Source organism: Gallinula chloropus, assembly GCF_964237585.1.
Source record: "Gallinula chloropus genome assembly, chromosome: 3".
Taxonomy (NCBI): Eukaryota; Metazoa; Chordata; class Aves; order Gruiformes; family Rallidae; genus Gallinula; species Gallinula chloropus.
In genome coordinates this window covers 39,237,380-39,309,468 of record NC_140087.1, presented here as the reverse complement: position 1 = coordinate 39,309,468, position 72,089 = coordinate 39,237,380, and the positions used below count along the sequence as shown (strand labels likewise).

The 72,089-nt window shown below is 39.5% G+C and overlaps 1 protein-coding gene across 1 annotated transcript; it reads left to right on the top strand.

The window, feature by feature from the left end:
- Positions 1-30,230: 30,230 nt before the first annotated feature.
- Positions 30,231-59,876, top strand: THBS2 (thrombospondin 2; the record flags this gene model as incomplete). The annotated part of the gene is made up of 20 exons (XM_084261638.1): positions 30,231-30,300; positions 31,206-31,762; positions 33,296-33,380; positions 37,428-37,624; positions 38,420-38,560; positions 38,813-38,909; positions 40,062-40,232; positions 41,921-42,097; positions 43,379-43,552; positions 44,008-44,135; positions 44,249-44,401; positions 45,437-45,655; positions 48,477-48,584; positions 50,352-50,511; positions 51,623-51,741; positions 52,340-52,574; positions 55,554-55,781; positions 56,231-56,502; positions 57,424-57,521; positions 59,732-59,876. The coding sequence occupies 20 exons, from the start codon at positions 30,231-30,233 to the stop codon at positions 59,874-59,876; spliced, it is 3,534 nt and encodes a 1,177-aa protein (XP_084117764.1).
- Positions 59,877-72,089: the final 12,213 nt, after the last annotated feature.

The following is a 72,089-nucleotide window of genomic DNA, read 5'->3' as shown; positions in this document are numbered from 1 at the left end:
TTTTATAAGCTGCCCTCCTTTCAAATTAGAACTGAATTTCCCACCTGAATTAATACAATATCGTACTAGTATTTTTCCTTGGGAAGACCTCCCTAAAAGGCAAATCATTGTTCTCCTTTAAGTGCCTCCTTGGGATTCTCCTCGGTGATAATACCTTCAGAAAACTTGACAGCTCCTCAGTCAACAGGGAGATTAATATCATCCTGTTCTCTTAAAGTGCCCATCTTATCTTTCATTGTAATATTAAATATTACATACTTTTCCTTGGCATAGGATTCCTCTTGTTCTGTTTCTGGTTAACTGTCTGTCATCAAGATTCATCATTAAGACTCAAAGGTATCATTTCAAAAAAAGACAAAAGTAAACAAGGAAATAATGAAACATGAAGGAAATACTGAAACACACATATATTTTCCAAACAGGAACTTATTACTATATCTCCAGTCTTTCTTTGGGTTTCGAATGGGGCCCAAAAAAATTAAATTCTGAGAATGTACCCAGAAATATCAGCTTTACAAATTTGAAATGGAAGGTTTGTAGGACTATAATATAAATGATTTGCTCTTGCAAGTAAAGATTTTGCCAAATCTGATAGGATGGAAGCAGGAGAAATACAATGAACCAGTAATCAAAACAGAATAATATTTCTATACAGATATGAATAAACCTTTATTTTAATGATACAAATTTATTTTCCTATCACTTATTTCTAAAGTAAGTCACCATTATTTTTATTTAGTGCTGGCAATTCAGTCACACCACATAACCACTCCTCCAAAGAGCAGTAGTATGAGTAGGAAGATCGAGTACTAAGCCAATGCACCCGAGTGTCATAACATTCAACTTCATAAGAATAATATAGTCCAAGTTCCACCACGGTGTAGCTGACAGCATCATTAGACAGCCAAAGAAAACAGGTGATATATCAGTTGATAGTCTTAGGCCAAACTATGTCCAGGGAAAATTTTTCAAAGCCAGACCAGTAATGCAAAATGGATTCATTATTTGTAACATGTCAACCGAGTATTTGTTCTGCGTCACTGCACACATTAAATGTAGATCATCACACCATCAGCTTCCTCACAGTTTTCACTGGAAATCATGTGATGTTACTTTATGGTTACATTAATTTGACTTATGCATGTTCTTCCTCTTTGAAAATTATTATCTGGGCTGAAAGCTGTGGAAGAAAATAAGCATCTTATTGGTAACAATCTGTCTTTAGGACATTTGAGCTGAAGGTAGTATTTTATCTATACTCCATGCCTTTCCTTGCAAAACTCACAAATCAATTTTCACTCCAGTGTCCCCATCCCAGCTGTGTGCTCTGGCCATACCGGGTTTTGGGGTAGCATTCCCTTCTGAATGCTGTCCTTATGGTCCCATAACTCTTGTACCCACAGGTTTCAACAGCAGCTCTAAGGAATGTTCACTCAAACATCAAAAGGACTGTGTGTCCAGCTATGCACAGCACTCCCCTTCTCAGTGGGAGATGTTAATCTCAGTCCCTGGGAAGGGAATTTAGGCTGGGACTCCCCATACCTTGGGAAGTGTCCTAACCATAAGAATGTTCATGCTCTCTACTTCCAGCCATGTTTTATAGTCAGAATATCCATGGGTACCCCCCCTATCTCCCATGTGTCCCTCTGGATTTGGTTCTTCTATCGTGCATTGGATAAGGAAGTTCCAGGGACACTGCCAGTGTGCAGTAGTTCCTACAGTGGGGGAGCTGCCTACATGCTCAGCCTAGGTAAAGAGGCAGTATAGGGAAAGCAGCACCACTTGAGGTACCTAAGGAAGGTCTGTGGAAAAAAAATGTAGAAATTTGTGGCCTTTAGGCACCTCAGGAAGCTAGAGATATTGTTTGTTTCTTTATTTTGGAGTTAAAAACATCAATGATAATTTGTATGCTTATATGCTTTTTTTTGGATCTTATTCTTGAACACATTACAAAGGCTTGAGATTTGTTTAATCATCTTTTATTTTCTAGTTTCATAATATTTCCAAACAATTTTCTGTTCCTCTGTTCTGAAAAGCTCATCCCAAAAATATTTATCTTGGCTGACAGCAAAATTAAGCAGTGTAGCTGACATCTGTCACAGATTAGTGGATTGAAAAGTTACAAGGAAAAAATGTGGTTATCTGTGACTGGTACCATCTGAAATGTCCTTTCACTTTTTTGTGACACTAGCTGGCTTTCCAAGTGCGTAGTGATTACCCAGAGCCTTCATACGTCTGTGATATTTTCCAAGATGATAGCCACCACAAGTCAAATATGCAAATCAAATCTATCAACCAGCTATTTTGGAAGGAAATTTATTTCCCTTACAACCAAAAATATTTGTGAATGATACATTAATTATCTTGTCATGTGGCCATCCTTGAAGAAATCAGAGCAACTTGTTCTCGGTATTAATAAAAACACAGAATGAAAGCATCCACTCCACAGTGGAGTTTAAATGCAGGAATACGAGTCATTTTATTGACCTCAAGGAAGGTATGTGGGTTCTTAAAGACATGAAAACTTGTGCTGAAGTCCAAATATGACAAACTATATGAACAACATTGAAGAACCCATATATGCTCCTTTTCTAGTTCCTGTGATGTTCCTAGGGAAACAAAAAATGCATTCCAAATTGCTGCTTTACAACACTTTGTTCCTTTTTGTCTTCTCTTCACTTCTCCTTCACAGTTTTTTTGGGAAAAAAAAAATCTTTAAAGAACACTTTTCATACTTTCTTTTATAGCAAATGCATGGATTACTACTGGAAAATCGGTTCACTACTCTTATAGACTTATAAAACCTTTAAGTAATCTTTCCCACAGTAATAAAACATGTATTTTTCAGTAAAGTAAGCAAATATAATTTGAGACACACATAGGGATCAGAGCTGTTGAGTAAGAAACTACTGTGCTGACTTTAATTATAATTTAAGATCCTTGAAGAAGGGGAAAGCTGAAGATGGGGTAGAACATTCAACTATGATTCAATAGGAGAGAACAGCACATAGAAATGAATGTGCTCAGAGCAGAGGAAGTCAAGAGAAAAAAGTTTCTAGAGAAAAATATCAGAACAACATTGAAAACTTGAGGTGTCTTTTGACTGAAATTGTTTTGTAAACAAGAGAGAGACCTCTCCTGACTTGTGCTCTATAAGTTTGGTTCATAGTAAAAGTCATGGAAGAGATAATAAAAAAAGATGTTTGACTTAAACTATTTTGAGAATTATTTCATAGAATCACAGAATCATAGACCAGTGTGGGTCAGGAGGGACCTTAAAGATTTCACTTCAGTTTTGATAAAGTAAAGGTTTGTCTGTGCTAGATATAGTGGAACATTATATGGATAATGTTTTTACAGACATCCTGGCATGACCCTAATCTGGTGCCTAATACAATAGACAAACATTCTAGATAGGATGAGTTGAATATAATTTAATTTAAAAAGTTATTAAAAATAACTTGAATTATAATTTTATTAAAAATTAAACTTCTGGCTCAAACTACTGATACAGGTTCTCCATATAATCTATCAGTGCAACAGACAAATACCTCTATAGTAAGAGTCAACCTGCCCTGATTTTGATGTCTCAGGTAAGTAAGGTCAGTTATCTTTTGGAGGTACCACTGTTATTTCATGACTATAGGCACAGACTCAGCATTCACTTTTAGATAGCTAAGTCAGGAGAAAAATTGCACTGTCTCAGTCTACATTAACAGTCCTTGTAACACTCATCTTTCTTTAAGTGAAAGATTTGTGTGGTTGTCAGTATTTGTTGAAGATTTGTTACAGTCACAGACCAAACACAATGTTTTTTAACTTTTCTTGTGTGAATCACTCAGGAACAGCCATGAAAAAGCAACGTTGGAAAATCACTGAGCAAGCCACAAACTTCATTAGAAAGAGTTTGCATAATAACTTGAGACAAATTTAACAAGTAGGCTAAGAATTTAGTTTTATAAGTTTCTTATTCATATACATTCTATGCAAGAGCTTTTTCTAAAGAAACTGTTGTTCCTTTTTTCTTGAACTCTAAAATGCAGCTCTTGGTTAGGTGGTGCATGACACTTTACACCTGTCATGTTGGCATGCTCTGTGAGAAAGAAGGTTAGTTTCCTTTGCTTGCTTCCTTCTGCTTTCTTCTATTTAATTTTACTTTTGAATTTTTATTTTTATTTATTTATTTTCCCACTAGAAAAGAACAGTGCCACAACATTGCTGTGAATTTTAGTATATAAACTGTGGTAAGAGCATTGACGTCAACCTTATTGTTCCATTTATGACTTATAATTGCTCCTTTAATACTAGTTGTTCACTTCATGGAATTTTAATAGTTTGGACAGTGGAAATAGATGAAACAGTCTCACTTTTATCCCTCATAGATCTGTCAGTATTTCATTACTTGATATCAAGGACAAGTCAGTGTGGTATCCTCTCAGCTCCTACTGTGCTAATACTACTGTACTGGGAGATGGGTTGAGACCCAGGACATTTGTATTCACAGAAGCTTTGACATTCTTTTGCCTATAATGTTATATCAGCTCTTTCTTAATAGGTAGATCTCTACCCAGCCTTAAAGAGGGACTCTCAACCAGAAGTTAAATGACAAAATATCATGCTGTCCCACAGTGTAATCCAAAGCCTTCTTTTAGATCCCAAAGAGCTGAGAGCCATTTATTTGTTCATGTCATCCAACCTTAATCTTCTCAAATTCCTAATAAAGTTATTGTAATAAGAACTGTACCACTAGTCATTTTCCATTGATCAGTTCCTCATTCACTGGGGTGCAGAACCATGCCCCTTTTGTGTGCTTAGCTTCTGGCATGAAGATTCAGATTGCTGAGGGAACAGTTTCTGAAGGAAATAGTGGGATAGTGATAAGCGATGGAGAGGATTCCTCTCTCCTCTGCAGCCATTGCACTCCACCTCTTTCACACCTACTGTCCTATGTCATTGGTTAGGATGTTCGCCACAGGACTTCAATCTTTATAGGCAGTGGAGAGACTAATACCACATCTTCCACATACTGTGTGGGTTGTCTTTCTTAATACCCAGGGCATTACATAAAGGACATTTTTCCTCCAGCTTGGTTTTAAAACAGACACTGCTGCATATTTTAAGGAACTGTAAGTATGTGTGATACATGGTCTTTAGCTTTTTAAACAAAGAAACACCTATTATTTTCATTCTGATCATGGTGAGCCATTTCTCAATGTCATTTCTGACACTGAGCTACATTGAGACTTCCACAGTTCCTCAAGGACATCTGAGCTACCTAGGAAGTTTTGGAGTCAACTTCTATAGTTTGCCTGCCTACAAGGTTGGGTAGTAGCTGGAGCAGTGGTTTTTTGGATCACAGTTTTAGCCTCCTGTCCCATTTTAGGTGCATAATGTCCTTGAACAGCAGAACTCAGAATGAGTGTGGATACTGCAAGTATTTAATGAGACCAGTGAAACTAATTGTGCTTTCTAAAGTCCTTTTCCCTCCTGTTACAGGATTTCAAGACAGTTGATCTGAATCCGTAGCTGTCTTTTTATCTAACAATAAATTATAAACACAAGCATTGCCTGGAATGTTTTAGAAGAATCATAGGAGGACCACAAGTTGCTCAAAAGCCTGCAATTCAAGTGATCTGAGGACGCTGAAAAAAGTTTCCAGAGATGTGTGGTTAATATTCATCGTTATGTGCATTTTTTCCAACATGACTAAAAAGCTTTTAGGCCAGTCGTGCATTCCTGCTCACCTAATCCAAATGATGACACTGTGCAATCAGTCAGAGTGAACGAAGCGTGCTTTGTAAGCAGTCAACACTTCCCAATTCCTGAGCCCCATCCAGGTCCACTCGTCATTTATCTGCTGAGAAACACGGCATTCCCCTTCCTGACTTCTGCTGGCTGCATCTGCTTTATAAATCACATCTTGAAAGTACTCTCTGATAAGTACAGAGTTATCTCTGTCACTGCCAAGTATTTAACTTGTGATCATTTTGGGTTTTGCATTTCTTTCCTTAAAGATATCTCTATATAAAGATGAATACGTAATGCTATTGTTTCCTTTGGGATAATGGGACAACTATGTGCTTTTTAATACCACCTGGCAGAATTTTACAGTGGACTCTGGTGAAAAATAGTCTGAAATTTCCAGTAAGAGACTAGGCAACAGCCTGAGCTGAAGCAGAAGAACAGCTGAGTGAGAAAGGATGGTCAGGGCCCTGATGGGCCCAGGGGTTGCCCAGGGATGGTGGGGGCTGCCCATGAGGATCTTTTGGGGAAGGGCTTGGCAGCCAGGAGCAGGCAGCCCCAGCCCTGGGCATTGGGCACCTCCCTGGACACAGGGATGGGCTGAAGCTGGGGCAGGATGTGGACCCACAGGTGGGAGATTGGGATTTGGGCCCTGTGAGGGGAAGCAGGATCACACACAGCTGCAGAAAGACCCAGCAAGGCTAATGGTGGGAGCCTCAGCTGAGGAAGCCCCCAGAGGAAGTTGATCCAGCCCTTGTCAGGTGTTTTCTGGCTCTTACCTCACAATAGTTCTTTCTGTGGGCAAGCCAACCCTGTCTGCTACTGAGTAAACCCGTGGTAGGGGTATGCTCAGGACAAGTCCCAGCCAACAAGGACTCCTAACAGCAATGTTTCTGTCAACAGGAACATATATAGTATTACTGCTTCTACAATGCCTTAGGTATGTGAGGCATTTTATTGGCAAAGAGTGAGATAAATTTAGGTACGATGTGCATGGCAGGCGATTTCACATAGCTGAGCACCATGGGCAGGGCTCCTCAAGTGGTTGTCTATGGCCAAATTCCATCTGCAAGGCACAGCCAAGTAGCACCACACCACAGTAGCATGGAAAAGAAAAAGCCACTGGCCACTTAAGGTCAACACTCAGGAAGTTTCTGTGCTATTGACTTATCTAAATTTGATGAGCCCATCTGATTTCGGGACTTTCTCTGTTTTCCTACACTAGCTGGAGAGTCAGGGTATGTGGGAATGCAGGAAAACCTGGGAACATCTCATTCTGATGGACAGAGGAGACTGGTGGTAACATTCCCCCATGTACCTTTTCAATTGTCTCCCTAGGTGCTGCCCAAGGCTTCTCACCCCTGTGCACTGCACGACCTCATCACTGTTTGGTCCTTAGCTTCCTATCCCAGCCACTGCAGCATCAGCCACCCATTTGGACAAGGCTCCAGGAATGAAGGGGAAGATGACAAGATAGGTGAAGTAGAAATAAGTGGGACACCTCACCAATAGAATCTTTTGCACACAAAGTGAAACCCAAATGCCTTTTTGAGCATTATGGTTCCACTAATGGTATTGTTGCATCTGGTGTATAACATAAAAAAGGAAAACAAGTGAAGGTATGCTTCTGAGCTCACCAGGAACTGGGCTCAGAACTCACAGCTCCTGCTCCAATCTAATGTCTGGGACAACCTGCCACACGAGAATACAAAATCTGAGCTCTGCATACTGGCACTTACTACTGGATTACAGGAGTCTTTGATTTGGACAGAAATCAGAAACACCAATCCAGCTGCTAGGAAGAAGACAATTTCCCCAAGAGCAGCAATGACAATCAGTTTCTGCTGCATTTGTGCCCAAAGGGAGCTGTCATTCAAGAGCTCTTGCCCATCATAATAACTTCCTTTGCAACTGAGAAGAGTAGCAACGGATAGACTGAAAAACACTCTTCTACCTGAAATTTGAGGAGCTACTGCAATCCAGGTGTCACTGCCATTTTCACATTGGAGTGAAAGCAAAACATCTCTTCCTTCCACTGATCCACAAAACTCACATTTGGGAAAAATAAGAATGTTCATAACTTCAACATCCTGTATTCTTGAATTAATTACAGTATATTGACTCAACTGTATGTTTGGACATTTAATATTTTGGTTCACATGGAATTATTTATTGCATAAAATAAAGCAATACATATTTTTAGTCACAGGAAAATACATTTTGTGCATTAGGAGCTAGATACAGATGTATGAAGAGAAATGGCTTCTTAACAACTACTTTGGAGCTCTTGCTTGGGAAATATTTTGCATCTTTTTTGAGAAGCAGCTGTTTTCAGAGCACCCCTACACATTTCTTCTCCTCTACTGATAAATGTGTATGTTTAAGGTATTTACTCATCACTGTGTAGCTTGTCAGTTTGTTTTGTAAGTTCTGCAGAACTTAATCCAAAGTACTTGAGGATCTACAGTAAATTGTTTCCCTAGTGTAAGCACACAGATTTGTTAACAACAATGCAGAAACCAATTATTTTCATGATATTTCACTGACATTTAGAATTAATGCTACTCTATCTTTGACGTTCTTCGCCCAGCATAATAGCGATTCATTTAAAAGACAAATAAAATAAATAGGAACACAAATGTTAGTTTAAAGTTGGAGTCTGTGTGTGTGGTAACATTCATTCTAAACTACAGTGGAACTGAATGAGAACTCATTTCTTATGAGTTTCCAAAAAGCCTTGCTGAGTTCTACCTCCTAGGTGGTAAGCAGCCAGTGGTCCAAAGCTCAGCTGTTTCACTCCTTGTTCTCTTTAGAATTCATGAGCTCTCTGGCCAGTGATAAGCTGCCTCTAGGGTTTCTAATTAATAAATGCTGAGTCCACCGGATGAAAAGCAATACCCTGGTATGGGATCACTTTTCTGATTCAAATGAAGCAAAAAACTCTTAGTCTGTTAACTTTGTCCGTCCAAGTTTAACGTTGAATCAACCGCTGCCTGTCTAAATCATTCAAGTTTTATGCCAATACAAACACCATCTGTCTCCCACAGCTGGCACAGGGTTGGCTTAAAAGCACAAAGCTGGCATGCAACCTATATCCTGTGTCCTGAGAAATTAGACTAAAATACTTGTTTGCCCGCGATTGATTTTTCATTGAATATATGTCTCAGTGATCTGGCAGCACACAGATCTGATGTGAGTGACTTGAAAGCCACAAACACTTCTGATCTCTGCTTAGCTTTTTTTTTTTTTCCCTCCACTCCTTCAGAAAACTGTCACTTTAGGTTTGACAGATAAGCTCTAGTTTAATTTATGGACTTGGATTAACTATATAGGAAGTTTCACATTGACTTCATGGGTTCACGTTCTCCTACACAAACAAACCCAGTGATTAGCGATTCTGCTTGAACTCTTACAAACATCTGGCCTTTTACAAATTTCCTGATAGAAGGCAGGCATTTTTGCCTTGGTGTACAGTAACATAACGTGTTATTGTAATGACTTAATTACCCACAAAGCAAAGTGATGGCTTGACACAATAGCCATAAAACATTTGGAGTCTGGTTGAGAAAAAATATGTCTGGAGAAAAGATCAAACAAGAGTTTGTTTTCCCTTTCTTTTCTTGAAAATGCTCACGGTGAGTAAGATTCAGAAGACCTTAAAAAATGAGAAATTTTAATCTGCTATTTCAATTACTAAGTATATAAAGAGACTATGGGATGAGATAACTATGTCACCAATAGAAGCAGAAGAATATGGCAGAACTTTTTTTTGCAGTCTGTACATAAGAACACAAGGGAAATGTGTAATGCCGACATTGCTATAAGCTTTCAGAATAACTATTCATGTAGTTTGAATGTAATGCAGAATACAGCATAAATGAACATCTTGTGGCTTGATAAAGTATATACACTAATGAAAGCCAAAGAGAACAAATTGATCAGATCCCTTTAATATTTTTTTTTTGTTTTAGGAATTCTCTTTTTTCACACTAATGTTTAAAAGCAGTGCAGAATCCATGATGTAACTTATGCCTTTTAACTTGCAACAGTAGAATAGCACTATCAGCTTTGGATATTGTTTTGCATTCAAGTTATAAACATTGCTTGCATTCCTAAATGCATGCCAGCTTGGCAGATCTCTTATTAAATTTAGCTGGGCCAGTTTCTCCGCTCTTTTGTATTTATTTTATACATATAAGGAAGCCTGAACACCAATGTATTGAATAGTGTCGCAAAGAAAAAGACACAGACAACTAGGGATTTTCTTAGAACTTTAATTTTTTTCTTTTAACTAAACAGTAGTGACTTACAGGTGTGTGTGCTGCTGTACCTGATCAGCAGTACTTTATCTGTCACTATATGTTTTCAGTACTTTTCGTCAGTCTGCATTTTTTGTAGACCGCTCCTTGATCATGGTATCTATTGGCATTGTGGTGTTGTATCCAACTCAGCAGGTGCACATCTGATGGGAAAACCTATCTTGATACTGCAAAGCAGTGAACAAAGGTGAATGTAGGAACATGCTGAGCTGAAAGGTCTCTGCCTACCTTATACAGCAGCAATTTAAGAGGTTGGAGGTGAGGAAATATCTAATTAATAGAATTTTCTCCAAACAAACCCCTCTTTTTGTTAGTGGGCAGATGTGAAATGTGTTTAGAAATTATATAGATATTTGTCCTTTCACCAGAAAATGCTAGCCCTCAAGTTAAAGAGTCACAGTTTAAAATACACACTTCTAAATCAAACACAGGATTTTGACAGTAATTATAATTTTTGCTGTTAAAGCTGCTTTAGCTAAGTGCTCGGGCATATGTTAAATTTAATGCACATGTGTAACCGTGATGAAAAAAATAAATCTAGTCAGTTTTTTATTTATTGGTTTATGTGCTTTCCTGAAGTGGAATAGAAGGTGGGAGGGGAAAAAAAAGGAAAAAAGAAAGAGTTCTAGTGTAATTAAACTAGCAGAAATTCATCACGCAAAGTTACTGTAGTCTATTATGTCACTTACATACAACCTTCATAGCCAAAAGTGTGAACTACTGTTCATACTGGGGCATGTGCACACCATGTACTGCTAGCATGCAACTCTGGGGTGGAGCATGACAGTCATGTTAAAGATGAGTGGCTTAGGAAGTGAAGAGAAAAAAAAACCAAAACAAAAAGACCCATTACAGTGCTGAAGGAGGGTGGAAAGAGCTGTGTTCCAGAGCTCTGCTCTTGCTTTGAATGACAAAATTGCATGTACACAAGGGCACACACTAGTGAAAATCAGATGGTGTTTCTCCATTCTGTAATTAAATGCTACAAAAGAAAAAATACTGTAGAAATTTAAGGAGCAGATCCTCATAAAGTGTAAGAAAGAAAAGAGAAAGCTACTCCCCGTGCTCTGTGTCTGTTGCTGTATCTTCCTCTCTGGAAGACAGATAGACTGGAAAGATGTGTTGTCTCAGGCTTGTCTGTAAGTGTGTGGGGCACGAGAAAACCTGTGGCTTTCAAGCACCATAGTTATTCTGGAATGGCTACACAAAAAGCACCTTTATCCTGGATGCAGACAGATTTTATATCGAGAACAGAGCTACAAGAATAACAACATCCATCAAGCTCCCCTCTGGTCATACAGGCAGCAGACACGTGCCATTTTTGATGGCAACATGCTTCCCTTTTAGTTTATTTAAAAGCAGGGCTGGGAGGGGACTGCCATGTGTGCAGGCTGCATCAGAAGTGCTTTGAGAGAGGAATGGGTGCTTTTCAGCCACCGCTCTGAGATGCTTCCCCGTTTTGTACCTTTGTCTTTCTTGCCTGTCGCTCTGCCTGGCTTAGAGGCAGCTACGTGGCACTGCGAAATTTTATCACAGCACCGCTCACCCCAACTGGCCTCCCCGTTGCTGCTCCACTTCCCGCGGTGCATCTCCTCTGCAAACTCACACTGAGGGGGTGAGGAGGTTCTGTAATCTACCTCACAGGAGAGTAAAAAAAACCCCAAAACAAACCCAACCAAACCAAACACAAAAAGAAACTTGAATTTTAAAGCAATTCCACTGCATAGACGTATGAGATTTAGGAAATCGGTTTGCCCTCTGGAGAGTCTCAGAGATTAGGTTTCTCCTCCAAACCCAGTGCTGACTGCAGGGCAGTTTGCAGAGAAGACACATTCCTTCTCTAGGAAAACTCAGTAGCTTTAATATGCAGCCAGAGCCGGACAAAGCAAAAGCAGGTGCTCTGTGCTGGAGGAACGAGGTGGGGGGAGATGATGATTTATGTTTAGAAAGGTTAAATGTTTTTTTCCAGACTTAGGAATGTTCTTTTTTTTTTTTTTTTTTATTTTTAGTAAAAGGGTTCTGAGGGGAAAAAACCCTGTGGTTTCAAGAGGATTTTTCCCCAAGACATATTACAGTTGAGCAAGAAATCTTTATTTTGTCTTTCCAAAATTTAGTTCTCAAAACTGGAAATATTTGCTTATTATTTCTTCACTTTACTCACTTTATGACAACATTCATATCCCCCATATTTCTTGGTAGACACATGAGGGAAGCCACAGGCACTGTACTGCTGACTTGAACATTTTAGCAGTGTGTAGTGGCCCTGATCTATATGGGTATTTGATCTGTGTGGCTATCGCTGCAAAAAGCTGCATTTAATTACTTTTTTCCCCCTCAAGCATAAGGACATTTTTTTTTAAAAACAATAACAAATTCCACAAGTAGGCCTCAGTTCATTTGTATTTATTTTGTCTTTTATTATATAGACATGCATATGCACACAAAACCTCTCTCCCTCCTGCTCTGCCTCATTTTTAGGCTAGGTTAACATTTTTAAGAAAAGTATTTTATAGAAGACCAACCCCTGTACAAAGGACATGTACTCGCCCTCTGCATAACTGGCACTCAGTGTAACCGAGCATAGTTGTAGGGGAGAGTCCTGCATCCCTTTTCAAGTGTGTTTGTTCATTCTACTGAGTTGTTATGTTTATTGATTCATATAACACACAAAACCAGTCCCTGAAACAGCCACTGTCCCCTACTACCCACTGAAGTAGCTATTTTCTATTCCCTCAGGAACTGTTGAAGAAATGAAACAGTAGTAAAGAAGAAAGAAGAATCTATCTCCTCTCTTCCCCCAAGTTGCAGGAACTATATCTCTTAATACAGCAGAGAAAAAAAAAAAGGCCAGCAAGTTACATACCTTTGGGGGGAAATTTAAGTTCTCATATAAAGACCATTTATTTTGCTTGAAAGAGTTTTTGGTTCTAGAGGCATTTCCTATTATGACAGTAAAGACTGGCTGTCATACCTAGAACTGGAGGACCTCTGTAAGCCCAGCCTTCTACATCTAAGTGCAAAAATGGATCAATGAGTTTCCTCTGCCCTTTTCATTGAAATGTATAAAAAATGCTGCTACCATGCATTTACTAAAAGAGCAGGTTAGCTCTATCTGGTAGAAAATAACTTCTGTAGCATAGTAACGTCCCTGCCATCTTGCTGAGAAAGTCATCTTTGCTCATAGCTCCTCGAGTACGACACGGTTACTTCGCTGTCTTCCATTGAATCCTCTTTCTCTGTTTCATCACTGCTTGGTGCTTGAGGCTTTTTTGGATTACATGGTCAGCAGTATGGGAAATGGCCCGTGAGATCGGCTTCTGTTGAGAGTCTGGACTGCAGAATCACATGACTTGAACTGAATGCTTATCTGACCAAGTCAGTAAGAGACAGGAAACCTTATTCCATTCAACAAAAATCTGAGTAGAAAGCATGGTTTTATGACTTCCTTTGCAAGTCTACATAAATGAAGTCTTCACTTCCTCACATGGCATTTCTCAAAATATGGGGTTATAGCACATACCAGGTTGGCTCAGGTAAAACATCACATCCATCCACATCTGGCCACTGTTTCTCCTGTAGGCCAGAGAATGAGTAATGCATAGCAAAATAAATCTTTTTATAGCATTTATTTTATTATTATTTTTCTCTGCTAGTGGCTTACTTTTTCTCTCCTCTCTACATTTTTTCTCTCTCCTGTTCCTAAACCTTTCCTAAACTTTTAATTTTCTGTCCATCTTTTTGGATTTCTGATGTAGACTATCAGTTTATGGAAGCACCACATGCTCTTTGAGCTGAAGTCATGCCTCATAGAGAGTGTCATTTTTTGCATTGCAAATCTTACAATTATGCAAAGGGACAATTTTCTGTAATTCACTTTCCCTTTCAGTCACCATCATCACTATTGAGGAATCCCAGTCCCAGCCTCTGCAGCTGGCTGGGAAGGAAACACCTAGACCACAACTGGCTGAATCTCAGGTCTGCAGGAGCCAGAATGGCTTCTTCAGGAGAGCAACAGGGAAATCTCTGTTACTAGTAAAGAACAGCATATTTTGTCTTATTTGTGAAAACAATTCCTCTTTAACCTCTGTACCTTTCTTACCTATACTATATATATAGTATACTATATATAACCTACTCATTACTTTGATCCTTTTCTCCTGCTTATTCCTCTGCCTTTGCAAATTTCAGAAGAGTATTCCACTTCTCAGCATATTTCTTGAGGTCCTCCTCAGATAACAGCTCAAATCCATTTTTTTTTGTTATGCCTGGAAAAGACAGGATTTGGGTGTAAATCACATGCAGGGAAATGTGGTAACTACTGATAGAAGAATCAAGAGCAGATGAAGAAAGGAAAATGGAGGAAAGTGTTGCAACTAGTGCACAGACAGAGGGAGTACTTAAGGAGCTGCTGCTTTCTTAATGTGCTTTCCACAGCTATGTACATCCTTTAAAATTATTCTATGCACAAAACTTGGAGAGAGTAAACAGCTGGAAATAGAGAGGTAACTTTATCTAGTATCAGAGAATGCCTCTACAGTTACTCCAGACCATGCACCTACAGCACGCTGGTTTGTATATCAATAACTGCTGGTCCCACAGGGTTCTCAACATTCACTATGCAAGTGCATGCCAGCATCATGGGCTCAATACTATGTCAGTGTCTCACCCAAAGGAAGAGAAAAATGAGCTCTGGACACGTGTAAACCTTCAGCATTTTCAAAACTCCAGAAACTATTTGTTAAGTGACCAAAGTACCATTAAATCTGTGAAGGAAATGGAGAAAATGTGCTCTCTGAAGTCCACGCTTCTGGGCTAACTCTCAAAATGGGCTCAGAGGGATGTGCTGAGTAAATATTTTGATCATTCTAAGTGGAATATAAAGATACAATGGGGCTTTAATTGGAACTATGTACTGCTTTGTAGGAAACAAATCTGTACTTTTTAAATGAAATGCACATCAGGAGTATTTCTCAGCTGCAGTTAACCTATACAATTGCTAGACAGAAGCCAGATGAAGTTGCACTGAAGGTTTGAAATAGAAAGATTCACCACCTTCTAGATGTTTGCAAATGTAATGACAAGCTAAAAGGGACTGCTTGTATTTACTATAATTTTACCAGAAATACAGCATGTGAATGTGCAAATGACCCATTTGATGTGAGTTAGCAGGTTCAGTATTAACTGAGCTCATTCTGAGCACAAATTGTGCTTTTTCTGTACACTTTTCAAGTCATTTAGTAGGTGGCTGTCACCTATCTTGCATTTGTTGTAGCAGACAACATCTCTTCATTTCCCAGCTTCAGAGAGCACAGGTATTTATTTTTTTTAATGAACTATTTTATTTTGTCTTGGAAAGGGTATCCAGGGTTTAGATATAATCAGTCACTCCATAATTGATTTCAAATGTTGAGATTCAGTGTAACATGAATTGAACCACTGAACTGTACTTCACCCACTACAGATCTTCTTTATAGTCCCATATTTTGTCATCCCTAAGGCTGTGGGATACAGTACTGATGTGATACTGCACTCCTGGCACAGTTGTGTGCACTGAAGTAAAACACATTGTGTGGGTCATGTAAAACGGAAGCTCTTATTTCCTTTGGAGACAGTGACATCTGGAAACCCTGCCTCTCACATTACTGTGAGAAGGATCGCATCTGAGGAGAGCTGAGAAGCTGCAAGTGTCATTTCAGCATATCATCATTTTCCCAGCAGGGGAGTCCTCCCAAAGTCAAACAATTCACTTTACAGACTCTGACATGTCTAATGAGAAGTAAAATAAATGCTATGTCGCAGATGTGCAGGTCCAAAGGCATTATTTTATTTCATGGCAGGCACACCCTTCTCATTCCAAACATTAACTTAGATCCACCACCATGACATGGTGAACTGGGAGAGGAAATGTAATTAGGAGCAATCAGAAAAAAACCCCACCAAAACAGGTAAGGGAAGAGGGCAAGGAAATAACACATAACCTATGAGGACTCTGTGTTCCTCTGGAAACCACTGAACCAACCTCAGGTAATTTCCTTTCCTAGGTTTGAGGCTAGAGGAGAAGATTTTCTTTTGACAAATCAGGTGCAAAGCAACTTGGCAACTGTAAGTAGCAACTCAAGGAATGAACAAAAGAACAAAGACAGAGTCGTTACAGTCATCACTCATGCAGAGAGAAAGTGAAAGGAGTTTTATTGCCATCCTGTACAGCATCAATCACCACATGTCAGTAAAGACTGATCTTTGTGCCAAATCCAAGAAGCTAGTCAATGAAAAAAATCTGCTTGCACTATGCACTTTCTGCTTCATAAGCCAAACATGGCTGCACCACCAGTAGTAGAACTCCTGTATATGATAGAGAATGCTTCACATCTTTCTATTTTTCTTCAAACATGCATGGCTTTTTTCTGCAAAGTTGTCAAGATTTCATCCAAGATAACTGACACAATCCAACCAAAATTTGACTAGTTTAGCCTACTCCCCATTCAGCTTATTCTCCACCACTTTCTTGGACTGGGGAAATAGTTCTAATGGAATATGTAAAAAAGTAGTTTCATATTTCTTGTCTAAAATATTCCAGAAGGCTTTTTACAAACCATGACAGAGAAAGGAAATAGCTGATGGAGATATTTTTTACAGTTGGCTAACCACAGTATATAAACATACAGTTATGATAAATATCAATACCATTTCTTCCCAATTAAAATATGCATTACATAACACCCAGGGGATTGCTATATTCTCACTATTTGAAGACTTTTGACTTTCCATTTTTTGTCATTTTAAAACTAGATGGACTTGAAAGAGCCATGGGAGTTTGAATGTGAGTTTTCTTCAGTGTCTGTGTGACTGGTTAGAGCTCAGAAACAAATGATACTCTTTATTGAGATGTCTCAGACTATCTAACTTCGTGCAAGAGATTTCTACAAAACCTTAGAGCAGATACAGCATTAAGTTTTCATGGTCTTAACTATATTTCCATTAAATTTCTCTGAACTTTGTTACTATGGAGAACACAAAAGCTACTAAGTACTACAGACTTTGGCTTCTGAAAACAAAGAAATTCAGTCAACCTACCCCTGCTCTTCTCTTCTGCCTCTGGAGCACCCTCTTGCACTGTTCTCCAGGGACCCTAAAAATGAAGTTTAGCTCAGCTTTACGGGGAGCAACTTGTTTCTCTAAGCCTCCCAGGCACTGTGTCAGTGCATGTGTGGAGCTTCTTTGCTCCTCAACAGACACTAAACCTCACATTCACATGATGCTTCTTTTAGCTCATTTTCTTGTCTGGCTTTGAGTTTCTAAACTAAGCCTTGAGATATTTTGTTTGAGAACTCCTTCCCACTACCTGTTTTGCCTAAATGGCCATGACTGTTCTGTGCTTGAGACATATCCAAAAGGGAAAATTTGATCCAAGGTTTGAGCCTTAGTTGTACATATAAAACAAAGGAACAAGTGGCTTTGCGTGCTGCTCCATGGATAAGGGGGAGATGGGGCACTTTTGAATCGATTTCTTAAAAAAACCTTGAACATGGGACACTAACCCTGCCTTGCAACCTCAGGAGATCAACAATTTTTCAAAGAGTCAGGGTTATATGTGAATTTTGGAGTACTTTGAATAGTCATCTTTGAAACAGTAAATGACTGTCAATCTCAACTATAACTCAATCTTTATTCTGGCACTGTTCCCATTTAATTTTGTGACACTTCTGAGTAAAGAATTATTAAAAATTGAGTACAGACATCAGAATTTGTTCCACATAGTATAATGCTGAGATACTGCATGCTGCCATTTCAGCTACAGAAATGCATGTTTTCCTGGCAACACCTACCAGTTTGATGTATAGTTTAATGACCTCTTCACAATCCCTTCCAAACGCAGCTGTAATGAGGGGTTACTTACAACCTTCCATTTAAGTTGAGCAGCTCTTTTCAGGCCTGTCTTTAGGATACAATTTAGCAGATTCCTCAAGTTTCACAGGTAAAACCGAACAAAAAAAATATTTTATGTTTGCTCATCAGGCATTTCCCCAACAGAATGTACTCTTAGCTGTGACTTGTTACATAAATTGGATACATAGAACTGCATGTAAATATGTCAGACATGCAAAATTTTCCTGAAAATTATAAAGGATCAGCTATATTGTGTGAGAGGGGTTTTTTAATTATGCATGCCACTTCTCTGGAAGACCTAAGTTCTCACAAAAGATTCCTTTCTCCTTCTAGTTTATATGAGCATCACATTTAATCTTCATGTTTCCTACTTGAAACACGAACTATGCATTTACTGACGGGTTTTTTCATGCTTTAAGCTTCAGAAAACTGTACTGATGCCATTTCTTTTTATCCATAAAGTAACACCAAATTAATTTTTTATCAGTACAAAATTAAAGGATTCTTTCTTTGTTTGTTCAACCGTATTTAACTTCAACTCTTTGGAGAGGGAAATTCCTTATTAGAATAATCATTCAACACATCATGGTCTGACTAGGAAAAATTACTTGATACTCCCTTCCTAAGAACATTCCTACACAGTGAGCATCAACTTCTATATACTACTGACATAAATCTCTTCTGTTTGCTTAATATTTACTTGTGGATTATCCCAAGTCATCCAGTAACAACTGCTACATATGTGACAGGAATTTTTCAGACAGTGCAGATAACAACAACTACGTTACGGCTATCTTATTTTCTTTTTATTAACTTTTAAGTTTTTCCCATGCTAATACTCTGTTATTATCTAACATCCCCAAGTAAAAGTCATTTAGAGGAAGTTTTATGTCCTCATTTTTGGAATAAAATTTCAATATTAAACTAGAAGAGGAAGTAGCCTGACTTGGAAATGTCAAGAATGCAGTTTGGGAGTTACTTTGAAGAGCAGATCAGATGAGATCGTAGTGTAAGAAAATAGTGTCTTTCAGGAGTTAGCAGAAAGGCAGCAGATCTGAGGGCTAGATGAGAGATTAAAAGCAGGGAAGACATCTTGTGGTTGGTTTCACATAGAGGGAGCAGATAAAAGAAGAGGTTTAGACAGAAGAAAGACAGAGGAGTATGGTTGCAAGAGAAGAAATCATGTCCAAGAGAGAAATCAGTTTGTTAGGGAATACCTGTAGATAGTTTTAACACCCTAACTGCAGAATCAAACTTAAATGCCCAAGTCCATGTCTCCCACAAGGTAGCCTGTAGGAAAATGTAGGATCATCCTTATCCACAGGCTGAGTCATTACTCAGCCACTGCTTTTCCCACTGCAATGTCTGGCAGAAATCTGTACTGATGATCCAACCTGTGGGTAAATGTCATTTGACATGAAGGAATTCCTGAGTTTTTTCAATGGGTCTCATATCACTTTGTGACACCTCAGTTATTTACTGTCACTGTAACCTTTACAGGCATGTTTTGCTCATTTTGGTCTTTGGTAAGCACCTCTGGATCTTGGCCATTTGAGACTGGCTTTTAGGAGGGGAGGAAAGACATGAATTTGAGGGATGGATGACTTTGTGGATAAGGAATTGGCTGGATTGTTGCATTCAAAGAGTTGCAGTCAGTGGCACGATGTACAAGTAGAGACCAGTGACAAGTGGTGTTCCTCAGGGGGCAGTATTGGGACTAGCACAATTTAATTGTACAATGGTGTCAAGAGCACCTTCAGCAAGTTTGCTGACACCACCAAGCTGTGTGGTGCAGTCAACACACTGGACAGAAGAGTTGCCATCCAGAGGCACCTTGAAAAGCTTGAAGCATGGGCCTGTGCAGACTGAAGTTCAACATGGCCAAGTGCACAAGGGTTGGAGCAAGGCCAAGCACAATTTGGACACAGAAGCTGGGCAATGAATGGATTGAGAGCAGCCCTGTGAAGAAGGACTTAGGGGAGCTGGTTGATGAGCTAACTATGTGTTGAACATGAGCTGACTATGTGTTGAACTCCTAAGCCTCTCAGTATATATTTTCTCCTGTCCAGCTGAAAAAGGGAGTGATAGAGAGATTTTGGTGAACGCCTGACTTCCAGCCAGAGTCAAACCACTACAAGCTGTTTGCAAGAGCAGGGAACAATAGGACAAGGGGTAATAGGTTTAAAGGGAAGTAGGGTAGATTTTTATTAGTTTAAAGAAAGAAACTCTTTACTATGAGGGTGGTGAGGCACTGGAACAGGTTGCCCAAAGAGGTTGTGGCTGATCCCTCCCTGGCAGTGTTCAAGGCCAGGTTGGATGGGGCTTTGGGTAACCTGGGCTAGTGGAGAGTTTCCTTGCCCATGGCAGGGGGGTTGGAACTAGATGATATTTAAAGTCCCTTCTATCCAAAACTATTCTATGATTCTGTGATTCTATGATTCTATACCAAATCTGCTTTCTATCATGAAGGCAGATGACTAAATGCAGTTGTGAAATAGACTGTCTATAAAGCAATCCAGTAAAGATCAAAGAAGATCTTGGGCTGACTTTGTGTTATGAAAGCTCTTAAACACATTTCCTTTTGGCTGTGTCTTCAACCTTACACAGAATTCTATGATGCAGAAGACTGGTGACGTTTTAATTATATCTGGGACTGAATTTCTAAGAAAATCGGCATTCTAACCAGGCCAAACCTCAGAAGAAAGCTTTCATTGTGTTTTTTCCAACAATAATCTGAGATCACTTTGTTTTGCAGCACCACAACCCTGCGTCCGTAGATCTGACTTTTGGAGGCCATGTGTCTAAGGCAGTTGGAAGCTACTGATATTCCTGGCAGAACTAATCACTGTAGATTTATATGATAATGTCAGACTGTGTCCTACCAGGAGCTGAAGGCACTATTGAGTCTTTAAGAGAAAGATAATAGACCTTTTTTAAGAGAAAGATAATAGACTTTCTCTTAACTAAGATAGTAGCAATGGACAACAAACAACTTGTATACCTATGGCTACACAACACTGACACAATTAGCCAGATGTTTTTCAAGCTTGTTTGGACTACAGTCCCTGTCAGCTGTTAACGTTCCTCTGTGATGTGTTAAAGCTGTCTCTCTGCTGATCATCTCATAGCAGTATTTTAAGTGATATACAATGACACAATTCAAATTTAAAACCTGTTTTCACACTGAGCTGATGCAAACCTCTGAGGAGAAAGCTGGGTGAAAAGGCAAGCTCATTCTTCAGCATCAAAAAGCACCTCTGTAAAAGGTGCTTTTGATCCATTCTCTGCCCAGCCTGTAATTGTGCTTGGAATTGTGCCAGCCCACATTTAGGACCTTGCACTTGGCCTTGTTGAACTTCATGCAGTTCGCATCGGCTCATCTCTCCAGCCTGTCAAGGTCCCTCTGGATGGCATCCCTTCCCTCCAGTGTGTTGACCACACCACACAGCTTGGTGTCATCAGCAAACTTGCTGAGGGTCCACTCCAATCTATCCCATGTCACTGGCATTATATTAAAAAACCCTTATTACATGTAAGAATGTGCCCTCAAGGGGACTCACATGGGTATAACTTATTGAAACTTATAGCTACAGTTCTTAGTCAAATAGGTTGATGCAGGAAATACGCCGATTGCCTACTTTCTGTCTGAAGAGAAATGCACTACAACTGATAAGAACATTTTTTCAAGATCAAACCTGAACAAGGCTACAGACTATCAACTAACATCTTTTCACAGTAATATTTTGCAAGCCATACAGAAAACTGAAATTTTAAACTAGGTCTAAAAGTCTTTAAAAGGAGCCACTCCAAGCAGTCATCTAATTTTCCACCTGCTATCCAATATTCAGTGGCAAGAATATCACTTTCCCTCTCAAGTTCTAAAAGAAAATTGAAAAAAAAAACCACATAGAAGCCTACTTCTAACAAATCACCGACTTACATGTCTAGGAGGAACTAGTCACTCTGAAGGAGTGTTGAACTGATTAAAATAAGAGACGACCAATTGCTAGTCGCTTCTGAGTGCGGCAGGCAATGGCGTTTTAGTATCATTTTGGATTTCTGAAAGAATAAATAAAGCTATATAGCCAGCTTTATGTAAAAAGGTCTTCAATTCTGCTGGGATGCACAGGGTGGTAGTTAGGTACCTACCTCTGCCATTCTTAAGGTCATCAAACTGTCACAGTAATTCTGGGGCCCCAAGGAAGGAAGAAACTGAACAGCAGATCATCTAAGAAAGCATTTGTTATCATTTCACTGCAGGAAATGAATGGTGCTACAAGAGCTGGATTTTTAAATGAGGAGCCACCAAAACTGGTGGATAAGTAGCTAGCAAGCTGCCTTGGACATGACATTGTCTGAAGGTTGCTATTGAGCTGGTTTCCACATAGTTAATGGATGGAACTTGATAAATATGCAGAGGATTAGACCTGTAAGTAGGTATCTAGTCTCAAACCCAGATTTTCTATATTTTTTTAAGCAACTGTTAAATGCCACCTTCAATAAGGATTTAAGGGCAGAAGAATGAGGAATACCAGTAAGCACAGTGCATATTAAGTGAGGAATTGCTTGTTTGCTCTTTTAGTTTTGAGAAAAACTCAGTGAATCCAAATGAAGAGACAACTGAAAGGTGTTCTGCTATATCTTAACAAGGGTTTTCTGATGACAGGATCAATGTGTAGTGTATGATTAACAAAAACAAATAGAAGAAAATCTATACATTTTTACCCAAGATGCGTCTGAACTTCAGTGTCTTTAATCTGGCATAACAGGAAGCTTCCAGGGACACCGTAGTGAGGGACACATCTCTGAACAGTCATGCACTTGTGCTTAGAGAAATGCATTAACAGAACACTATGCAAACCTCACTACCATTTAGGCATCCACCGTCAGTGACACGAACACGGGCTCATCCCCACCTCTGCAAAAACATTCACTCAACTGCAAAAATGTCACAACCATCAACTTTACTTCTTCTTTCTTCCTTAGTGTTGTGAGCCATGAAATTACCACGCAAATTTGAGATGCATTATCTGGTTAGCTGAGAGAAAAATAAGACAGTTTCTGGACAGAAGAGCTTTTCTTGAAGTAGAAACAGCTTTGTTCTTGTGTGGTTTCCTAGAAGTGAATATCCTTAAAACATAAAATAACTGATTAAATGCAAGACAATAATAAATATTAATGTCCGTCTTCATTTGATGAATATCAGTCCGTTCTTGTGGCCCCATTTCCAGCCCATTGCTGTGAGCATTCATGAGAAGGAAAATGAAGCGATTTTAAGAAAATAATATCACTAGAGAGAAATGCAATTAATTGCTGTAAAATAAGTAAACGATCGAGAATATTAATATCAGTAAACCACACATAGGCTGAATTATATCACCGTGGATTAGTTTATAATTTTTACTGCCAGGGATTGGAAGAGTTTGTTCTGTAGGGAAGGGGAAAATTGCAGTTTCCTTATAGTCTTTTGACTGATGTGAAGCCAATTGGTTCTTGAACTGAGTGAAACACAGAGCTAACTACACATTAATAAATAAATAAAAATCTAATAGCTTGCAAGAACTGGCAAGTCTGCAACAAATGTGTGTGGAGATACATTGTTTAATTTCTGGTGTATGCTGTAATAGATATTTCCCCCATTGCTCTAGTTTCCCCAGCATTTCATTATATGACAGTATCAAGTTGAGTAGTCTATCGGAGCAAATTTCTCCCTGTTCACTTTTCAGGAGCACCAGAGCCATCCACAGATGGAAGAAGAAACAGAACAACAAAACAAATTTTCTTCACCTTTGAACTATTTCAGAGCTGGTTTTGAAATTATTAACTTGATGTGGATGATGGCTTTCAGAGCCCCTTCAGAGCAAATGAATGTTTATGAGTAGTATAAGTTTGAATAACGTATCCCCAAATATTTGTTGGGGAAGTGGTGGTCTGCTGACTGGGGAGCTGAAATGCTGCAATCTGACTGCTCTGACCACTCACGGCTAAGCAAGATGATCTGGATATTAAATATTCATCAACAATGCAAGTCTCAGCTATACGAGCACACCCAAATAATTAATGTGCTAGGGGAAGCTGTGGTCTGTGTGTGGATGTTCTGATGAGGGGAAAAAGAGGCAAATCGCGTATTAAAGTTTAAAAAAAAGGGGGGGAGAGAATTATTTGTTCAGCTTTAATCACCATAATCACTATCAGGCCACAGATGAATGACGCTCTTTCTCCCAGTTATAGACCCACAGCCAGCTGTAGTAGCTTCATGAATTGATTTCTTTCATCTTTTCATTTCATCCTGTGGGACCCATGACTCCATCTGTGGGAGTTTGGAACATATGGAGAGATATCAAATCCCCAGACTGTTCTCTGTGGCCTTTTAAATTTTTTTCAATCAATTTCATTCTTTGGAGTATGTTTTTTTCTTGCCCCATTGGGGCTTCCATCCATTTGGTTTCTCGTGCCAGTTGAGCCTCGTGATCTCTTCAGGCACGGTGAATCCCATGTTTCAGGGACATACTGTACCCGGTGAGACCATACCTTGATGTCAAGCAGTCATCCTGCCGTACCTATAGAAAAATGTCTTTCCTCTTACTGAAATGAATGGTGTCTGGTCCCCTGAATGACTTTTATGATCTGAAGTTATCATTTTAGTTGTATTCACTTGCTCCTTAGCTAAAACAACTATCAACTTCAGAACGTTTTACTTCTACCTAAGGACCGAATCCAAACCATCTAAAGGCTTTGAGATTTGGGCTGCCTTTGAACATACGTAAATACAGCAGACAAAATTCCTTCTGTCATACAGAAAGCACAGTACTGCAAATAAAAGGTAATATACAGCCTGGACAATAAGGATAGTCTTAGCTGTTTAAATGTCAGTAGTTCAGTGACGTATTCTTTTCCTGTTCTAAGTGAAAATATCCATAAATTTGTGATAAAATATGGCACTGTGTAAAAAAGTAAAAAAAAGTTTTTGGGTAATAACCTTGTCCTGAATCTAGTAAAAAGGATTTCTGGAACCCAGAGAAACAACGTGGAATTTACTGAACATTTTCTGTGCTCATTTGCATTGCACTTGGTAGGGGAATGTTCCTCTTTGGAGGTCAAAAATATTTGGCAGCCTTAACATGTTCAGCAGCTTGCATATGGGAAGAAAATACAAACACTCTATAAAAAATAAAAAAAAATCAAATAAGTGTTTGTAGATGGATATTTGTTTTGTCATGTGTACTATAAGGGCAGGAAAAAACAATTTCAAGACTAAAGTTTCAGTCCATGGGTTAGAAGTCCAGAACTCCACTTACAGCTCTTTATGAAGTTACTGTGTGAAGCCTGTTAAATCATGTATCAACCAATTTAGCAAAGCACTTAAATGTGTGTTCAGCTTTAAACTCAAAGTTCTCCTGCCGACACCACTGAACAAGCACTTTGCTGAGTAAATGGGTGATAGGAAGCTTTCCCTCTAACAAGATGACTGTGAAAGTATACCAGCCCATGGACACCCCACGGCTGCTTGATCTCACAGTGTGTTTTAGCGCTTGTGTCTAGATACATTTTATACCTGGAAAGTATTTAAGGATGGTCGGAAATAAAACACTTCTCCTTCTGAATCAAAGAATGGAAAACTAAGTACCTGATTATGATGTCCATTTTTTCTGATTATCTACCAGAATGTAAACTAAAGCACACACAAAGCTTTGTGAAAAATAACTTTCTTGCTCATCATAGATGAATTCACTGTCCCTTATGTAATCCATTCCAGTATTCAAAATCTGCATTTAGCTGGAGTACTTACAACATGTTGTCTGAGGAACCACCCACATCTCTCTCCCTATCACTACCAGCTCATTCAAAAAAATGAATGGCTGAGTCACGTGCTAACCTGAAGTAATCTGTTTCAGTTTTGGAACTCAGATACATTGAATTATGCAAATCAAACCTCCCCACTTGAAGAAAAAACTGAAAAATTCTTCATGCCTGTGGGACAGCATTTCAGAAAGAGTGTTTATCAGCATCAGGTGAGCATCCGGGACTGCAGGATAAGACCTGAAGGACTCCTCATCATATTTGTGCAATTAGAGCTATTTCAAATAGTGGTGATGCTTTTGTGGGAAAGGGAAAAAAAGTCAATCAGGATTTCACCCAGCAACACTCATAGAATTTGTTTTCTGGCATCATGCCACAATAGCTTCAATTTTATCAGAAAAGCAGTAAAAAAATAATTAAATCTAGTACATACAGCATATTCCACTTCTTTGGTAGGATGTCTTCTAATGGAGGAGAGTTCAAGTCTTGCTCCAACATAAGCGAAGTCAGAATGTGAGTGACAAACTCCTAGGCAAAACCAATGATTATTTGGTGGAGATTCATCAAATCACAGGTCTTTCTGAGGTGGTGCAGGACCAGAATCCTGCCATCCCCCAGTGATATTCAGTAATGCATGTGACCCTGCATGATGCGCATGATCCAAAATAGAAGTCCCCTAGGGCTGGTGCCCTGGGGAAAAACAAAAAAGCAAAGCCCCAAACTGAAAAAGGCAAAAGGAGGTCCATAAAGAAATGAGAAGTTAAGGACTGACCTGTGCTCATGCCTGATACGCTAGGCTGAGGCAAAACACAATGAAAGGTAAAACACTACAGAAAATCATTAGTATGACAACTACTTTTACCTCACTAGCATTCCTAAATGTCAGTTAATCTGACTGTATTAGCTCTCTAATTACCATTGCTCACTTTCACCTTGTACTAAAAAAGCAGGCAGATTGAAAAACGTGAACATAATTCCAATGTTTGTGTGTGTGCATTGGCTAGGAGGGGAAAGCAGAGCACACATTTGTTCCTGTCAGCCTTTCCGTCAGGAATCTTGGAAAGAGGAGGATGTTTACCTCTTCCAAGGTGGCCAGAGGAAAGCGAGCAGTGAGCACTTTCATAGTTGTGGAAAGAACAGAACCAAATCTGTCGTCTCAGAGGTCATTATCCTATATATAAATCATTCAGCCTGAAACAATATGCTATCAATCCTTCATTCCTGCAACGCCCACAGAGATGGAAAGAAGAGTTTTGTTATGAGGTAGCTGGTTAAAAAATTTCTCTCTTTACTTTTAACGACTTAAAAATTTCCACTGTAAAAAGTGTTCACATATGAATGTACCAGTGGTAAACTGCACTATCTCAAAGATACCTTCTAGTTCTCCTAGATGCTTCGCTGCCTTCTCTCCTCCAACTGTAAACCCAGCACAGTTTCCTGGCGAGAATTGTGCCAGTGCCGTTCAAAGACTTGTGGAAAACACACCATACAGCTACATATATAGATATAAAGACTAAGTCTTAATATAGAGAGGGGAATGAGTAAACTCAGTAGAATTTGAGGTTTTGTGAACTTCATTAGCTATTTTTTTAAATTCTTGAGGTTTTGCAGAACTGAAAACCAAATGTCTTAGGAAGACAAAAAAGCCCTCTCCCTCCTAGCTTGGCTCGGTCCCCTGGACCCTGTGAGAAAAGGGAAGGCTCCTTGGCTCTCGCTACCCTGCAAGGCCAAGGCCAGCCAAGTTGGAAGAAGCTTCCATGGCAAAAGTAAAGGCAGCGATGCTTGCGTTGGCGTTTTCTACTCTACTGACAGATTGAGCTTTTCAAAGACTTCTGGGTTCTGAAACTTCAACACCTTTTTTCTACTGGAATTTCAAATCGTGATGAGCGAAGTTGATGACTTCCTGTGATTTTTTCCTTTATCTTTTTTTTTTTTTTTTAAACATTTGTGGTGTTTATCCACCTATACATTTCACAGGCTTCAGTCTCTTGAACCCTGCAGGCTGTTCAGCCAAATCCACACCTCTTCACATCAGCCACAGGATCTTCTCACAGGTATTCCGCAACCACAGTTTGGGCCTCAGCAATGGGTCTTCTCTGACTTCTGAACCATTTCTGCATGTCAGGGCAGGTTCTGTAGACCCAGTGCAGGGTTCCATTCTCCTGCAACACAAAATCGTGGTGTTTTCAGCCCTGCTTCTTATTGGGGCGACGCACTACCCAAATACTGCTGGAACCGGAGACCTTGCTTCTGGAGACACTTTCCAATCCTCCATATGGGACTGGCAGCAGCATAGAGGGAGATTTCTTGTGTGTTGCGTTCATCGGCTTGAGGCAAAGCTCCCTCTGTCAGGAGCTTGCCTAACCGTCCCACCGTGCCTTTACTAAGACCAAAGGGTGCTGCACCCCGTGGAGGAAAGTCGCACCAGGCTGCTGAGGCTCACTTGAGAAGCTGCTTCAGTCAGCACTTTACACACAGAGAGGGGGAAGGGGATTGGGGCATGTCTCGCTTAAAAAGAAAAAACATAAAAATGAGAGAATTTGGTCCTCGGGAAGGCCGGGTTTTGCCGCAGTAGCAGCAGGAACACCAAGCTCTCGCAGCCGGCGAGGTTTCATGAAGCCCCGGGCCGGGATGGAGGGGTCGGTTCCGCCCGCCCCGCCCGCGGGGACTGGGCTCCGGACGCCCCGACGGCGGGTCCCGGCCGCCCCACAGCCGGGGCCTGGCGCCGCCTCCCGGGGGCTCTGCCGCGCCGGGGCGGCCGCGCTCGTCGCCCCGCGAAGCCGCGGGTAAAGGAAGCGTACGACGAGCGCTCTCGGCCGTCCCTGCCCGCCCCTCCGCACCGCTCCGCTCTCCGGGGGGAGTACCCGGCCTCCCGGCCCGCCCCCCACACCGCCCCTACACCGCCAGCGGAGGGCGGTCGGGCGGCCGCGGGGCGGTCGCGGGGCGGTGCAGGGGAGGGCCCGGGCCCGGGATGGCCTCGCAGGTAGGCGAACGCGGGCCGCCCGGTGGGGAGGGGGCGGCGGGGGGGTTGTGTCACCGCGGCGGAGGGGCGAGCCGGGGGCGCGCCCCGGCGCCGCTGATTGACAGCGGGGCCCGGCCCGCAGCCCATAAAGGCGGCGGCGCGGAGCGCGGGGCCGCGGAGGGACTTGCGACGGCGGTAGGGTACCGCGCTCCACTCCCCACCGGCATCGCCCCGGCAGAGCCTCAGCGCACCGTCGGCTCCCCCCATGCCAGGTGAGGCGCAAGGCGGGAAGGAGCCGTGCCCCGTGAACCACCCCTCCTCCCCTCGCTACGTCGTGGGGGCGATTGCCTCCCGGGGGGGGGGGTTCGAGGGAAGCGGCGGGGGGCTCCTCCGCTCACCTCCCGCCCGGCAGGAGCTCGCCGTGAGCAGCCGGGTGGTCGGTCGCCCCGCACTGCTGCCACCCGCGGCTCCGAGGATACTGGGGGTGAAAGATGGAGGGACCTGCCCCGGGGAATGCTCGCCGACGGCTGTGTGCGGTACTTGCCCGCTGCGCCGTGTGCTGCCCGCAGCCGCGCACGCCGCGCTGGCGGGAGCTGTGCTGGAGCCGTCCGGGCAGGGTCCCGCGGGGGGGGGGGGGGGGCACTGAGTTTCAGATGAAAGGGTTCCTGGCCTGTGCTGGTCGTTGGTGTTAGCGGCGATACCTCGGGGTGACAGGTGATGGTAGGAATTCTCCGTCGGAAAAAGAAAACAGAGGCGGTAAAAGGCCGCGTCCTCGCAGGACCGTGTGGAGGTAGCAGGGATACGGCTGTATCCCGAGAAGCGGCTGCCCACGCATTCCAGTGAATGCCGTCTGCTCCATTCATTGCGAGCGTACACGCAGATGGAGATGCAATTATGTGGCTTACAATTGTATAGTGCTGCAGGGCAAAAATAGCATCAGGTTCAAAGTCACTTTATCCAGCTATGATTGGGTACAGAGGGTTGTAAAGCTGGGTAAATTATATATATATATGAGACAGAGTTTGTGCAATGATACTGAAAAAGGCACTGAAAAGTATCCCTAGTACTCTGAACTAGCTTCTACTGAGATCCTGTTACCTTGCAGGGAATTTCAGGTGAACATTGTGCTCCAAAGTGAAGGTGCAGCTACAGATATGCTGTATGCATTTTATGTCATGTGGTCCCTAAGGCAGCTGCTGAAAAATGGTGGGAAAAATAATAGTGTGTATTTCCTGTATGCCTTTCCTTTTTTATTATTTGGGACATTTTCATTAAAAGGAGCTTTACCGTCATGAATTCCTCTTCCCTTCACTTGATGACAAGTTTTACTTCTGGTAACAAGAATAACTCCTGAGTAGGTGTTACAAGAGTCAGTAAAGATAGAAATTCTAATTTTATATATATAGTTGCTTACAGTTAGAGTTCTGATTATGGCGTTTCATAAGGCAAATTAAAATATTGGTAATTGATAAATATTATTTTCATAGTCCTTACTACTTTTTGGTTTATTCATAGGAGTTATGCTGCAGAGGAGTGGGCTGTTGTGTCTTGCTGTCTTGATAACCCTGTGGGTTTCCTCAAATACTCAGGGTAAGTTCTGACACTTCTTAACTAGACATGGAGTAACTCCCAAAGTTAAAAGCTGGTGTTAAGCTTTGGCATACGTGTGCTACAGTGGGCAAAGTAATTATATATGATTTTTTTACAAGTGTCTGGAATAATAGTTAATATTGGGTGGTGTTTTTTGGTAGATATATCGTTCTGTGGTTAAATGAAGATTCCTAATAAATACTGAAGAATTGATTTCTTTAAAAAATGTTGATCAAAAAGTATACAATATTAGAAGTAATTGCTGCTATACTTTGTGGTGGGAATGCACGGTGAAAGTAACCTAATCAGAATCACTGAAGGTTTGAATGCTTAAAAAACATAGAGAAATAGATGTCTACAGGCTAAGTATAAATAGAATGTAAATTGGCACAGTGCCAGGCCCTTTTTAAAGTCTGATTTAATGGCCTGAATCTTTAGAAAGCAAATCTCCTGTTGTCATGTGACCATACAATTTGACTTTTATTAGCTGATAGAAATTGGCTCAATGTCATTTATCCATTCCTATATATATAAATATGAAAGGAATACTTTGTTACATGCATCCATGCGTAGGCATACACATGACATACAGCATGTATATGTATACAGGTGTGTATTGTATAGTGCTATAAAATATATAGCCTTATGTGTAGTTATATAATCTGACGTGTTTATACCTACACACATAGGAGGGAGTCATCATGTAGATGAAAAAGACAGGTGGAAAATACGATTCACTCAGATGCTAGTGAGAACAGTTCTGCTTGTGGAAGTAAGCAAGCACTGGGTTTACTCTGCTGATCTTCACATCTGTCATGGAATTGCAGTTACTAAGTATTGTGTGCGGAGTTGTTTCTTGTAAGACTTTTTGTAGACACATTGTCACACAGTGTCAACTTTTTCAGATGGTGACAAGGAAGAGGAGACTGCCTTTGATTTACTTCAAATCAGTAACATAAACCGAAAGACAATTGGAGCAAAATTGTTCCGAGGCCCAGACCCCACTAACCCAGCGTATCGTTTCATTCGGTTTGACCACATTCCTCCTTGTAAGCCAGAGAAATTAAAAAAGATTGTCAAACTCATACGGCAAAATGAGGGCTTTATCCTTTCAGCCACCCTGAGACAGGACAGGCAATCCAGAGGCACTATCCTTGCTTTAGAGGGTCCTGGCATCAGTGAGAGGCAGTTTGAAATCATTTCCAATGGCCGGGCCAACACCCTGGACCTTATCTATTGGGTGGATGGCTTCCAGAATGTGATTTCCCTGGAAGACGTGGACCTCGCTGACTCGCAGTGGAAGAACGTCACTGTGCAGATAACAGGGGAGAACTACAACCTTTACGTTGGCTGTGACCTTATTGACAGCTTCATCCTGGAGGAGCCTTTCTATGAGCAGCTGAAAGCAGAGAACAGCAGAATGTATGTGGCGAAAGGGTCCATTCGGGAGAATCATTTCAGGGTAGGTAACCTGGAGACGTTTGGGTCTCTGGTGAGGTAAGAAAGTAACTGCAAGTAGTTTGAGAAGATGCAATAGGCACAGTTTTGTTCTCTCAACACCTCTTGGATTTGATGGCGTCACAGATCTTCCCAAGCAGAATTTCTCCAGGGCAAGTTTTTATTCATTGCTGGATTTGTGTTGTGTGACTTTGGAGGTCCTGAAGGCAAAGGGCTGGTAAAGCAAAGTCTAGGTCCAGGAATAGTGCACAAGACCCCATTTATGGGCTTTCCTATACAACCATCCACTTTTCTTTTCAGATGTAAGACTTTTAAACATGTTGCATTTTTGCAGTGATTTGTAGAATTCTTTGGAAATTTCTTGAGGAATTATTTTTCATTGAAATATATGTAATAAAAGCCTTTCATTATTTTAGAATTTTATTTGAAAGGGGAAGGACGAGGAGGAATTTTTAATGGAGCTGAAGCACATGATGTTGGTTCTTTCCCTAACAGAGTATCTTGGTTTGCTATTCTGTATAATCTTTCATTTAAATTTAGAAATAATAAAAAAGGAAAAAAAAACATAAAAAACATTGAACAAAATGTTTTTATTAGTCCTGTAAATGAGATTATTTTTTTTTATGGAAAACATTTAAAGTTTCTTTCTTTGTTTGTTTTAAAATTTCTTATTATGTTTAAAATTTTTAAAATGTTTTTAAAATTTAAAACTTTCTGGTTTTCCTATAAAATGAAAATTACCTTCTGGCCCTTCTGATGTGCTTTAAGGATGGCTTCTTTTCACTCACAGCAGAAATTAAAATTGAACTCATGGCTTCAAAAAAATTGAAAAGCCTTTTCTTTCTCATCCTGTTATGCCATCTAGTTGTCAGACAGAGAGTGACATGCTGGAGTGTGGTTCCATGGGGTGACCAGTTTTGGCATGGAAACTAGAAGTTCTTGCCCACAGACTCTTCATCCCTGCCTCCATGATGACGTTTCTTCACCAGTTGTGCTCATAGAACTGTTCTGGAGCTGTGTTAAGTGGGTCACAGAAATAAGCTGGTTTTAAAGTAATTTTTTTCTTCCTTGAGTTTTTTTTCCAAGTGAAATAGATACTAGTCTGGCTTTATAGTGTTATCTCAAGGTAATGTCAGCAAAATTAAGGATGCAGCAAAGTATGGTGCATGGGAATGACTGGCAAAGGATGGAAGCGTGATGGGGCAGGAACTTCAAAAGTTGCCTTTGACCTCTTGTAGAACTACCATCTAAAGTGCTCTATGAAAATGGAGATTTGAGCTCATAGCTGATTAAGAAATTTTATTGTGACTTGTTTCAGGCCATACCTAGTTTTGTTGCTTATGGTATTGAAATAGGATATAACAAAACTATAAGCACATTTTTTCAATATCTGTCATGTTTAATGCCATGTATATTGTGTTTTTTTCATATTTACGTATGTCTGTATCCAGTCAGTAGCATGGGACTAAGACAGGTCAGTTATTAGTTACTCTCAAATTGACCTAACTTATTTAATCATTTTTTATTATTATTACAGGGTCTTTTGCAAAATATTCAGTTAATCTTTGATACTTCAATAGAGGATGTTCTGCGTAAAAAAGGATGCCAGAGAAGCCAGTCAAGTAAGGTTTTTTATCTCATTAATAACATTCAGTTGACCGAAAATGAGAAATGTCAATGGTGACATTATCCCAAACACATGTAATAACCTTTTGAAATGCAAAAGAAAATGAGTTGCTTTTTGGTGGTAATAGGAACATATTTTTTATCTGTCTTGAGATACCATTTCTACTCTCTAGACTACTACTTTAATTGTGATTGTTTGAGCACAAGACTGGGAATATTTCTTCTGAATTCTGCTCATGACTCTCAATGGGCCCACGATCTAGTCTGAAGGTCCTAAAGACACTGAATTTCTCAGCAGTAAGTTTGTTGACAGAAAGAGGCTTTGGGTTTGAATCCAAAAGCATTGTTAATCAAAACAACCAGAGGAAAATAAGCAGAAAAATCCAAGGAGGTATGGAAGGCATGTATGTGACAGGTTGACATGTGTTCTTGTTAGTGCAGTTCATGCTGACCTCACCAGGAGGGGAGCCCTCTGTGTGTGGGAGTGTGTTGGATTCATCATGACACAGTTACGAAATTTAGTCAAATACGCTCCAAGGTTTTGTACTTGAGCTCATGGGAGGCACCGACTATTTTACTTTCCAGTGTCTGCAACTGGCAGCAGCTCAGTCAAGAATCAGAGACAACTCAGAGCAATGTGGTTGGGTGTACAAGGCAGTTGGGACTTCAGGGCTTTATTTTAAACTCCTGCCATCTGAAATGCTATTATTTCTGTCATTTCACTAGAACATATGACATAGCCAATCAGTCAAGTCAGTTAAGCAGACTGTGCTCTAGTTTTTTCCTTGTTTCTGCAAAACCTAGAAATTAAGCAGTAACAGGTCTTGACTTCTTCAAAGAGGGACATGGTATTGAGACTTTGTATTGAAAAGTCTCCAAGATGTATAAAGACATGTGTGTTTATATATATGTATATAGGGGGTTGTATATATGCACAAGAAATTAAGTTCACTAGTCTGTTTTTAAATCTTGATAAGGGACATTGTTTGGTTATTTCACATATTCCAGAGCTTTGCCCTGCTGCAGGACCTCATCCACAAGTGATGATGCATTAGAAATTAATCACTTGGGCCAGAGTGGAAATGGCCTTGGATGGTACAGGCAAGCAGACATGCTCTCAATTGTTTGTTGTCACCTATCCTAGCCAAGCTGTCTTTTGTACTCAGGACTACTTCTTACTGGTATTCAGCTTTATTACTTTATTACTATTTGTGGAGCAGAACTGCTGTGGGGAACTAGAATGTGTATTCAGGTCTAACTGTAATCTGAACAAGAAGGAATGGTTTCAGGAAGGATGCAGTTCAGGTCTCCTGCTTCATTTACCTGTGGAAACAAAATTACCAGAAGTTGAGGTAGAACATGAGGGCACATTCAGTGGTCAGAGGCAGAACAGTCTCATTCAAGACTGGGTATAGTCAGACTGAGCCAACAAAACCAGTGAAAGAGGGTGTCTTCAAATCTTTTATATTATTACTGCTTGATCACTACAAAGGGAAGTAGTTTGGCCAAATGCTTTGAAATACCCTTCTAAAGGGAAATCCAATGGGAGCATAAGGGTATAACTGGGTTCTGCATGCTGACAGGTACCTCAGGAAGAATTTCTGTACCCTTCTGTTGTTGCAGTTCATAGCCAGCAGATAATATTTTCTTAACTTTTAATGTCTTTTTTTCTGATCTTTAGTTTTTTTATCACATTTATCAACTAACGAATTTTCAGTCCATTAAATTATGCAGATCTGGGTTATTTTTTTGTTCCCTGCTTGGGAAGTATTAGTAAATAGAAAAATTCGCAATATCTTTACTTTTGCTTTGTAACTCCAAGAGAACACTACGAGATGGAAATTACGTGTGTAACAACAGACAAAGACTAATGGCACACTGTGGCTCCAGGCCATCAAAACGACTTGAGAGGCTTGTTATGTGAGTGACTGACTTTCTGGTATTGCCTAGCCAGCTTAATTACCACAGTTGAAAAGCCATGGCCAATATGTTATGGACCACAGGATGAGTAAGTTTTGCCATTTTGATGGCCAACCCATTGAGCTGAGGTGCAGGCACTAAGGTGCCAAACTTATGTGTGAATGTCCCACATGGCAGATGTAACCAGTAGAGTGTCTTCAGTTCTGAGGACACACAATGTCTGCTGCTTTTGCAGACACAGGACAATGTTTTTCTACTCTATCTTTGATCCTACTGTAAAAGTGTGAGGAATGGTGAAATGGCAGCTTGGGATTGCTGTTGGGTTGGGGGTAGGAAAATATCTCTCTAGTGTGGTGGTTGGAAATACTTTAAGCAGTACTTATACACAGCGCTGAGTAGAAGAGATGACAAAACCATGCCTAAATAGACAGATCAGTAAAATCCCTTCTTCAGCTAGATCAACAGAATGACATTTGCATACGTGAAGGGATGCACATTCTGCTTTTCTCATTCCTCATCTTAAAGATAGTCATGTGATCTGTAGGAAATTAGCAGGAAGCCAGCCACAGAGAACTGATTTCCCAGTGATCCTCAGGCATCTTCTTTCAGTTGCTGCCAAGTACCAGTAGGAAGTGTGGATTTAGTTCTTCTAACATAGTTTTGGTTTATGTTTCCTGCTGAGATTGCAGCTTTATTAATGTCCTCAGAATGTTCCGGTCAAGGCACACTCCATGTTGGCTTGAAAAATATGAAATTAATGACCTGAGAAGTGCTATGGGGGAATCTGAGAAACCTAGTGTTCCAGTGCGGTAGGAAAATTGCATTCTTTCCATGGAATCAAAAAGCAGCTGAAGTAAATAGTTATGACACAGAGAGTTCTGATCTGCTATGTGGTCTATGGGTTTTCTCCCATCCTCTAAGTGAAGCTGGACAATTACTTAAATTCTGGAATACTGAGAACAATTTATTTTAGGCCTTGGCTAGTGGCAGATACTTCATAGCTAATTTAAAAGCACATCAAGCCAACCAATTTAAGTAAGGTTGAGAAGCAATTATTTAATGTCATGAGTTGGTTCTTTGTTCCTTTATTTTTTTCCCCTATTTTCTTTGTGCTTTTATTTATTCTTCTAAACGAATGAGGAATACTTTGGTCCCATTATCACTGCTTGTACATTTAGATAGAACAGTTTATACTGTATAGTCAAGCATTAAATCAAGCTTCAAATTTTTGAAGCGTTGCTGTCTTCTGGGACTTGTCAACATTGGCAATGGGGTGTTTTACAGAACACTGTTTACCTGGTGGAGATTTAAATGCATAACAATACAGATTACTTTACTTGGTTATCTATGTTCTATTAATTACTGTTGATGCTTTTTTTATATTCTTTTTCAAGGACTTGCTATAGACAGGGGAGCATGTTTCAAACTTGTATTAGAACATGTCCAGTTCTACCTGTATAATGCATGCACAGTTTTGTTTTAATTACAGTCTGCCTGGTGGAGGAATGCTTGGAGTGATAAACCAAATGTTCAGCCTGATCTTAGCTTGATTTCCATTTCTCTTCAGAATTAAGCCATCAGTATAATAGCTTCTCTGAGTTTAACACCAGGCAGTGCAAAATAGAGCCGCCCAGAACCTGTTATAAATTGCATAATGGTCCGAATTTGGTCCAAGTAACCATGGGACTTATTAGCCACAGAAGGACAATGACTTTCTGCAAGGACACTTTCTCCTGCCCTTTTCTCTGCATTGAGAAAATGTGACAGGTCATGAAAAAAATCTGAACCTTCCATGGATAAAATGGGTTTGCTTTTTTGATACTATGTCCTTTTGTTATGCCTTCTTCATAAATTAACATGTTGCAATGCCAACAGTGTTTTAAAGTGAGGGCCATGTGAGACACAGCTTGGGTCTTAATTTTGAAAAGGGAAAGCCTATAATTGGAACCAGCTGACATCTAACCCCCTCTTTTATTCATGTGTATAATCTAGAGTGAAGCTGTGCCAAAAAAGATGTGTTTAAAGTCTACCATGGGTGCCAATCTGTGATTTCAGCAGGAATCTGTAATCTGTGGAAGACCTTTGTATATGTAGCTCTTCTTTTTTTCCTCTCTTGCTACCAGCTGAAGTGAACACCATCAATGAGAGTACTGAAATCCTTCACTTGAGCCCTGCTGTCACAACTGAGTATGTGGGTGAGAAGCCAGAGAAGAAGGCTGAGTTCTGTGACCGCTCCTGTGAAGAGTTGGGAACCATGTTCACGGAGCTCACTGGCCTGCGCATTGTGGTGAACAACTTAGCTGACAACCTCCAAAAAGTGGTAGGTACCTGTAAGTCAGAAGAACTGAGAGATGTCTGCTGCACGGTGCTCTTTTCTTTTCTTTTCTTTGTTTTATACCAGAGGCAGTTAATAGATTTCTGTACATACATGTGTGTATCTGTTGGTGTATCTACATAATGTAGAGATGACCTACCTTTCAAAGTCACTGGTTAGATAGTTCTTGAGTATAACAAATTATTGAAAGCTTGGTTTTCACAGACTGGGTTTGAAAGACTGCACACACCTGTACTCATGTACAGGGGAAATCAGTCCTCTTAAAGGTTACTGCAGGTTTGGAAATTAAAATCTAACAAACCCAACCTTACCTATGTACTGTTAAAGTGGTGTTACCATGCTTATACCTTTAATGAATACATCAGCAAGTGGCTACACAGGGTACCTAAACTGTAAGTAAATGTATGGGATTTTCTTAGTGGTGATGTCATCCTGAAGCTATTATTCTTGATCAACTAATTTTTTCTGAGGGAGGTTTATTGCTATGCCATATGTCTCAGGACTAAAATCCTTCCATCTAAAGATGAGCTGTACTAAAGGAAAGCAAAACCTATAGCCTCCCTGAGTATTGTGTGACTGTGTTTGTCCTATTATCTGAAGAATTGCTATGCAGTATTGCTGTACTTGAGATCATGTTCTATATGTACATAAATATGGAAAAAATATGTTTGGGGTTTTTTTCAATGGAAGAATTAAATCCAATAGTGTCTCAGCTTTGTCTTATTCAAATTGGTTTGCTTATTAAGTACACGATTTGCTTTCATTTATTTCATCTTCTAGTCTGAAGAGAACCAAATCATGTGGGAATTGATTGGGCCTAACAAAACGCTGAAGAACCAGTCAGTTTGCTGGCAGGATGGCCGTGTCTTTGCAGATAGTGAAAGCTGGATTGTAGATAGCTGCACCAAGTGCACCTGCCAGGTGAGGTTTTGGAAATATTCTTCTTCTCTGCCAAGACTGATAGTGTGTTCAGTCCATCTTGGATGAGCAGGTCAGGCTTTGTTTACTGAGAGCTTGGCCCAGACTTTCTGATGGTTATAAAAAGTAGGCCCCGTGTTCATGACACTTGGAACAAATCGAAGAATTTCCACACACAAATCTTCCCCAGATGCCCACCTTTATTTGCCTCTGTATGTGAGCATAAGTCAGTAAGTTGATTCCTTTGCCTTGTAGGATTCTAAAATAGTGTGCCATCAAATCACCTGCCCAGCAGTCTCGTGTGCTGACCCATCATTTGTTGAAGGTGAATGCTGTCCAGTTTGCTCTCACTGTGAGTATTTAGCTGAAGAGGATGATAGTCTTTGGCAACATTAAAGTAACTAGTCAAAACAAGTAAGAGGTCAAGGCAGGAAAGATCAAATATGAAACTTATATGAAGTAACTTGCCTGCTTGAGGTTACCTTCTGGAGGAGTTGGTCTCTCTTCTGTGATTATACTGGTTGCTTAGAAGTAAGCTGATATCTTACCTAAGTTGGATGCTAAAGGTTAGTTGCATACTCCTCTCCAGTCACATTTGCCAAGCTGGATGCTCTGATTTTCATTGGTTTGCAATAGACTGTGTGCTGTTACTTCTTTTCCATACTGTCTGGTTAAAACAAAGTAACAGAGCTTAGGATGTCATCTTGCCTCCTTATGGGGGTATTTAAGTACCAGATAAAAAGCATCATGCAGTATGATTGAATATATATTTAAGAATGTAAGTTAGTTTTCCTCTATCATACTGTGATCCTCTTAATCTGTTTTTCTCTTGTCATATATCCTCTTTTAGTATATTGCTTTACCTATATGGATCAGATTGTCAAAATTCATGTATGACAGCATCAGAGGCTGTGAACTAGACTTGGGAGTGACAATAGTTTTAGTAATTTCATTAATAAGTGACTTCAGTGTAGGTTCCGTACATTTCATTCTGTACTGGACAGGTTTGTTACAGATGAAAATGGTTACTTAGATCTAAATAAAAATGCACTGGAATATTACTCAGGGTTTTTTTTTTCCTATTCAGAGCATGGGGCATATTCTTACAATGTGTTCTTAATCATGTTCATTGCTATGTTGTGTTCAGAGGTGGGGCCACATCTCATCATACTTTGTTCTGAAGTCAGAGGCAGCTGGGACTTGAGTTTTTGGCTCAGTCCATTCTAGAGATAAGATATCCTTCTCCTTCCAAAGGTCGGTGCCTTGTGCAAGCACATTGCACGTGAGGAAGTTCATAAAGATCCAGGATTCTTCTGGGATAACCTCTCATTACGTTAAACCACAATTCCCTAATTTCAGTGGCAGCTTGGGAAAGCAAAATAAGGCAGAGATGTACAGGTCAAACCGTATGTTCTACAGAAAATAAAAGAAATGATAGTCTTCTGAATAGGATAATAGAGCAACTTACAATGCTAAGCACTTTTTCTTACCTTTTGCCCTGCAGCTGATGACAGTGAGGAAGGCTGGTCACCATGGTCAGACTGGACAAAGTGCTCAGTTACCTGTGGCTCTGGGACTCAGATGCGAGGAAGGTCGTGTGATGTCACCAGGAGCGCTTGTACCGGCCCGCATATCCAGACAAGAATGTGCAGCTTTAAGAAATGCGACCATCGCAGTAAGGAATAAAATGTCTCCCTTTTTCAAGCTTTTGTGGGCTTCTCTAAGCAAAACCAACTTAGTCTGGATTTCTGAACTCTGGCTGGTCAAAAGAGCATTTGTTTGAACAGTCATATGTGCATCATTAAAGTAGCTGTGATAAGATTCTTTGGCATTGGCCCCCTTTCAAACATATTGCCTTTTCATAACAATTTAGTAGGCAAATGCACTCTGGGTTCAGATCTATTAAAGAAAAAGAGTGGGAGGTCTTTCACATTGTGAACTGGAGTCTTGTGTTTGAAATCAAGTTGAAGACAACATTCAGTTCGTGTTCATGATACATGGGGCCATATTTTAATCTGCCATTCATTCAAATCCATTCCATTAGCATAGTAGTGTTTAGGAGTACAGTAATTATAGAAGACTTCTGCAACATTCAAAACTGCTTTCATATTTAAGGTACTTAAAAGGATCATACTCTCCCCATAAATGTAGTTCTATTCCATGTAGCTGCTATACCTAGACTACTATAGTACCTAAGGCTATTGTTGATGCTGCTGGATGTCCTAATGTGCACTTTAAACAGCTATTTCTTTCCATTGGAACAAGTTTATGGTAAAGTAAAATACCTAATATCCATGTTGGTCCTGTGTCAGTCATAGAAATTCTTGGGAAAGTTGTGTGTGTTTTGAGCTGATATGCTGGGCTTTGTAAGTGACAGTGGTAGGAGAGAGATGGGATAGTCAACAGATGTGGTGAGATGCAGATGACACTAAATTAGGCGGAAGTGTTGATCTACCTGAGGGTAGGGAGGCTGTTCAAAGGGATCTGAACAGACTGGACCAATGGGCTGAGACCTATGGGATGAAGTTTAACATGGCCAAGTGTAGAGTGCTGCACATGGGACATAACAACCCCATGCAGCGCTACAGGCTTGGGGGAGACTGGCTGGAGAGCTGTCAGGCAAAGAAGGACCTGGGGGTGTTGGCTGACTGCAAGTTGAATATAAGCCAGCAGTGTGCCCAGGCGGTCAAGAAGGCCAATGGCATCTTGGCTTGTATCAAAAACAGTGTGGCCAGTAGGTCTAGGGAGGTAATTGTGCCCCTATACTCGGCATTGGTGAGGCCACACCTGGAGTATTGTGTCCAGTTCTGGACTCCCCACCATAAAAAGGACATTGAGATCCTTGAGTGAGTGCAGAGAAGGGCAACCAGGCTGGTGAAGGGGCTGGAGGGCAAATCATATGAGGAGCAGCTGATGGAGCTGGGGCTGTTTAGCTTGGAGAAGAGGAGGCTGAGGGGAGACCTTATCACCACCTACAACTACCTGAAGGGAGGTTGTAGACAGGTGGGCGATGGTCTCTTCAGCCAAGTGACAGAAGATAGAACAAGGGGCAATGGCATGAAGCTGTTCCAGGGCAGGTTTAGATTAGATACTAGAAAAAAAATTTTTACTGAAAGAGTTGTCAGGGTCTGGAACAGGCTGCCTAGGGATGTGGTTGAGTCACCTTCCCTGGATGTGTTCAAAAAAAGAATTGATGAGGTACTCAGGGATATGGTTTAGCATAGGATGGGAATGGTTGGACTTGATGATCTTCAAAGGTGTTTTCCAACCTTGTGATTCTGTGATCAGGTTAACTTCACAGGTGATTTTGCATTACTGTTTCAGGTGGGCTATTTCCTTAAGTTTTGCACTTTTCTCTGGCAGTACGTCAAGATGGTGGCTGGAGTCACTGGTCTCCCTGGTCTTCCTGTTCAGTTACCTGTGGAATAGGAAATATCACCCGCATCCGCCTCTGCAATTCCCCTATTCCCCAGATGGGTGGGAAAAACTGTGTGGGAAGTGGGCGTGAAACAGAGAAGTGTGAGAAGGTTCCATGTCCAGGTATGCCTGTGGTCCTGAGTCCAAGATGACACGATAGTATTCCAGCTGAATTTCTTCTTATTGCAATGAATTTCTTTGACAAAAAAAATTATCATTTGCAGGTGAAGGGTGAAATAGCACACAAGGGTGTTTTTAAAATGAAGACAATGATGCAGTCAGAGGTTTTGTAAGCATCCAAAGTTATGATTTGGCTTTAAACATTAAGAGCTTGAGAAATTTTCATTTTATAACTTAGTGATTTATTTCCACATCTCAAAAATAGAAACAGTTTCTATCGAAAAGAAAGTTGAAGAAGTGCATGTTAGTAATAGACATAATCCCCCAATAGCCAGCATTCTTTGAAAATATGAATATATATATTACACATATTCCACACATTTATTTCTTATCATAATTCTTTATTCCTCATCTACACTTTTTAAACTTTTAGAGACCGTTCGTCTCCATTCATAGAAATTTTCCTCACTTTTTTCCTTTGTGTATCTTTCTTCATTCTCTCCTCTTGACAACCTTTGCTTTTTACTTGTGAGATGTGAGCTTGAAATCGATGTCAATCTTCTAACACAATAGTACTTAAATAACTATATGCACATTTATTTTTTGACCTATCTATGTGAAGTTAGTAAAAAGGTTTATTTAAGGACATGCAACCTTATGTCTTTTTGCAGTACCAAGAACAAACAGAGTTTTGTTCAATGGTGTTTGTATTTCAATAAAATTCAGGATTGATGACAACAGAATCAGTAGAGTTGTACCAATATAAAATGTGCAGAAGAATCATTGAAATAAATTATTTATACTGAGTCAAGCAGCACTATTGGAGATACACTGAGGAATGGATTATCAAAGATAATAGCTACAATCTTAATAAGCATAATTGCTTCTATAAAAAAAGTCACAGAGCTCAGGTTTGGCTCAGCAGAAGTTTGTATCCTGGGGTCACACCCTGCTTTATGTACAAAATGAAAGCTTAGTAGGGAGCTTTGAAGACACTGTACTTGTTCTGAGTGGAAATACACTGTGCCAGTGGGCACAGCATGTTGTTTTGCAATATCATTCATATAATGCCTATAAAGCAGTGGGGTATTTTTTATTTGTTTGTTTGTTTCTGAAGTATTGCTATCTAAGTGTAATGCTTTGTCAGCATCTTTCCTCCTATGTGTATAGTCAGAAACTGTGTCCAGTCAGGGATCTGAAGAAAGGCTATTTGTCATTGGCACCAAATGTTGTCCCCAGTATTACTGCCTGTGATGCTCTTTTCCCGTCTTCTGCTTATCCTAGTGAACGGCCAGTGGGGTCCTTGGTCTCCATGGTCTGCCTGCACTGTTACCTGTGGAGGAGGAATTCGTGAGAGGTCTCGCCTCTGTAACAGTCCAGAGCCACAGTATGGAGGAAAGCCGTGTGTGGGAGATACCAAGCAGCATGACATGTGCAATAAAAAGGATTGTCCAATTGGTTGGTATTTGGTTATACATTATTCAGTCTAAATCATTATTATCATTATTTCTTTAATGGATAATTATGAATCACTGCTACAGAACTCTACTAATGACCTTTGTTTCGGGAAAGCACTTGTAACTTTTTTTGTGTGCTGTTTAGATCAGTGGCATTTCATATATAAATGTATATATACACACACTTAATACTGACTTCTGGACAAGGATGTGCTTCTTAAATGGCCTCATTATGCTGTAATGCGTTCAAATGGATGTAGCAATCTGTAATGCATGCATATTTAAACAACAGTATAATAACTGCACTTAATGACCCTTGTTTTAAGGGTTTTTACAAGAGTCTCTTCCATCAGATGTTATTTAAGCTAATGAGCAGAGAATACCTGTTTCTCAAATGAGGTGTTACATGGCTTTTATGCTCCTCACTTAATTTGCACTCTAATGTGTTGTTGCCAGATGGATGTTTGTCAAATCCTTGCTTTCCTGGAGCAGAATGCAACAGTTACCCTGATGGGTCCTGGTCATGTGGGCCATGCCCAGCAGGTTACCTTGGCAATGGCACTGTCTGTGAGGATCTCGATGAGGTATTGACCTTGTTTCCATTAACATCAGGAAATTCTGTTAAATTGTCATTATTTGGAAACTACATGGCCATCTAATGGATTTCCTCTTTTTGTTTCTTTTTCTCTTTCTGCAGTGTATAGCTGTATCAGATGTTTGCTTTAAGGTGAATCAGGTCCATCGCTGTGTGAACACAAATCCAGGTTTCCACTGCTTGCCATGTCCTCCACGCTATAAAGGAAGTCAGCCCTATGGTGTAGGGCTGGAAGTTGCCAAGACAGAGAAGCAAGTAGGTGATGCTGAGGAGAATTTGATGGCTTTAAAACTGAAAATATCTGTGAATGAAAGCATGAGATAAATTTGGGTACCAAATAGAGGTAAACTGAAATAGTTAACTGCTGTTCCAGGATATTTTTGGTTTGAGGGACAAAACTGAATTTGGGGTGCATTTTTTAAAGGGCTTTAATTCCTCTCGGCAACTGCACAGTTGCACAAAATAAATGTAAGATGCCAGGAACAGGTATTCCCCTGCTTTGTACCCCTTTCTCGTTGGTGTATAAACCTACCGTGGGGATGGAAATAGATGAATTGGGATCTTTCTCTCTGTAAATGTAGTGCTGTTAATGTGGGAGTTGTCAGACTTCTGCCTGAAGTTCTCAGTCCCTAAATTCCATTGGGCCAGCACCTATCAGTGTTGAAAGACAAAAGGATGTGGAAGTGTTATTGAAGACTGAGGCTTGATAGACAAGGCAAAAATGTTAAAGCGGATGTCATGGGATGCTTTCTCTCTGTTGCTGTTGAATCAATCTGCGGTTAGTTCAACATGTGAAGTCTAAATGTAAAACATCTGGGTAAGATTCTCAGACACTGTCAGTGAAAATAAGCAAAGTGATATGAAAGAGGTAACAAAAACTTACTTGAGGGGGAATATGGGCTTCTTTGATTTAAGAAAATAAGATGTTCTTGCATACTGGCAGGCAGAACACTAACAGAAAGACGTGAGTACAGTCTACTTTCTGTTGCAGTTCATTTCTCGGGATTAATGACATCTGGAAGAAAGCAGATAGAGTTCTGAAAATGTTAATCACTTTAATTGCTTTTTGAATAGTGTCCAATTTTCCCTGTGGTTTGTTTTAATTATTTTCATTGTACACATTGTTTGGAGTTGTGAATTGACAGAGCAGTGTGACTTACTAACCATAATTAAAGCAAAGTTCCTGTCTTTAGGCATCTAAATAATTTACCTGGTTTTGACAGAGTTGAGACACACATAACTGGGTGTGGGTATGGTCAGGTTTCAGTGAGTATGCTGTATCTCTTACAGGTCTGTGAACCAGAGAATCCGTGCAAGGACAAGACACACAGCTGCCATAAGTCTGCAGAGTGCATCTATCTGGGCCATTTCAGCGATCCGATGTACAAATGTGAATGTAGGACAGGGTACGCTGGCGATGGACGCATCTGTGGTGAGGATTCAGATTTGGATGGTTGGCCTAATAATAACTTGGTCTGTGCTGCTAATGCAACATATCACTGTGTGAAGGTAAGTAATCAAGGTTGATAACAATGCCACATGATGACCAATTTTTTTCTTGTTTTTTCTAAGCCGTTAAGATTAGCAGTTTTCAGCATCAAGCTGGTGATTGCTTTCATTTAAGCTTGGACTGTTACAGCATGCTTATTTTCTAGGAGGTGCTGCAAGATGTGTATTCATTTAATACTTGGTCTAGGAGGGGATTCTCAAAATTAAATCAGGAGTCCTCTATGGATTTCTTCTCATGTAGTTTACACAGAAGGTTGGGATGATTGTGAATAGTTAGTATGCCAAACAGGAGCTGCATAAAGCACGGATCTGGAGCTTACAGCTAGTGGGAACTAAAGAAGAATCTCTGGGTGCAGGTGAGTATTAAATCATACCTGCAAGGCTTGTAATAAGCCAGCCATCCATGTACGGTCTGCAGTTCTAAACCTTTTCTTGAGTTACGCTTCCTTTTAAAGAGCTAAGCAAGTCACGCACTGTGAAAATTGGATTCAGAGCCAGGAATAATTTTTGGCAATAGGAACCTAAAAGAGGAACGAATACAAGTAATTAGACAGAAGAGTTCTTACTGCAAAAGCTCAGTGGGAGAGGATAGGAGATTCAACCTCTCTTACCCTTCAGAAATGTGGAGTCCCAGCTCTCACCCTCTGAGGGGAATGACCTGCCAGCCACGCTTGTCTCTAGACCTGGCAGGGAGCTGTTCTGTCTTGCTGCTGCAGCTGTGCCATTATAGTAAAAAAATGTTACTACACCAAGAAGAAAATAAGCATTAGGGAGCCTAAAAATGGTGGTGTGGTGTAGCAGTGGGTGCCCACCATAGTGGATCTGGTTTTGTACTCATCTCAAACAAACTGTAAGTCCTTGACCCCATGGCCTGAGGTTCCTTCCAATGGAAATTACTCAGAAATGGTGAGCCTGCTTGTATGTCTCATCATCCACAGCAGTTGCACTGCTGTGCAGAACCAGGCTGGAAGTTGTTTCAGGTTCACCAGGTTAACAATGGCCCAAATAGATGACTGAAGGCATCCCTCCAGTTCCCTGGATCCCAGTTCTGAGTGGTGGTCTCACTGATGGTTGAATAACAGGCACAGTACAGAGGAGCATTTGCTGTTCACAGCAGTAAATTAGGCAACTGGGATGAAGCGAACTTTATCTGAGTGGATGGCTTAAGCAAATGCTGCCTTAAACACCTACCTGTGGGATCACTGACAACACTGGATTACCTACGTGCTTTCACCAGGGCCTGTGCTCTAGTATTTTTCTGAGTTTCTGGCTACCATGGTAATGCTTTCTCACCTGAGGTTTTTAGATTATATTTTCCCCTCAGACCTGAAACATTTTGGTTTGTCCTCCTCCATGTTGAAGTGATCTGCCTCTAAATTCTCATGAAGTTTTAGCACAATAACTTCGGCTTAAAAAATGAGAAAAGAAATAAAAAAATTCTAGACCACTACAGTGGTTAAAAAAATGAAATATTGATCAAGAGAGAAGAAAAAATTGAAATCAGGCTGTCTGAGAGAATTAGAAGTCACTCAGCTGATATCCACTTGAAGTTGTGAATCTGAGCTTTATCAGAAAAGTTTCAGACATTGCTGGAAATATGAGCTTCAAATGCTGATCTTCTCTACTGTAGCTGATGTTTTTTCATTGAGGATCCAGCCAGTTCAACATTAGCAGTTCATATAGTCCTTTTTGGTTCCTGTCATCAGAATTTGCAACATGTTGACTCAAAGAACTTCTCATTAAAACCCCAACATGCTGAACACATTCAAAAACCCACACCTGTTTCATGGTTTCTATAATTTACATGTTGATATAATAGGCTGAAATACTTCATGTAAGGGAGCCCACCCTAAATACCCCCAAACTCTTAAAGATACCAAGTATTTTCAGTTCCATATATTAATTATGAAATATCCTCATTGAGTAATTGTGTTTTAAAAAAGTAAACCAAAGCTGCTGTGCTTGAGCTGTCAATGGTTGAAAAAATACTGTCTAAGCAAAGCTATATGAATAAAGCAAATGTTTGTAAATAAGAAAGTATTTTTGCATATATATTAGGTCTCAGTTTTGGTTTGAGGTAGATACAGAATATGGAGTTTTACTGATGTATTTACTTTTATCCACTGGTAGAATTGCAATCCATTTTCAACTGATTTAGTATTTTGAAAAGGAATACATGTTAAAAAATTAGCAAACCATTACAGTTCTTATTTTTCAGTGTAAGCTAAGAATTTCTCATTCAAAATAATAATTCTTTACAATGCTTTGTTACAAAATAAAGACATACATTTGCCTTTAATTTTCAAATTCGTGGGAGGATGAGAGTGCAACAGTACTGTTTGTAGAACAGTATTAAGGCCTTTTTCAAACTCCTTTTGTACAGTGTTCCCCTTCATTGCTGTGTACTACTTCATCCCAGTAACTTTCCACATGAACAAACATTTCTCTGGCTTGTAATTTTCTTTTTCTGGCCACCAAACCTGGTCCTTTTATATATAATCTTCAAAATACTTCATAAAAAGTTGATGTGTACATGTGGTATGATCTCTGCTGGATGGTTTAATCTAAAATTTACTGGAAACATCCCTTTAACAGAAGGAGAACTGGGAAATAAAATGATTTGCAGATGCATTTCGCTTTACAGTATGAAAGCAGCAAATGAACTACTATCTTTGGCAGCAAACAAGCAGATGCTTTAAAAAGTATGTGTGATTGATTGTTCTTGTTTTATAGCCTCTCGTGTACCGTATCTACTCTTCTGTCCAGACAACTCATTCTGACATAATGTAAACACAATGTATTGATTATTTCTTTTGGCCAGGATAACTGCCCCCTTCTGCCTAACTCTGGCCAAGAAGACTTTGATAAAGATGGCAAAGGAGATGCCTGTGATGAGGATGATGACAATGATGGTGTTGAGGATGACAAAGTAAGATGCATTTCTGTGTCTTCAGTACATTTGACCTAAATATCTGGTTCTAAGGAAAACCATTACAATAGATGAGGGCTTTATTGTTCCGAGCTTCAGCCGAGTTATTCTGCACTGCCTTGCCTGAATGATATCTGGTGCAGAGTAAAGCTGTGTTGAGTCAAAGGAGAGTAGCACGGTTCAGAGCAAAGCAGTCTAGGGAACCTGGGGCTGAATTATGTCTTCATATCAGTTATGGTTCAGTTGTGTGCATGAAAACAGTTTAATAGAATGTGGTATTGGATTTTTTCTTTTGCTGTGGGAGAATGGTAGTTCCATTGTATTTGAAAAGCTGGTAAATACTATATCTGAAGTGCGATGAGCAATAATAACTATAAATGTAGCCAGCATCAAGGGAGAATGACAGGAGGAAGGTATATAGCCTGGTTTATACTTTCCTCCTTTAAATCTGCCCACAAGGCTGAAATTCATTTACCTGCAGAGCCTAAAAGAAAGACCAAACCTGTTGTTCCTGTACATGAAGCAAAAGGAAAGAGCCACGTCCAGTATGTCCAGTATGAGTGAATTGGTTTTAGGAATTTACTGTTCCTCTTCTTCCCTTCTGAGGAAGCCTAGGTGCTCTAGAGCTTCAGATAGTTAAAGACGGATTAGAACTGTGTTCATGGAGCCTCTATTTGGAACATTTCAAAATACAAAGAATCATTTGCTAAAGTAATATACAGGAAAACTCTAGCCAGATTTTATTTTATGGGCATTAAAAATTTTTGACTTGTCTCCATATATTGTCCTGAATATATGAAATGTATTTTTGAGGAATTTAAAATGTCAAAAAAACATTGTTTCCTGGTAAGTGGGTTTTTTTGCTTTTGCAGAAGAAAAGTATTTCAAAGATCTATATTTTTTTTTCTATGTGACCTCCCTTCAGATTCCATTATGATGATGTAGCCCTCACTCCCACTGCTTGGCTTTGTTTTTATTCTTTGCTTTCCACACTGAGTACTTTCACGTGCCTGTGCAAAACTCCATGTGTAATTTAGGGATGTGTGAAACGTAAGAATTCTTGTTCTAGAAGACTTTCAAACTAGACACTAAACTGAAACAAAATTTTAAAAATACCAATAAAAGGATTGATTTTAGGGAAAAATACTTCCAAAAAAGTCAGAGTAACAATCGTTTTTTTCTTTTTCCCCCCTTTTTTTCTTGTTTTTCTTGGGTTTTTTCCTTCTCTTTTTTTCCTTTTTCTTCCCTAAAACATAATATGCAGCTGAAGTTGGCCTGATTTTGCAACATATAACCATAGAATGGTTTGGGTAAGAAGGAACCTTAAAGATCATCTAGTTCCTAACCCCCCTGCCATGGGCAGGGACACCCTCCACTAGACCAGGTTGCCCACAGCCCCATCAAGCTTGGCCTTGAACCCTGCCAGGGAGGGGGCATCCACAACTTCTCTGGGCAACCTGTTCCACACTGCCCTCACAGTGAAGAATTTCTTCCTAACATTTAATCTAAACCTGCCCTCTTTCAGCTTGAAGCCATTGCCCCTTGTCCTACCACTACACTCCCTGATGAGCAGTCCCTCTCCCACTTTCCTTTAGGACCACTTTATTGGTAGGCCGTAACTAAGTCTCCTTTGAGCCTTCTTTTCTCCAGGCTGAACAAGCCCAACTCTTGCAGCCTGTTTGATTAATATGATTAAGATGAAGAGGAAGAGTTCTGCTCTCATGAGTTGCGATTTATATTGTGAAATATTCTATTTCTTTTTACTAGGACAATTGCCCTCTTCTGTTCAACCCTCGTCAGTTTGATTATGACAAGGATGAAGTTGGTGATCGCTGTGACAACTGCCCTTATGTGCACAACCCTGCTCAGATTGACACAGATAATAATGGGGAAGGGGACTCCTGTGCTGTGGATATTGATGGAGATGGTATGCTTTCACTTCTGAGTGCTGTTCCACAAGTCCTCTTTGCTTTATGTCCAGTAAGATGGGCCACCTGCTTTTATACCTGAAATAAAATTGAGTCTGGCACCTCAGAAATGCAGAAGAAAGGACAGAGGTTCATCTGTTTTGTGCAGTATAGTTGTCCACCTCAGTACAGTGGATATTTATGCATGAATATATCACAGCAAGTCTTTATTCGGTGTAATCTTAAAAATATTTCTTTCTGTCATTTGTGTTCCAAAGTAATCAGGTTCTAATATAACACTTCTTTTTACTTTTTTTTTTTTTTGGCCTTTTTAGGGAGGTAAAAGAACATCAGAATGTCTGTGTAGTTAAGATAATATCTGCAGGAAATTAATCTGCTTTTCTATGAATGCAGTGCAAAGCCCACAATAATCTAAATACACCTTTTTTGTGTGTCTTAAAATATTATTAAAGGTCTGTATTTCATCTATCACTACATGCCCATATGACCCAGATTTGATGAGAATTAAGGAGTAGAAAAGCACTTAAATGTCGTTCAAAAATCATATCCCTGCAGCATTTCAAATTAATGAGAATCCAGAAGTAATAGAAGTTGAAGAAACCTAGTTTGGGATTTCCTTTGGTAATGTTTTAAACTTTTGGTTACATATCTGACTTGAACTTTTGAACATTTTGAAGTCCTTTCATCATTTTGATTGTCAGGTACTTAGTAGCAATTTTGGTAGTTCTGCATTTGAAGAAATGTGTACTCACAGGTTATTGGTGAAAGAGTATGCAAAAAGGAACATAGCATGTAGAAAAGGGTCCTAGTATCTTTTCCTGATATGCCAACCTGTTTGATTTCATCTCTTTTCATTATATTTTAATTTTGGAGATTGTGGTTTGTGCGATGAAGTTTCCTGAGGAGGAACAGTTTATTTTGAAAATTTGGCATGCTCTACAATGAACGATGCACAGGTTCTGATAAAAATAAGTTATTTAGTGCTGAGGCAGCTGAACATGAATGCAGTTCTTTCTATACAAAACTCTGTCAGACTCTGGCTGTCTTTGCTAGATGCTATATCATTCTGATTTCTTCAGTCTTTTATTTGTGTTTATTGTTTCTTCATAGACATTTTCAATGAACGAGATAATTGTCCTTACGTCTATAACACAGACCAGAGTGATACAGATGGTGATGGAGTTGGTGATCAGTGTGATAATTGTCCATTGATGCATAATCCAGACCAGGTAAATGTTAGGAACAGTTTCATTAATGGCACTGTCAGAACAAAGGTGAAGGAAAGAACACAGGAATTGCTCTCAGTCCATGTTTACTGTAGACCTGAAGAGGTGGATCCGTATTACTCATTTTCATATCCTGGGTTGTCAGATCCTCTTGTATCAAATGAAAGGGAAGTAGAGAGATGATGCCTTTAATACATCTTCAAGCATTTGGTGAACAGTTTTATTCCCCTGTGGCAAGTGAATACAGCTTCAGGGCTGCATTTGGTATGGGCAAGTTTGTTGGTCCATGTGCAGGTAAGTAATGTTGAGTATACAGAAGCAATCAGAAAGTAGGCTGCCCAGACTGATATACCCCTATGATCTCTAGAATGAGAGCAATAAAGGTTATGGCCAAACAACTTCTCTGGAAATTTCTTGGGGACCAGATCTTAAGGACTGATGGAATAGATAGCCATAAAAGTTTGATGTTTCTGCTTTAAGTGTGGTTGTCATCATGATACACTTGTTGCCAGAGAAGTCCTTGAAGAGGAGCGTTGAGAAGTTAAGTATGAGTCTACCCATATTTTTCTGTTTAGTAACTGTAACTTTTTTTTTTTGATAGACTGATGCAGATCATGACCTTGTTGGTGACCAGTGTGACAACAACGAGGACATAGATGAGGATGGCCACCAAAACAACCAGGATAACTGCCCTTACATCCCCAATGCTAATCAGGCTGACCATGATAATGATGGTAAAGGAGATGCCTGTGACCCTGATGATGACAATGATGGTGTCCCAGATGACAGGGACAATTGTCGCCTCAGATACAACCCTCAGCAGGAGGACTCTGATGGTAAGAACAATGTCGTAGGAATTTCATTTAGTTCTTGCTATCCAGTTGTGATGTTGGAAACTCCAGATGAAACTGAGCTGCTTTTGACATTTTACCATAGACTTAGTTGGAACTGAACTGGCCAGTTTGGTCCAGGATTAGAGCATTAAGAAACCTCTTTGACAGAGCCTCAAACACACACACATACTTAGTTATTGCAGAACACCTTTAAAACATTTTAAAATAGAAGATCAGATGTTTTTATACTTCTGATTTTCACTTTGAATTTTAATATTAAAAATCTGTAAAAATATTTCAAATACCTTGAATTTCAAAATTCATAAAAAAGGCACATGAGCTGCTTTGCTTTCAGAACAAATTATCTTCTGAAAATTAAAATGGGAAAAAATATGCCTTGCTTCTCTGTTTTATTCTGAAAATTTATTTCTCCGGGTTTTAAAGTCTAAAATTCTGCTAATTTTAAACTATTTTTTGTAAAAAATATTTCTGAATGGCTTTTTTCAAATTTGCTTTGTAGGTAGCTTTAAATATGTCTCGATGGTGCACGTTACAGTGTTAAAAATGGATACATAATTGTTCTTCTTTCCAGTTCTTTACTTTACTCTTTACACTGTCCTCCTCTATGCTTGGCAGTATTTCAATAATGAGAAAGTGATAGTTTCACTATCATAAATGTAATTTAGAGAATATTCATGATCCTTTGAAAACCAACTCAATACATCTACAAGCAATGGCCCTTGCAATAACTATAGATGGGCGATTTCTGTTCTGAGTTATAAACTTTGCTGGATTCATTCCATGGTTGGGGCAGAGAAATTGAAAGCAGAATTTAGTACCTACAGAATATGGTTGCATGTACATTTGGAAAGATAAAATCATGAGCCGTGCCTGAACTCCTGCAAATGATTGCTGGCAGTAGGAAGTTTCTGGTTGGTAGCTAGTAGTAGTTCATAAATTACTTAACCCTTCAGTCCAATGATATATTCTTAATAACTTTGTACTTCCCAGTCACTGGAATTGAAACTTAATTTAATTTCAGAAATATTCCAGAATAAGGGTGCCCCCAAACTCAGATAGTTTATCATAGTCATCTGTCACCTGGATCTTGCAAGGGAAATTACTTATGTGTGGAGTAAGGATTCACAAAAAGTGTAAATTGAAACAGTTTAGCCAGCTCATCACTGTCATTAGCGGCAAGTCCAACAGGAATCTTGGAAAAGTGATAAATAAAGCCAGTTGATGCTCCCACGCTCTTGAAGATGTGAGCTATAGCATATGAAGATGAGGCCCAGGAGAGAGCTGTTGGACGTGGCTGGGTAAACAAAGGCTTTCTAACTGTCCTTGACAGGGAATCGATGTTGTCAGCAGCAGCTCAGTACCAAAAACGTCAGCAGGACTTCCAGTGAGTAATTAGATTCTCCTGTGACTCAAGAATTACATCTTTGATATTGGCAAAGGGAATAAAATTGGAAATTCATTTTATTTTCTCCAATAAGTACTAAGAGAAGCAGGTGCAGGAGCACACAGCTGGTCAGGATTTGGAACTCTCCATGGATGCTTGCCAGTGTGGAAAATAGGGCCATTTTACCATATAGCTGAACTACAGAAAATCTTTGAGATATTAGATGCTTTTGCTAACTACTTTTTTTTTTCTGCCCATTTCCTAAAACTCCTTCTGCTTTCTCTCTGAAAGCTTCTTACTTGAATAGTGCTGTTCTGGTTAGGCACAGTAAAAGTAGTTTTCCAGTTGTCTATGAAGCATCTAGTAGCAGGTCTATATTGAATGAGCTGAATCATTGGTATTCCTCATTGTGTTAATTCGCATGTTCTTAGAGCAGTCATGAACACTTAGAAAAAAGCAGATGCTCAGATACATGAGGATAGAAATACATTGGCTGGCAGTTCTGGCTTTACATTAGTACCCTGTGTAATATCCAGTGGTTTCTGTTGTAAAAGTCAGAGCCATTTGTGAATTTGTTTCTGTACTTGTCCAGACAAGTTTTTCTATTTCATTTTCAAGTATAAATAACAGTAGCAGTGTCAATGAGATTTTTTTGTTTAGATTCTTCTTTTCACCACCTGCTATTCAAGACAAGTCACATCTCCCCAGTTTTCACCTACATTATGGGTAAATTATGAAAGGAAGTAAGTTTTTATTTTATTAAAGACACTGAGTGTAGTAGAAGTGTTCAGCGGAAGCACAACTGTAACTGAGCTGTATGGACATGCTTTTAGGTACTCTAAAAAACTGCTTGCAATTCATGTAGCAAAAAAATAGTTGATTCCTTGGGGGCTGGCCTTCTTGGCCACATTTTTCTGAAGCGCTACATTTTTTTGTGAGACAAAATTATTCAACCCACAATGGAAAGTAACGATATATGCGTATTATACTGCAGTTCTGTTGAAGTAGAGATGACACTTCTGCAATCTGAAGCGCCTTAGATGGATTGTTGCTGAAGGAATCCTAATGCAGAGATGAGTTTGAAACCACATTTAGTGTCTTCAATAGTATATGAATATTTAGTAATGTACAGGAAGATTTTAATGCAATTGTTTGACTTCATTTACACTGCACGTATTAAGTTATGACATTGCATCCACATCTGGGACAAATCAAACTGAAAACGTAATACAAGCATTAGTGAATTACATCCACATAGCAAACGTCCAACTTTTCCCACCCCGATTCTGAAGCAGCATGTAGACTGGGGCCAGATTGATCACTGTCATAAACCACCTACAACACAGTTTTATTAACAGTTTTGGCCCTGATCTAATTCGATGACTTCTTTCACATTTCCAGCAACATTTTAAATGGACTTGCAGAGAATGAAGCTTTCTTTGGAGTGATTTGGAGCATACTTTGAGAAACAAGAGAGTAACATACTCATATGTATGATAAATTTCTTCCATTGGTTGGGGTTAGGATGGCTGGATAAATTGCTAACAGTTGCATTTGCTTATTCACATTGCTTATAGGTGATGGCAGAGGTGATATTTGCAAAGATGACTTTGACAATGACAATGTCCCGGATATTTATGATGTATGCCCTGAAAACAATGCCATCAGTGAAACTGATTTCAGAAAGTTCCAGATGGTCCCTCTGGACCCCAAGGGTACAGCTCAGATTGATCCCAACTGGGTTATTCGCCACCAGGGCAAGGAACTGGTGCAGACTGCCAACTCTGATCCTGGGATAGCTGTAGGTGAGTATCAAGTGTCAGGTATCATCTTTGGATGTGATGTAGTGATAAGGAAAGAAAAAAAAGTAGATCAAGACACCTTTTTGGTGCCTCAAGGTTTGGACTGACACACGGGGACAATGTATATGCCTAAATTTAAAATAGCTCAATGCTGCTTGCCTTTGACCATTCATTTCATCACTGACTGTAACACAAATAAAATACTCAGTTGAAGAACTTGACATAAGCATAGTGCCTGTCGTCTCCAATGCCCCTTGTAAATTACATTTCTACCAGAAGCCTCTATATGATGGGTAGGCAAGTGTAATTGCTTTCTCTCCTATGGGTGAGGAAACTGAAAAAGAATGTTTATGACTCCTAGCAAAACTCAGGATAGAGCTGGGCCTCTTAGGTGTGGGTGGCCAGACCCAACATTGCAACTTGATGGTTTGTCTCTTTCATTCTCCTCCCAGGCTACGATGAGTTCAGCTCGGTTGACTTCAGTGGGACGTTCTATGTGAACACAGATCGTGATGATGACTATGCTGGCTTTGTGTTTGGCTACCAGTCCAGCAGTCGGTTTTATGTTCTGATGTGGAAGCAGGTCACTCAAACCTATTGGGAGGACAAACCCACCAGGGCTTATGGCTATTCTGGTGTCTCACTCAAAGTAGTGAATTCAACGACTGGTGCTGGTGAACACCTGAGAAATGCTCTCTGGCACACAGGAAACACTCCTGGACAGGTGAGAGATTTAAAACTTCGGGCCAACTATGCATGACGAATATTTTAAAAGGAAGTGAGATATATTAGAAATAATTTCCTTTCACACCTCAATTTCTGCAGAGGTTTATCAGGTTTTCTTCAATTTCCATCTTACTAGTGAAAATAATCACAGTATTTGCATCATGTTTCAAATAAAACATTACACATATAAAATATTCTGAATGGAAAAAATTACACGTATAGAAGATGTGGTGTGGTCCAAAGAAAAAGGAGTAAGAGGTCTCAGTTATCCACAAATCCTTTGTGACCTCTGTATTGGCACTTGCTTCTCCAGCATTCCAGATTGTTTGAATTATACGTGGTTTAGAGTTCAGTAACCGGTGACAGCCAAAGTGAAAAGAAAACAAAGAGAGAACTGCTGCTGTTCCAGATAGAGCCCAGCCATGGAAGAAACTTGTGCCTTTTGGAAATTAAGTCAGTGGAGCTTCGCACGTAGATAGGAATTTCACACTTTGGAGCTCCCTGCAGGAGAAGGACTTTGGCTAAGTGCAAGAGATTTCAAGGAGCAGGCCACAGGCAGTAACATGTATGTAAGCTGCTGGCCTTCTGCAGCAGAGCCACTCATCCATGTAGGAAAAGTAGCATCAGCTCTGACAGCGTGGGTGTGTATGTGCAAACAGGGGCAGAACTTCCTGAGGGAAGTAAGGTTCGATGCTGTAATGGTCTTCAGTGACTCCAGCTATGAGAGTACAGATCAGTAATTTTTATTACTCTCATCCTATGAAAGATGTCTGCTGGTCATACTGTCAAATGTTAAACAGTATTGTCATTTCATGCTTTGCAAAAAATAAACTTTGGCTGCATGTACAGTTAGTCTATTGGATGTACAGTTACTGGAGCACAGTCTGTTTCTAATAAGGCATTTTTATTCCTGTTGTAGGTGCGTACTTTGTGGCACGATCCCAAGAACATTGGCTGGAAAGATTATACAGCTTACAGGTGGCATTTGATTCACAGACCTAAAACAGGATTAATAAAGTAAGAAATGCTTCTGCACCTCTTTTGTTTTCTAGTAGAAAAACATCTGTCTCTGTTGATATGAGTTATCAGTTTCTTTGTTAGGTTTGATAATGATGATACTTGCGTGACAGTTTGTTCCAATATTTTGGGGACATTTTGTTATCTTTAGAATAAGTTATTTTCCTTTTCAGATGTATTTAATTTAGCCTGGATGGTTCAATATTTACATCAGCTAAATACTCTTAAATTAAAGAAAAAAAAATAATTCTCAATAGCTCTTCTGTAAAGCGACCAAAAATTCCTGAGCAAAACTCAAAGCAAGATTAAAACATGAGATTCCTCCCCACCCTCTGGAATTTGAATGAATGAAATTAATTAGAAACATCAGAATTGCCACAGGGAAGTAGGCCAACGGCCTGTCTACTTCAGCATCCTGTCTCACAAAGTGGCTTATTTGAGGTACTGCAGAAGCAGCAATGAGTGCGTCTGTAGTGCACACAAAAAGGAGCTGTGTCATATGACTTTCCTTAGAGCCCAGATGTTTATCTGATGTTCCAGAGTGAGCATTAACTGTCCATGTCAATTTTATCTTCTATTAACTACAGTAACTGTAAAGGATGTGTTTCATGGGGCATTGTCTGACCTTACCTCTTAAGGTCTTGCTTGTGCTTCTGAGCTGGGGAGTTTCATTCGGCTCTGAAAGACAAGGTGAAGAAAAATTCGAATGGACTGAGTTATCTGCTTCTCATAAGGAGTTTCTTTATGCATCCAAGTATTGCAGTGCAAAGCATTGACTGACACAGGCCAAAAGGAAACTTGAGTTTTTCATTCATGTTTCTGTTACCTTTGCAGAATCTACTTAGTATCAGAAAAAGCATGTTTCAAATGGTAACTAATTAGACTAATCTAACATGGCAAATTCTGTAGTCCACGGCACAAATAATTAAGGTATTTCATTAATATACTTGAAACCACTTTATTTATACAGAAAAAGAAATTTAGTATTAACATGATTAGGGCTGCATAATTATTTTTTGTTAGATGAATAATTTATTAAACTCTATGTATTCCGGATTCTTGAAATTTAAAGAATTACATTAAAAAGGGTTACCCAAACAGAAAAACCTGCCATTCTTTCTGCTGTCCTTTTTACCATCCCTTAAGTATTGTTTTCAGGGAGGAGTTTCATATTTGTCTTTAGGCATCTTTCAGAAAATAAAACATTTAAAGGTAGAGTAAGTGCTGGACAGCTTTTCTGCCAAAATAAAAAAAAAAAAAATGTCCCTAACCCTTGAGTTACAGGAAGTTGCTCAAGTGTGTTCATCCTCATTTCAAGCCAACCTGAATTAACTAATGTATTGCCAATTGAAGCAGGACTCCTAATCCCTTCCTCCAGAGACTCCCTATCTAACAGACTATAGAATCATTTCTCATTTGGCTGAAGGCTATTTTAAGACTGAGAATCTTGACTATATCAAGGTCTCCGATGAGACATGGAGAATCCAAGTCCAAGGAACTATCTGATAGAGAAGAAAAATGAAGAGATGTCTTTAGAGGTCTTTTGGCTCCAGGGTGGTTGCCTGAAACACTACAAAAAACACGAGTCCAAAACACCCCCCACCCGCCCCCTCAAAATAACAAACTCTTCTTTTCAAATTTATTATTAGTCTAGCTGTTTGTGTCCAAATCCTTCCAGCTTTCATTAAGCTCTTAAAATGTCTGAAATTGAGATTCAGCACATCTTAATTAATGTTTTGATTGACTCTAAAGGGATGGTTCTTCCAATTTCTGATCTTGGCCCTTGCACCTAAAGATAAATAAATGGACCATTCACAAAGCTGTAAAGACGACTTTGCTAAATGATGTGGCCAGGTCTTCTGCTAACCTCTGAGTTCACAGGGACAGCGGCTTATCAGTGAATGCTAGCACATGACATAGTTCATTCCAGGAGACACGACTGTTCTAAATAAAGATTTGGGAAATCTTTTGCAGATGGTGTGCATAAAGTTACTTATGGAACAGCTCCACTGCTTCTGATTAATGTGTTATGGCTACAAGCCAGGTGGGGCGTGAGATAGAGATGAGAAGCAGTCCTAACAAAGAAGTTGGGTCATCTGGTGCCTTGTTAAAACCAATTCTGTTTCAGTTCTTGGGAACTATTACCAGCCCTTAGCACTGGACTTTGCATTATCCTTCTTGTCTAATTTACATTATGTTCTTCTTCACAGAGTTTTAGTGTATGAAGGGAAACAAGTCATGGTGGATTCTGGACCAATCTATGATACAACCTTTGCTGGCGGACGGCTAGGTCTTTTTGTCTTCTCTCAAGAGATGGTCTATTTCTCTGACCTCAAATACGAATGCAGAGGTTAGTTACAGAAAATGTCTGGAAAATATCGAAGCCTTTCATAACCTGTGGAGCACGCATGAAATATGGAAATGAAAAGTATCCGATGGTTACTGAAAGCAGTCTGTGATATCATAGCATGTAGTAAACCTTTATTTATTGAAATACCATTTGCTGCTATAGTAATCTCAGTTTGAATAACAAAACCCAGATGTTTAATACTACCCACCTGGAAAGAATGAGATAAAAATCTCTGAGTGAGATACGCGCTTAGAATTCTCTCTTTATAACCACTTTCCTTTGTAGGTTATTTCAGTGTGTCCTGGGGGCAGAGAGCTACTTCTGGATCACCCCTATTTCACAAGTGGCATGAAGGAGAGAGCAGATATTTTTAATGAGCAAGTCTGTCTATAATGCCTTGTCCAAAGTGTTTTAAAAAACAGAAAATGCTTTCCCAGATTTTTATATAAACATCCTCACATTTGTAGGGAAATGCAGAACAGCAAACATTGTGCTATATCCTTATTCTGTACCATGATGGATCTCTGTTCTTGTGGGATTGACTTCTTAACCAAATAAGATAACCCCAATTAATATATTTTTCCCCATTTCTTTCAGATGCTTGAGCAATGGTTGCTGCATTACCAGCACAATACTGTAAATGCTATGCAACCTAGACACCTCAGTACATCCTGGTACTCCCAGTTTCTATTTTTGTGTACCTCCTGTCTTCTGTCCTCGTGCTCCACTCACCAGGTACTTCCCTGCTGCCAGGAGTGCCTCAGCCATCCCTCCACCCAAGTGCCTTCTCACAGCCAGGACTAATGAAAACTAAACGTGAGCGTCCAACCCACCACTGAAGCAAAAGCAGATTGATACATTGCAACACTTTTGTAGAGTGAAAACTTAGCAAAACATGTTTGTTTGTTTATTTGTCTTTTTAAGGAATGACGTTTACATATAAAAATGTAATTACTTAATGTATTTATATATATATATGGAGAAAGAGAGGGGTGATGATTAGCAGTCATTGTCTTTAAGTGAGGAAAATTGCATCTGAAATGACTTTCTAGATGTATGGTTGACACTTCCTTGCTCTGATCAGGACTGGACTTCAGTAACACAAATTCTCTGGTATAATTTTAGCAAAGCAACAGAGGGCCACACCAATGTTATCTATAATAATAATAATGCCTTTAGATAATAAAGGTCAATCATGAACATTTATTTATCCAAAAATATGTTCTCTAGCTGATGAGGATGCTCTTAGTAACACCTATTAAAATGACAATTAGCAGAAATGTCAAATTTGGAATGTAAAGCATTGTCTAGGTGAGACTTATTTCAGGCCAAATAGGATTGAACTGGAAACTCACCCGTGAAAGGGAATAGTTTATTCATTTAAACATCCACAGCTATCAGTACTGTCTGCCTTTCGGAAAAGTATTTCCAGTTGTTCCATTTCTATTGTATTTTGCATTCCCTTGTAATAAAGAATATACCCTGACCATGTGGAACAAAATGAACCTGAACCACTTTCCCACCTCTGCTGCAAAAAGCACTTTGACATCCTCAATCCTGATGTGGGTTTTTGAAAAGGTGGCAAGGCCACTATTACTTAATTTGGTAACATATAAGTTTAAGGTTCCATTTATAAATATTTTGTTAGTATTTATTACGATTATCACGCTGAGCTACCTTCTCTGGTAATTTATTTTAAAGCATGTCATATAATGCATCAGTAATACATTCACAATTAATGATATTTTAAAGCTATTTCTAAAAGCATATCACAGTATGTAGATATTGTCAAGGCATGGTATATACACTTTAGCATATTTCTGTGGGTTATATTCATGTATGCATTAAAGTTAAATGAATAATAATAAGGAATTTATAGATGGAACCTTAATATATATCCAGTTTTGTATTGTTACCTATGTCTGCTGTATATAGAACTTCTTAAATAAGGCTGAAGGGATACCAGTGTTTTTATTCTAAACAGGTACAACAGTTACTCTGATATACAGTAGTATAAACATGTTTAACTTTTTTGTTTGTTTGTTCAAGTTGTATGAGCTTTGTTCACAAAAAGAACATCTGCTGATGTAATTTTCTTCCTAGATGGGTCAACTAATGGAATCGTACAGTACCTCTGCCACCTTCTAGGGCACAGCAAGCTAAATGTTGAGTCAGCTTTCTCTCCCTTGGAATAGATTTTGTTGCTTTATTCATTAGAAAGGAATTCACAGTTGCTGGCTTTATTGCACATTTTATAGTGTTCATATTATCAAATCATTTTTGTTTGTTTTTGCCTTTTTTCCCCCCAATTTTGTTCTGTTGAGCTTTGGGGGTTTTCTTCTTCGGTTTTGGTTTGTTTGGTTTTTGGTTATTTTTTTTCCTAAATCCTCTTTATGAGGTTTTTTAATGTTTCTGTTTCTTCCTTCTGGTGTTTCGAATTGTATCCTCAAGTCCCAAATAGAAAGGAGGGTGACTTCATTAAATGTAATGATTGTAATGGCTGTGTAGGGTTTTTTTTTTGTCAGAGAGAGACATCAGTGTAGGGATGAAGATGTTAATATTTGGACTGTATAATAATTTTCCTATTCTATGTAAATTATTTATGATGGTTTTTAAATTTCTTTTTCTTTATTTTTTCCTTGCAAGTGTGTGTGAGAGAGTGTGACATCAATGAAATTTCATTTTGTTTTGCCAAAGATTGTAAATAATTATTTATTTGTTTACATGGACGGAACTTTTATCATTTAACGTCCTGATTCATTTAGTCAGATCCTCATTTATATATATATATATATTTTAAGAAATTAATGATAGGAAATAAACTGTAAAAAGGTTTTATAAACAAAATTCTCTTTACCTTTTTTATAGATAAAATGTATATTTAAAGAAAATATTTCATTCCCCAAAGCCTTCAGTTAAAGAAGCCTCTTGCCTTGCTATAAACCACTTCATTTCAAGCAGACCAGCAACTCTGTGCTTGGTTACGAATCACCGACTGTCTTCTAAAGTTGTAAACAGCAGGTTTCTTAGTCTCTCTTGACAAGACATTGTTCCCCATTAAGTCTTTTTATCTGGCAACTATCCCAAGTTTTATTTATGGCATTGCAACTGAGAAATTTTGGTCCTATTTCTCTTTTTTGATGAATTCGTGCATACATTCTCTGCACTGTGTCTTGGCCCATGTCTGAACAAATATATGCTCAGTTCTGTAACTGCTTCTGCTGTGAGTCCCATCTCAGTCATTGGGATTCATTGGTATGAGCGAGGATTGCCTTCCTGGTGCAGAATTTCAGGAAAGAATTGTCACAAGGATAAAGTAGAAGAAGAGATCTCTGCCACGAGTGTGACCTTGTCCCAGGGGGAGAAATTTGAATTGAATTAGTAAAAGTAAGAATGCCCAGAATGTTAAAATGCCAATTTTAAGGTGTGAATTCAAGTCATATTCTCTCATAAATATCCCAAATATTAACTTCTCTTGGCCTTACAAATGTCCCAACTATTTGCTTTCCTTGGCTTTTGTTTCCCATGCAACATGGTTGGAGTGCTGAGAGCATAACACGCCAAAGCCATACACTCTTCCACACAGTCTCTTGATGAGTCTTTTAAATTAATCACTCTTGTAGAGAGGTGGCTTTCTTTTTTGCCACAGAGATGCAGATGGTTGACATTGTTCAGGTAATAGAGCGATCACGATCTTCTTACCCAAAAGTCCCTTTTAAAACTCTGCTATGAATCTGTCAAGAGAGTTTTGAGCATGAATACTTGGTGATGATTTGAAGGGAAGGAAAAGTCCCTTCATGGCAACCAAAAAAACCCACTGCTGAACACAACCAAGAAAAAAACAACTGGAAACAAGTGAAACCATAAACATGGCACTTGAGTACTAGTAGAGGTTCTTAGAGAAAAACAGAGAGGGGAGCATCAAAAAAGTAGGTATTATGCTATCAATGAGCAGATTCACATAAAACAGTGACATCCTCTGACTTCTGTCCATAGTTCTCACCACAGGCTTTTGAGGATGTCATGGAAAATTTGGCTAACTTGGGAAAAATACATAAAAATTTTCAATCCTCTGCACTTGTTCCCAGAGGGATATGGGTATGGAAGAAGGCCTGAAATCCCCACAGAGAGGCTTTTTTTCTCACAAAGAAAAGCAGCAAGAAGACTGGTTCGGCCACTGACTCCTGCGTGACAACTAGGCAGAATCATCTCCCTATCACATTTTTTCAGATAGATTTTGAATAAGCCTCTGAATTCTGAAAAGTTAACCTGAACTCACAACATTTAAGGATTTGTCCATCATAAGAGTAACACACTTACCAGAACGGAAGGGAAAAAAAATCCACCCAATGATTATACCTGTGATTTTTGTACATCAGGGAGACCACATGCTAGCATCATGTACACAGACATCTGTCTTCTTGCTATCTACGTAGTGGGGACAGAAGTTGAACAGACAATCAGAATGGGCCAAATCCTCATCTTGGTCAGCTCAGTGGGAGTTTTGCTATGGACTTGAGCGATATCTGGATGAGATTCAGGGTTCATCTTGTGCTGTAAACCTCCACGGAGGAAGAGCTCTAATGCTCGCATGGGAACATCTGCTCTCTAAAGCCATTTGAAAAATAAATAACTGTGTAATATCTTGGCACAGTCTTGTTCCCAATGTGGAGAAGACCACCCTTGTAGATCAGGAAGAGGGGGTTTAAAGCAAAAGAAACCTGGGACTGATTAAACCAAAGGTCCGTCTAATCCATTATCCTGCTTCTTGAAAGTTGCCAGTACCACATGCACCAGAGGAAGGTGTAAAATCCTTATCATTAAAAATCATACATTAACATGCATAGAAGAGAAATATCTTTCCTAGCCTCAGTCAATTAATGGGTGGTTTCTGCCATTGTGTCTGCGTGGCTTATTTTGCACTAATATAACTGCAAATATTCTTGTTATTCATATAAATGTCTTGGGTTTTTAATCCCACTTCTCAATCTTTTGAGATTTCTGGAGCTTGAATATACATGATATACAGCATAAATTTCCTTTTACCAATTTCAGGTCTGTTACTGTTTAATTTCATTGACAGGCTTTATTTCTCACAGACTTCGGGAAGGCGTGAATAGTGTATATTTCATCATAAAACTGCGTGTCAGGGAAAGAAAAATCCTGCTTTTCTTTTACTGCCTGTGTGCATGTGTCTGTAATGGGTTCATGCAGTGCATCAAAGGTACAAGAATTTCCTCTGCTTGCTGAAAAGACCAGCTGTCATGTTGCAGTTCTGCTCAGTTACAGCTTACTGCTCATGGTGATGTCCCTCTCCAAGTCTCTTCGTCTAGCTCTTGTGTAGGCATGTCTTGTATGCACATGTGTGCACACACAGACTTCTTTATTTTGCAAATAAGTGTCATTCTGTGCTTGTCTTCCTCTTCATGCTATCCCTAGCCATCTGCTAGGCCTGCAGCTGGAACTAGGAAAATGAGTTGGACAAATCTTTTACATCATCTATCCTGTCAATGGTAATTGATCATTAACCATTCATCTTGATATTTGTAGACCTAGAAGTGAACATGTTTTGTGTTATTCCTTTAGAAGCAATTGAATTCCTTTGCAGAGCATTTCTGGACTCTTTTAACCTCTGCTAAATGCACCAATCTCTGGATGCTAGAGGCATGGTTTGCAAATCACACTCCAAATTTTAGCAGCAGCTGGAATAAAGTAATTTGTAATCTAGAAATTGGTTTTAATCTCAATGTCTCACTGAGATTACATAGCCATTCAGTAACTTTTAGGAGATACAGTCTTTGTGAGCTGATTTCCTCTAAATCATGCTGACACAAATGAAACCAAGGGGGAGTGTAGAAAACTGCAGACACTGTCAGCTACTGCAATGGATAATTTTTGACCAATGCCTTTTTATGTATGTGAAGAAAATGAAACCCAGAATTTTCAGTTTCATGTAAAACAGGGTTCTCTCAGATAGTGCTCTGATTTGATCATTCAATCTAGTTTTCTTCCTGAAGTTGCTGCTGCTGCCTTCTTGAAAGTATCAACAGCATACAATAGACATTTTAGGGAAGGATCTGTCTATCATGAAGAGACAATGACATTATTCCAGGAACAGGCTGCTGATGGTGGTTGAGACACCATTCTTGGACGTATTCAGAAGACATGTAGATGTGATGCTTAGGGACATGGTTTAATGGTGGACTTGGCATTGCAATAATAATGATTGGACTCTATGATCTCAGAAGTCTTTTCAAACCTGAATGATCCTATGATTCTATTATTCAAGATACGGCAAAAACAATACATTCCTTGCTTTAAATAGATGTTCAGGCACAGTGGCTACCAGTTGTTAAGACATTCCTTGCTGAGGAGACTTGAGTACCTTGTAGTGGAAGTATGGAGCCCAGGCAAATTAATCTTTTCAGATTTCTAAAGGCTCAACTGCACTGTCTCTGCTCTAGGATTTTGGATTTTGCACTCAGAAGTAAAGGACCACCCAGTTGGTCATGGGTGTAATCATGTGGGTTTAACTATGTGCAGTAGCTGGACCTTGATGCTGAGGAAGTGGGGACAATGACTAAAAGCTGAAACCAGTGACGTGTTGAAGAAAAATAGCTTTCTCAAGTAGGATTCAGTTACAAAGATATTGGCAAGCACTGCTCCAGAGAATAGAATTTCACCATTTAAAGAGACTAGTAATAATGTTTGTAAAGGAGGTCAGGAGCAGGGAGAAAACCAGAACCCTGATAATTGCTCAAGTTAAGATTTGCACAACTTTAGGGAAATGCAGCATCCATAGGTAGTAAAAATGCAAGAGAGCTTATTCTTTTTTTTTTTTTTCTTGGAAACTATTCTTTTAATTTAAGTGCAGAAAAAAGGAAACACAGTGACTCTGTATTCATTTTTTTAAAGTCATATCTCAATAAAAAGCTCCCACTTGTTTGAGAAGGAAGTACAATTTCCAATTGTACACAGACGCAACTGAAAAGACTATTATTTATATAATGTCAAATCCTTCCATAGGATTTAATTCATTACTTTCAGTTGAAGACTTTGTAGTTTCCTTGGGTTTTTTTATAATATTAAAATGGTAAAATAAAATGAAGTACTCTCTCGGACCATCTTACATGATGTCTCCATAGAAGACTGGTGTCCAGGGAATAAAATACATCTTAAAACAGTGTTACTCATTAAATGGAAAGAAATGAAGCCATTTTTGTTTATAGGTAGGAAGGCTGCAAAACCCCGAGTAGGAAATGTATGCTTCCATCACTGGACAACCAAGAAACCCATTGTTCTTCAAGCCTAGCCTTCCCTATGGTTTGAGAAGATAATACCGTCTTCCTCTTAAACATGAGTGAGAGGGAAGCTGTAGCTTCAAAGCAACAGGGCTTCTGAGCACTAAGTCAAGGTCTTTATTTCATGACCTTGCATTTCAAAGCAAACAGGCACCAGTGATTATAACAACAACGGGAAAACATCGACTCCTGTTCTTTCCTATTCAGACTTTCTGCAAACGATGAGTTAACCTCCCATCGAGAGAAATAATGACAAGCAATCACTGAAAGTCATTTTATTTGAATGCTCACACATTACTTTGTTTACATTTGAAAGTTCTGATTATTCACTCATCCATGGATGCGGGAGGACATCTAAAATGTGTCTTTCTGCCAACCTGTTAGATTTGTCAGGTTGAGATCTATACGTTGGACTTCTACACAGAAAACTGTTTCATAACTAAAGGCTACTTTAATGAACGGCCCAAGTCATATATTATATGAGTATGTTAATAAAACAAATAATATTTCTGGAATATTTTCAAATTTGGGAGGAAATGTTTACTAAATTACATCTCAAAGTAAGTGGATACTATCCACTTTTCCGCAGTGACTGAAGTATCTTCCATGTAAAATATTTTCAGCTCTTAGGTTGTTGTGGGTATTTGTTGTGTGGAACAAATTTTGTTCCATTTCCATCTTTGGTAACCTTGTGTGAATAAAAATAAGAAACCGATTTTTGTTATTACAAATATTTTTTAACTGCATGGAAGACCTAATGCCTGTTTTTTTACTGAAATCTCATGTCTTGGGAAGGAAAGTTCTAGCCAGAACCATTTCCCTTTTCTGCAGACAGGAAGAGCTGTTCTCCAGTCGACATTGGTGCCTTTCGATGGGGCAAATAGAAAACTGAGTTACTGAAGGCACAATTCACTTGACCCGTTGCAACACCCTAAGAAATAGCCAAGGTAGGAAATCCTGCACACAGCTATCTGCTGTACCCAGTTCCCTACAGAGGAGAGGGGGGGGCCCACACAGAGTTTCTTCAAACACTGAGCTTTGCAGGTTAGCTCCATGGCCTATACTTAAAATACTTGCTCCTCTCCTCATGACAATCAATCTGTCTACAGTCTAGTTCCAGTTTTACAACTGAATGCAATGCTTAAGTTTTTTTTTATCTCTTAATGATGCATATAAACTGAAACAAAACAGTTTTACTCACTTATTTCTGGAATGTTCATGTCAGTGTCTGTCTTTCTTTTCCTCCTGTGAACTAGGGTTTTGTACTTCTGTGTGTCCCAGAGGATGAAATAATGTTTTGAGAGAGTTCTGAAAAAACCTGCAATGAAAAAAAAAAAAAAAAAGCATTGTGGTGTTGTAGCACTATGAAGGATCATTGCTTGTGCCTCTTCATTCCTGCCCAGGATGGGTTCATAATGTTGTGGGTGCTATTTCTCAGAAAGTGTGCATTGGTTGGTTCCAGAACTATGTACATACTTTCTTCCCTGCATTGTGTCTCCCAAAAGAGCATAAAATATTGTGATTTAACAACACAGGTGGAAAATCCCAACCTATTACATATCAGCTATCACTTCATATCAGCCAGTTAGGTCCTGACCAATTCTCAAAAACGAATGCAGCCACTGTAGTTTTTCCAGTACTTTCAGAAAAGTTTGAATGGAAAACTACTGCATTAATTTCTATAACCTCAAAATGAATCAATGCTCCGTTTGCACATATAACCTTTTTAGGAATAGGAAATTTAATTTTCTCTCCAGTTTTGATTAAATATTAATACTATTTTTTAAATGGCAACACTTACAGATGGATATGGAAAGATTTTATCAATGTTCATTTTTGTACCCTTTCCTGCAATATTCTAGAAAGGTTTTAACATTGAAAAGTAGCTTGGAAAAACTTTGGACTGTGATGTCTAAATAGTTCAAGATGTAGAACAGGTATTTCTCAAGAAGATTTTACAAGAAACTGTAAACATTTCACTATGAAATGATTAATAATTAAAGTAAGAAATGGCAAGTATCTGAGAAAATTTACCTCTTCTCTTGCTCAGTCATTATTCTGCACAGACATGCCCATGTGGGATAAGCCAATGTCAATTTTCCTTATTAGGTCTACCAGCTTTTCATACACATGTTCCTAATTTTGAGGGACATACATCATCTTTTAGCAAAAAGCCTGACATTTCTTATGTTGCAAGTGGTTTGCATTAGAAATGTAAAGTAAAACCGAAGCTGTGGAAAGAATTATTAATTCAAAAGGAAACAATCTCAGAGCATTTTAATTTCCGGCTATATCCATATTTTTGTATCTCATCATCTGGGGCTTTGACACGTATTTATGCCCTGCACTGTGATGTTCCTATCACATGGGAAGCTGTTCCACTTCTTCCAGATAACTCATAGAAAAGGCAGAAAGCTCCCCCTTTTTCACCTGCCACAGCTCTCAGAAGGACACGGTAGCACCTGGATGGTGGGAGACAGTGTCTCCCAGCATCACAGACCAGCAGATGCTGAAAAGGAAACTGGAGAAGGATGAAGACAAAAAAAGCTGTTAGGAGGAATCTGTACAGCTTTTTGCCAGGTCCCATAATACCAAATAGCATGTTCTGATGGGGGGATTTCAAGAAGTTTTTAAATTTCTCCAGATTGATTCTCAGTGCCCTGAAGTGTATTAAATCAGAAGGATTTTCTTTTTAAAACAAGCCTAATAAGAATCGATGAATGCCAAATGTATTTGTTACCTGATTTATCTAATGTTTGTTTTCTTTCTCTTCCACAAATGATGTTCACTTGATGTTGGTAAAACTTCAGGGACTATATTGATAAAATAATCCTCCTTATTTTTATACTGAATGAATCACAGGTTATATACTATATAGAGAATTGTTTAATTGTGAAAGAGAGGTAGTTAACTGTTTCAGAAAGAGGTAGAGAGCCTTGCAAGTGCCAGAGGAAGGGAAAAATTGAACCCTAGGGATGAGAAAGATACTGCGGGTTGAAGAGGAGGGGACAGTATCTGAATATGTGTGGTTCCACTGTGTGGCACAATACCTTGCGAGAGCCTACTAATAAAGTCTACCATGTCAATTACTGGGGTCAAAGATATTAATTTTACTCACCCTGGGTCAGTCACAAAGCCTTTGTGTCTAGTTCCATTTTTTTAAAGGATACCTGCATACAGACAAACCTGTATATAGACATATACAAAGTAAGCACTTGCACGCACAGGGACTTGCATCCAAGTCACAATGAAAAATGAGCTTGCACAATTCCTGTTCACAAAAGCATAGCTGCTGATTCCAAATAGTCATAAGCAAAAATATCAATACTAAGCCTACTGGCTCAGTGGCAGATGGAGACATATTGCGATGATTTGTGCTGCAAAGGGGCCTCTGCTTCTTTAAAGTACCTATGCCAATATTCCTTTACTGAAGCTATTGGAAAGCCAATTGAAAGCTCTCAGATGGAGACATGTAACGTAACAGATGTGGCTGAGAAGAATGAGTGTGAGGGAAGCAGCAGCAGTAAAATTGCACAAAATTTTATAGGGACTGACAAACCACACAAAAGACGTGTGCAGGGGGTGAAAAATACTCTGCTCAGAGTTATAATCAGTTCTTGCAGAAATGTAGGTTAGTCTGCAGAGATCATCAATAAGTATCTCAGCCACCTAAGATGACTGGCAGGAACCCCTGGGGAACCGCTGTACTGTGTGCATCAGAAGCCAGCTGCTAGTCTTTGTTGCTCTGTGTTTTTTATTAAATAGACCATAAAACCAGAGAGCCAAATTCTTGCTTTACTTAGAAAAGGCAGGCTGAAGAATTAAGGGTATGCATAAAATAGAGAACTTATGTTCCTCAGAGTGGGCTTACAGAGGTGGCCTTTTTCACTGACATACTTTTTGCTTTGGAGATTTTCTGGTTTTCTGTTTTCTTCATCCTCTCAGGGCAGAATGAAGGTCATTGATCCATGTTCATACCTACGAAATACTGAGGGTCCTTAAAGATGGAAACAGAAATTATTTGAGACTGTTAATGGTGAGCTGAGGCCAGGTGTTACATCATAATTCCCCAAAGAATACGAGTCGTGAATGATTGGCCATTTGGTCTGTACATCACAGTGCCCCATTCGCAGCTTTGGATGTAAGAAATGGTCTGTTTCCAGATGTGAGACACAGATGACATTCTGGTAAATAAATGGAAAAAAATGAAACCAAACAAGAAACGGGATTTAACCATCTGAGTCATTGATATCTCTACCTGGTATAATTTTTTATGCTTCCTTTTCAGTTAGTGAAATAAAGCAGGCTTCCCTAGAAAAAAAGTTTTTTATTTTAATGTAGGTAAAAACTAGTACAAGTAAATCTGAAAGAAAAAAATCAAATCCAAGCCAGAAGAGGTATGCACTTACAAAACTATTTTTTAGGGTGCAGAAGGAAAACATCTGTGGCAGTGTTAGTTTGAAGGTTGGACTTTAGGATCTTAAGGGTCTCTCCCAAACAAAATGATTCCATGGCTTTATGAGTCTGTCTCCCCTGTTGTGCTCCACTCACAAGTGACTATAACCCTACAGATATTCCATACTTTTCTGGTATGGTCTTCTAGTGAGAATATTTCTTTATGCACCCTTAGTGGGGTATAAGAAATCATTCCATAAAGGTTTTTCAAGCTGCGCTTAGTTTTATCCAGGCAAATAGAACAAGGTTTTGTTTTTGACTATGCAGGCTTAGAAGGACTCATTACCTACCTGTGTTCATTGTACCAACTTCATCCAAGTTGATGTTTGCTTTACTCACATTTCTGCGCTGAGGCATCTAAATAGAATAACTCCTTAATAACTTGTTTCTGAGCTTAAGGAAGAAGACTGACCAGATCAAAGGACCCAAGTGGCTGCAATTCTGAATCCTAGCAGATGCATT